Source organism: Oncorhynchus keta, chromosome 34 (assembly GCF_023373465.1).
Source record: "Oncorhynchus keta strain PuntledgeMale-10-30-2019 chromosome 34, Oket_V2, whole genome shotgun sequence".
NCBI lineage: Eukaryota > Metazoa > Chordata > Actinopteri > Salmoniformes > Salmonidae > Oncorhynchus > Oncorhynchus keta.
Genome location: NC_068454.1, coordinates 69,953,564 through 70,025,143, shown reverse-complemented (window position 1 = coordinate 70,025,143; position 71,580 = coordinate 69,953,564). Strand labels below are relative to the sequence as shown.

The 71,580-nt window shown below is 43.1% G+C and overlaps 3 protein-coding genes across 6 annotated transcripts in view; 2 read left to right on the top strand and 1 right to left on the bottom strand.

Moving 5' to 3' along the window:
• LOC118367758 (cytochrome b5 reductase 4) overlaps positions 1–19,626 on the top strand; it is a 29,858-nt gene extending 10,232 nt beyond the window's left edge. The window contains exons 9-16 of one of the 2 annotated variants that reach the window (XM_052494595.1): positions 7,459–7,491; positions 7,652–7,774; positions 8,069–8,209; positions 9,089–9,244; positions 12,117–12,267; positions 15,457–15,543; positions 16,109–16,270; positions 16,718–19,626. In XM_052494595.1, coding sequence (XP_052350555.1) covers positions 7,459–7,491; positions 7,652–7,774; positions 8,069–8,209; positions 9,089–9,244; positions 12,117–12,267; positions 15,457–15,543; positions 16,109–16,270; positions 16,718–16,772 — 908 coding nt within the window. In that variant the 3' untranslated portion in view covers positions 16,773–19,626. Of the gene's footprint in view, positions 1–7,458; positions 7,492–7,651; positions 7,775–8,068; positions 8,210–9,088; positions 9,245–12,116; positions 12,268–14,043; positions 14,436–15,456; positions 15,544–16,108; positions 16,271–16,717 lie in introns of those variants that run through there. The other variant, XM_052494596.1, reaches the window with a different exon arrangement.
• Positions 19,627–27,112: 7,486 nt separating this feature from the next.
• Positions 27,113–36,554, top strand: mrap2a (melanocortin 2 receptor accessory protein 2a). The gene is made up of 3 exons (XM_035749171.2): positions 27,113–27,440; positions 28,058–28,157; positions 34,978–36,554. Exons 1-3 carry the CDS (start codon positions 27,317–27,319, stop codon positions 35,459–35,461), a joined length of 708 nt encoding a protein of 235 aa, XP_035605064.1. The 5' UTR covers positions 27,113–27,316; the 3' UTR covers positions 35,462–36,554.
• A 2,341-nt stretch (positions 36,555–38,895) lies between these two features.
• On the bottom strand, positions 38,896–60,496 carry cep162 (centrosomal protein 162). Of its 3 annotated transcripts, XM_052494591.1 has the most exons (29): positions 59,438–60,496; positions 59,064–59,226; positions 58,517–58,624; positions 57,873–58,175; positions 56,427–56,588; positions 56,028–56,223; positions 55,641–55,711; positions 55,259–55,311; positions 54,840–54,870; positions 53,237–53,356; positions 52,912–53,130; positions 52,467–52,551; positions 52,137–52,356; positions 51,535–51,781; positions 51,092–51,276; positions 50,536–50,715; positions 49,928–50,077; positions 49,222–49,334; positions 49,042–49,141; positions 48,812–48,938; positions 48,455–48,618; positions 48,086–48,184; positions 47,735–47,974; positions 46,970–47,176; positions 46,333–46,832; positions 41,973–42,114; positions 41,768–41,866; positions 41,473–41,607; positions 38,896–39,483 (listed from the first exon to the last, which is right to left on the bottom strand). In XM_052494591.1, exons 1-29 carry the CDS (start codon positions 59,495–59,497, stop codon positions 39,271–39,273), a joined length of 4,692 nt encoding a protein of 1,563 aa, XP_052350551.1. In that variant the 5' UTR covers positions 59,498–60,496; the 3' UTR covers positions 38,896–39,270. The 3 variants fall into 3 exon arrangements, with proteins under 3 accessions (XP_052350551.1, XP_052350553.1, XP_052350554.1); XM_052494593.1 differs by lacking the exon at positions 58,517–58,624; XM_052494594.1 differs by lacking the exons at positions 57,873–58,175; positions 58,517–58,624 and having other exon boundaries at positions 59,438–60,310.
• Between the last annotated feature and the right edge of the window lie 11,084 nt (positions 60,497–71,580).

The window sequence follows — 71,580 nt, the reverse complement described above, 5'->3', positions numbered from 1 at the left end:
TCCAACCGATATTATCAATAAATCCATTCCAATAAGGCATGACATAAAGTATAGATACAACATCCTGCTGAAACAAGGCTCAGTTGTTGAATGGACCAAAAGAGAAACCAATCTTTCCTACTGATGAGTCAACAGGGTCAATAGAAGGTAGGTTCTGAGGGTCAGGTCTTGACACGTTCCTGAATAACAGAGCAGCACCTGAGGGAATGGCATCTAAAACAATTGCAAAATCTTTAGGTGTTACAGGGACCTTGTAAAGTGATAAGAATTCTTTATAACTGAGTAAAAGACCCTCTGCATTTACCAGTTGGCTCACCAATAGGATATTATTTCTGAACCAATATTCTAAAAATAAAGAAGTATTTTTATACAATATATCCCGATTATTCCATATGTAATATCTGTGTGGAGAAAAATTGTGTTTATAAATTAAGGACCATGTCAAGAAGCTGCAGATGAAAAGCAGAAAGTTTCACTGGAATTTTGTCAATATTACAATTGCAAAACAAAATGAATTTAAGGCCACCAAAAGTAGAGAAGACATGATGAGGAATAACATTTGAGATAGAAGTGGGTCTTCTTAGGAATTGTTTTATCCAATTGATCTTAATTATTATTTAAAGTAGTAAAGTCCAGAAAATTCAGCCCACCATTCTCATAAGTGTTCATTACAACAGTTTTCCTAATGTGATGGGTACTGTTCCTCCACAGAAAGTTGAAAAGCATCTGTTCTATCTCCTTGCTTATTTTACTGTCAAGATATAAAGATAGAGCGCCATATGTTAGTCTAGAGATACCTTCAGCCTTGGTTATTAGGACTCTGCCTTTTAAAGATAGGTCCCTCTAGCCATTGATTTAGCTTATTGTGGGGGTTTTTAATAAGAGGGTTAACATTTAGTAAGCCTCTAGACTTTTGATCCTTTGTAATGGTTATGCCTAAATATGTAAGTTCTTCTTTTACTGGAATACCATAATATGAAGGTGTCACACAATCTTTGACAGCTATGAGTTCACATTTATTAATGTTAAGATATAGACCAGACGCTTTGGAAAAGGATTGTATCACATTGATCGATATGGGAATTTGGTTCGCGTCTTTCACAAAAAGTGTAGGATCATCAGCCAGCTTGCTTATAATAATTTCTTTACCAGCTATGGAAATACCTTGTACAGGACTATTATTTAAAGAATTTGCAAGAAGTTGGGTGATTAATAAAAACAGGTATGGAGAGAGAGGACAACTTTGCCTAATTCCTTTCTTTAATTCAAATCTATGTGAGGTGCCATAATTCAATTTGATAGAGCTGTTACCATTTGTATAGAGAGTCTTAACTTAGGCCGCCCCATCCCGCATGCGGGATCGTGACTACAGCCTCAAGCTCATTACCATAACGCAACATTAGCGATTTCTAAAAATTGCAAATGAAATGAAATAAATATGCCTGCCCTCAAGCTTATCCTTTTCTTAACAATCCTGTCGTCTCAGATTTTCAAAATATGCTTTAGAACCAGAGAAAATCAATAATTTGTGTAAGAGTGGTGATAGCTAGCTTAGCATTTAGCGTTAGCATTTAGCACGCAACATTCACAAAAACCAGCAAAGGGATCAAATAAAATAATTTACCTTTGAAGAACTTCAGATGTTTCAATGAGGAGACTCTCAGTTACATAGCAGATGTCCAGTTTTTCCTGAAAGATGCTTGTGTAGGACACAACGTTCCGTTTTGTTACTATGCATTTGGCTACCGAAACTAACCGAAAATTCAGTCACCTAAACGTCGAACTTTTTCCGAATTAACTCCATAATATCGACTGAAACATGGAAAACGTTGTTTGAATCAATCCTCAAGGTGTTTTGTCATATATCTCTTCATTGAAATGCAGTCCCTGGAAGCGTGCATTCTTCTCTGATTCGGATGGAAAAATACTGGTACCTGACTTTTGCGCACCAATTTCCACGCAGACACCGTGCGGGACACTTGGTAATTGTAGGCTCTTATGGTCAATCTTCCAATGATATGCCTACAAATACGTCACAATGCTGCAGACACCTGGGGGAAACGATAGGAAGTGTCCGTTCATTCCTGTCGCATTCACAGCCATATAAGGCGATCATGGAAAACGTGCCTTCAAAAATCCTGTTGATTTCCTGGTCACTCAAACATCTTGGTTTTGCCTGTAGATATTGTTCTATGGCACTCACAGTGAAAATCTTTGCAGTTCTGGAAACGTCAGAGTGTCTTCTTTCCAAAACTATCAATTCCAAGCATAGTCGAGCATCTTTTCGTGACAAAATATTGCGCTGAAAACGGGCACGTCTTTTTATCCAAAAATGAAATACTGCCCCTATAGGACTAACAGGTTAGCCTTACAGAAAAAATCCCCCAAAAGCCAAGTCTCTCAAGGGAGTGGAAGAGAAACTGATGCTCTACAGTGTCAAATGCTTTATAAAAATCCAAAAATAATATGAAGCTATCCTCAGTTATTAGGTCTGAGCAGTCAAGTATGTCTAATACTAGTCTGACATTGTTAGAAATATGTCTGTTCCTCACTTCTTTTTTAGACTTAGGTATCAGTGTTATTAACCCCTGACTCATTGTAGGAGGGAGAACATTTTTTTTTTTAATACTCTCTAAAAAGACTTCAAATAGGAAGGGAGCTACTTGCTCAGAAAATAATTTGTCAAATTCCAATGTAATTCCATCAACACCTGGTGATTTATTGTTCTTAGATGTTTGATAGACTCTATAATCTCTTCCACTTTGATGGGTTCATCACACTGTTTAGATTCTATATCACTGATAGAGTGAACATTATTCAGTGAGTTAAAAAACATATCTGTGGATTCCTGACAGTACGTAGAGCTATACAATTTTCTGTCAAAATTGCTACAGTATTTAGCTATTTAATTTTTGGTCATCTGTAATAACACCATCAATGTTTAACTTATGGATAATGTTATTTTTAGAGTGAAATTTCTCAAGTCTAAAGAAATAGGATTAAGTCTGTTCTCCCTCCTCAATCAATTGTTTCCTAGATCTAATAAAGGCTCCTTCTGCTTTTAATTTATATATATTATCCAGTTTATTTTGTAACTCAATCAGTTCCATCTTCTCCCCCGTGAGGTCGGCTGGGGACCTCTGAGAAAGGGAAGTTTTCCTCCTCAGCTCTTCTGGTCTTAGCAAGATTACTACCATATTTTCTAAGGTATTTGGACACCTCCAGTTTAAAGAGCTCCCAGTTCTTGCAATAAGAGTTTTCTTCACAAGCCCTTTCCCAAAAGTGTGAGAACAGATCTTTAACCTCACATTTAACTATATCATTATTTAATAATGAGCTATTTAGCTTTCAGTAGGATGCTCTACCAAGCTCTATCAGGGGTAAATATTTTGATATCAATGTAAATATCCCTATGGTCTGTGAGGGGAGTAGTACAAATATTTGTAGTAACAAACTCACTATCAATACATTTGGATATAAGACAAAAATCTATTCTGGATTGTATGATCTTGTTTTGTTACTCCAAGTGAATGATCTGCCAGCCGGAAACCTGTCTCTCCATATATCAGTAAGATCAAACTTTTCCATAAAAAGTATTAAACCCAAATTCTGATTGGTTGGTCTACCTGGGGGCCATCTATCAGTTGAATTATCTATAGTAATGTTAAAGTCCCCTCCTATCAATAATAACAAATTGGAAAATTTAGATAACCAATGAAGTATATGTTTCTCTATAGATTCAAGCAACTCATCATTCTCATGTTTGGTGTTGTACCCGTAGAAGTTTACAGTAATGAGCGTAATGTCATTGTAACTCATCATTCTCATGTTTGGTGTTGTACCCGTAGAAGTTTACAGTAATGAGTGTATTGTCATTGTAACTGATCACAAGACAAATAAAGTGACCAAAGGGGTCACATTCTGAGTGTAGAATATTACCACCAAAAGGTATTTTTCATTGTAGTGACACCAGCGGAGCGTTCAGATCCATGGGAAAGCCAAATATCGTTGCCCCACTGTGACCTCCAGAAGTTGGCATCAGCACAAATTGAGTGAGACTCTTGAAAAAAGCAAAAATCTGTTCGAAATTGTTTAGCAAATAAAAATTAAGGCCTTGCGATTCACATTGTTTGGTAACCCCCTAGCATTAAGAGAAACGATAGACAAAGACAAAACAACAAAGATTATATAAAAGTATAAACTGTAGTAGGATGAGTCAAAGACGTAGGAGCAGTGAACGTAAACGATAAGGAACCGAGATCTGCACCATTTAAGTGAATTTAAAGTGAAAATAGCTTATTCCATAAACACATTGAGCTCGACGTTATCCGTCTTTGAAATTAAACTCAAAAGAAAATTATGTTCAAGACCAAACCAAGGGTTCTTGTAGTAAGAGAGACTAAAAACCAACTTTAGTGTAATCAGGAACTATTCTGAGAAATAAAATACAAATGAATAATTTTAATTAAAGGTTACCTACTATTTTAAGTGCATATGAAAACTGAACATAACAAAAAATGGAATAAAAAATATTTTACATGTTCCTAAGACCTTTTTCACTTGGAAATGAGTATTAATAACTAAATAGAGCAATAACTGTGTAAAGTCAGAGCAGACCTGTATGCCCTTTAAAACACTATCTTAGTTACTGCATACATAAAAAAAATATATATAGCTTTCAATCTTCTTCGTAAGTTTGTAAACAAAATAGGACTTCCGGTCATAAAAGAAAAAACGAATAAATTGAAGTACCTGAGTATTCCTTTAAAATAGTCACCTGATGATTGTTAGGTAAACAATATAAGGAAAATGAGAATACCATGGCTGAAACCATCAACCTGTTCCTTCTGGTGAGATTTTAGGGAGGAATATGGATTTCTGAACCGTTGATGAAGCCTCGTCCTCCGACGAAGTAAGCAGCCTTTCCCTCATTTCGTGCTATCTTGATCATTGGCCACAACTTGTTCCTTCTTTCTATGTCCTCCGGGCTGAGATGCTCGGCGAAACGCAGACCATGGCTCTGGAGGAAGGCGTTCTTCCTAGCAGCTTTCCAGACAGCATCTCTGTAGAATCTGGCAGTGAAGAGGATGATAATACCCCTTGGTCTTGAATCGTTTTGCTGTTGCTTCTTGCCGAGGCGATGCACAACGTCGATGATATCACCAACTTTGTTCTTCTCTGCAGGCAAAACTTCTTGGCAGATACGGATAACCTCTCCTCACACATCTTCATTCTCCACCTCTGGCAAGCCGTAGAGTCTCAGGTTCCATCTTCATTCTCCACCTCTGGCAAGCCGTAGAGTCTCAGGTTCCATCTTCATTCTCCACCTCTGGCAAGCCGTAGAGTCTCAGGTTCCATCTTCATTCTCCACCTCTGGCAAGCCGTAGAGTCTCAGGTTCCATCTTCATTCTCCACCTCTGGCAAGCCGTAGAGTCTCAGGTTCCATCTTCATTCTCCACCTCTGGCAAGCCGTAGAGTCTCAGGTTCCATCTTCATTCTCCACCTCTGGCAAGCCGTAGAGTCTCAGGTTCCATCTTCATTCTCCACCTCTGGCAAGCCGTAGAGTCTCAGGTTCCATCTTCATTCTCCACCTCTGGCAAGCCGTAAAGTCTCAGGTTCCATCTTCATTCTCCACCTCTGGCAAGCCGTAGAGTCTCAGGTTCCATCTTCATTCTCCACCTCTGGCAAGCCGTAGAGTCTCAGGTTCCATCTTCATTCTCCACCTCTGGCAAGCCGTAGAGTCTCAGGTTCCATCTTCATTCTCCACCTCTGGCAAGCCGTAGAGTCTCAGGTTCCATCTTGTGTATTGTTCCAGATCAGTGAGACGTCGATGGTAGACATTGTTATTCTTTTCCACCATTTTTCAACTTTTGCCACTCTCGTTTTCACATCCTTGATTTCACCACATTCAAACTCCACAGTCTTTTTCAAGCCTTTGTGTTCGCGCCAAACATTTTCTCAATGGCGTCAGACCTGAAGTTGATGAGTAAGGAGAGGGTAGCCACGATGTCAGAGTTCATGTTGGGTTTTTCGGAGGGTGGAGGTTTGCACGGAGTAACCGCTAAAGAGGGGAATTCGTCATCTTCAACAGCATTCGAAAGCATGATATTTTCCATAGGCCAAGCGTAGTTACGGCAGGTGTCTAAAGCACGTTTCTCTCTTGTTGATTAGCAATAGAACGGGTAACTTCTTCCTTTATTTTTTTTGTCACGACTTTACATGAACATAGCAAAATAAATGATCCAATTATTATTCCAGTAACAGGAAAGTTCTTGTATTTTGAACAAATAAAAATAGTAATGACTGTAATCTTTTTTTTTTCACAATCTTTCTGAAGTTTGGTACGGAGCTCGGTAAAAAAGCATCTGTTCAAGCTGCCATCTTCGTCAGACCTCCAGCAAGATGGTGACTTTCTGAAAATACACTTCCTGATCTTCCAATACGCCACTGAGCATTCTCATAGGAAACAATGGGGGAAGTCAGATGGTTTCTGCAATATTTTTTAGTTTATGGGTAGCCATGACTGCGTTAGTTTGAACTGCATTGCCCCCTAGCGGCCATACGCAGCACCATATCTGCGTTGTAAATAGTTTTATTATTTTCTTTTCTCTTATCGTTTAAACAATATATATATATATATATATATGTTTGTTTTTTTACAGTTTTTGTTGTGACATTTGTCACAATGCTATCTATCCTGTACCCTAGTTAGGGCTGGCACAATTACCTTTACCCTTTAACGGATGTAGACCCCCTTAAAAAATATATGTACCATTTTTATTACATTTTTTTGTTGTGGTGTTGACGAACAGCTGAAAGAAGATCGGACATTTGTGCGGTTGAGTCCATTTCTGATGTAACATGGACTATTGACGTGTTGAAACATTGTTGCTCCTTGCTGAAACAAGCAAGGTGTTGTAGCAAATGAGTCTTCGGTTGCCTAGGCAATGACACCCCAGCACTACACAGCATGTACAGTCAGGAGCGGAGATGAGTAGGAGAAAATGTGTGTCAAAAAATGTTTTTTTCTTATTATTGTTTGCTATTCGAACGGTTGTTACTGTGACCGTGGTCATTTTGACTGGCCAATTATCGTCATCCAGAATTCCATGACCATCACAGACCTAGTCCATTATCGGCTGTAATTATATTATTGAGTGCTTTCAGAGCTGATTTCTCCATCTGTGTTCCAGCCTGCCAGAGGACTTGACACAATTAGTGTCCAGTGTTTATCACTGGCTTATTAATGTTGGAGGGAAATATTGACTGTGTCAACCAGAGGAAATAAACACTGTGCCCAGTTCCACTAAACCCTCTATCGGTCTATCTGTCTCTTACTCTTACTCTTACTCTTACTCTTACTCTCTCCCTTTCCTTCTCTATCTCTGTAAATGGGGTGATGAATTTGATTTCTATACATTTCTGGTAAACAATTCACTAGGAGTCTCTCTTTTTCAGGTCTAGCCCAAGAAGTAGATGGAAACGTTGCTGGTAAGGAGAACATTTATGGTCTGTGTCTTTTCATAAGCTAAAGCGGACGAACTGTTAATGTTTACCAACTCCCTCCCTCCCTCCCCATCTTTCTCTCACTCACTCACTCACTCACTCACTCACTCACTCACTCACTCACTCACTCACTATGCTGGTACAGTCCACACAGCATGTGCTGTGGGGAAGATTCAGGTCAGCATGCGTAAAGCAGCCAAAGGAAAGTGGGAGGAGCTTGGTGAACCACTGGAATTCCATGATTCTCTTTTCAGGAAGAAAGATCGAGGTATGAATAGGGGCTCTTTTCCAATATGTCTTTCCTTGATTCCTCACAGCCTCACACCTCACCTTCTCAAAACGCTTTGGAGGAGTATGTAAGAGGGGATGGACCTTGGTCTTTCACCTCCAATGCGTTTTGAGGAGGCAAGGAGAGAGGAAGTCAGGAAAGAGCCAGAATGCCATTTCAGACACATCCAAAGAGATGTTTATCCATTTGTCTTATCTTCTGAATTGATTTTATTACATTCCCCTATTAACTAAAATCACATGTTAGTTATTCACTCTCTCTCTCTCTCTGTAGCCATCTTCTACAGAGAGTGTATGTTAGTTTCTAAGACAGCAGTCACACACGACACCTGGGTGTTCCGGTTACAACTCCCTCTAGGGACACTCATGCACGTGCCGGTTGGGAAACACATCTACCTCAAGTCCCTCATCCAAGGTAAGGCCTAGCCTTTAGATCCATGCTAATGCTAACGCTACATCTAGGCAAGCGCTAATCCCAAAGCAGCCCATGCGGTCCATTGCTCGTGCTTATGCTACGCTACATTATATTTTTTTATTTAACCTTTATTTATACAGGTTTTTCTCATTGAGATAAAAATGTATTTTTCAAGAGAGATCTGGTCCAACAGCAGCAGGGGGAACAACGTTTCAGACAAAACAACATTGAACTAAACTATAGACACATACAGTACAACTATTACGTAAAGAAACACAAATGTCGCAACTAAAAACCAGCCGTTCTAAAGACAATTACACGCTTCTATGATATTTACATCGACCAAGTGTTTAAACTCCACCAACGTGACTAGATCATCAAATGGTTAAATGTTCAGGAGAGAATTCCAGGACCACAGAGCTGAGTAACTAAAACTATTTCTACCATGACCTGTTCTAATTCTTGGTACTGTTAGAAGCAAATGATAATGGCACCATAACTGATCTGATTTTTACCCAATATGGCCTTATAAATCAGTGTATACCAGTGTTTAAGCTTATGCAAGGTCAATGACGACCAGCCAACAGCACTGTAGAGATCACAATGATGTGTTAAATGTTTCTGATTATTAATGAACCTGAGGGCTGTATGATACACTGAATCAGTTGCTCTCAGGGTAGTGGCTTAGGCCTGCATATATATAACATCACTAAAATCTAAAACCGCCAGTAATGTACATCGTACCAGCTCCTTCCTGGCCTCCAGAGAAAAACAAGCCTTATGAAATGTGTAGACAGTTGACTAACACTATATCTGGGCTACCGCTAATCCCATAGCATCCCATGTAATTCATTGCTAATGTTAATGCTATATGTGTAGACAGTGAGGTGGTGAAGCCCTACACGCCAGTCGAGGAAACACTGGTACCAGCTACAATGGACTCCACACAGGGGACTGCAGCCACTGACATCTTCCTCATGATCAAAGTCTACCCAGATGGAGTGTTGACTCCACACCTAAACAACCTCAACATCGGTAAGTCTGAGGCCCCCAGTAAACCTCACTGTTACAGCTAAGTGGGTTGTTCAGATGTATTCGGTGTATGTGATAAATAACAGCGGGTGTAGACTTTACATTGACATTCCAAACCATTTCCAAAGATGCAGAGTTGAATTATTATTATATATATATAGATATCGTTTTTAAATAGCAACGATCAAAAGACGAATCAAATAAAATACGCAAGAATGGAGCTATATACAGGGAGTACCACATCAATGTTTAGAGCTATATACAGGGAGTACCACATCAATGTGGAGCTATATACAGGGAGTACCACATCAATGTGGAGCTATATACAGGGAGTACCACATCAATGTGGAGCTATATACAGGGAGTACCACATCAATGTGTAGCTATATACAGGGAGTACCACATCAATGTGTAGAGGTATATACAGGGAGTACCACATCAATGTGTAGAGGTATATACAGGGAGTACCACATCAATGTTTAGAGCTATATACAGGGAGTACCACATCAATGTGGAGCTATATACAGGGAGTACCACATCAATGTGTAGAGGTATATACAGGGAGTACCACATCAATGTTTAGAGCTATATACAGGGAGTACCACATCAATGTTTAGAGCTATATACAGGGAGTACCACATCAATGTTTAGAGCTATATACAGGGAGTACCACATCAATGTTTAGAGCTATATACAGGGAGTACCACATCAATGTTTAGAGCTATATACAGGGAGTACCACATCAATGTTTAGAGCTATATACAGGGAGTACCACATCAATGTTTAGAGCTATATACAGGGAGTACCACATCAATGTTTAGAGGTACGAGCTACTTGAGGTTGATATATACATGAAGGCAGAGTAAAGTGACTCTGCATTCGGATAGATAATAATAAGAGTAAAGTAAAGAAATGTAAGGTTGTTAGTGAGTAGGTTGTGTGCGTTTTGTGTCTGTAAATGTATGTGTGTGTTCATGTGCTGTGTGTTCATATGTAAGTGGAATATTCATATGTAGAGGGCAAGTGTATTTGTTTTATAACGTGCTCCTACTTCAACCTTGCCATGTGTAGACGTAGGCGGTACACAAAATCAATTGGCGTAACTTTTCTTTTTTCACTGCTTGCTTGTGAGATGTACAGCAGCATACGTCAGTCAGTCTGTAGGTGGTTTAGCCACCCTGTGGAATATTAATATCTCAGATAAGTGAGCAAGGTAGGCAACAACATGAAGGAAAAAAATAGCACATCAGAAACCAGAGGGAAGGTTATTTTTCTTCCAACCAGGATTGATTAGATCACCTTTTGTTTACCATAAAGTCATTTACATGATTTTCTGCTGCGTACACAAGTAGACTGGGTGACAGAAGTTCTTGACTCCTGTGTGTGGATTCAAATAAAAAAAACCTTTAACAACATTTCTTCTTTTAAAATGCAGTACACAAGCATTGATTGTGATTATGATCGGGTACTGCATTTACATGACCGTTAGTAATAACATGATGACGACGTTAACATTCACAGGGAGGACTATACTCTTACCATTGTGATTAGGGATATACTTATGATTAATAGTAGCACTTTGCAATTCCAGTCTCATTATGTATTTTGAGTATTAAATGTCAGATTTTACAAGTAGTTAGGGCTAGCACAATTATCGATTATAATCGTGTAACCAACAATTATGGACAATTATCAACTTTCATATTCAAGTAGATAATAGCATTTTTACATGAAGTGGGTACATTTGGTAGTCGTTTTACGAGCAGAATGGCACGGTCGGGAGGAGAAGCTTCATTTCCAAAAGATCCAAGCGGTCCAAACCATTATTGTTTGAGATAGGGGTGTCACCAATGCTGTTGTATTTAGTGGGTAAGTCTCATTTTCAAAGATACGGTACAAGTTCAAAACATTTTTCAACAAAAAAGACAATTATGACAATAACTGTGGTCATTTGCATGACAATTAATCGTTACCTAAAATTCTATAATCGTCACAGCCCTAGTTAGACCCTATCTTTTCTCCTCATCTCTCTCTCATCCTGTATCATTTTGTCACCTCCCTTTCTCTTTTCTCTCCCTCTCTCTCTCTCTCTCTCTCGCCTCTCTCTCTCTCCTCTCTTATTCATACATCAGCAGAAGCAGGCACTATTCAGATAAATCAATTACAGGGGGAGATTGCTCAGCCCCCAAACAGGATTGATGGTGTAATTAGTTTCTATTTAAAAGCTCATAAACAGGTTGTTTTATCCCATCTATCATCTCGACCCCTCTTCTCAGAGTCCAGCCTTCTACATAGTCAGGGTGCCAGAATATAACCCTTCTTTCCTTTCCACCTCCAATCAATCAGATTCCCTGGCCTGTGTCTTGTCCTCTTAACAGTGGAATTACCTTCTTCTTCCTGGAAAAGTAATTGTCCTACCAGTCGATCTGCACAGAAGTGGACAGGAAATATAGAGGCTTCTTTCTTTATCTTTCTGTGTAAACTATGCTCACTGACAGGGCTTCAGGCTATGTAATTGTCCTCATCTGGCCCCCATTACCTGAATATATGCTAGTGTTGAGTGATGTGTGTGGTTGCCTGGCGATGCTGGCCCAGCTGCAACATTGGGACAGATGGAGGATGTTTATTTCCCAGTCAGTCAGTTAAAGAAGAAAAACATTCTCCGTTACAACAAAGACTAGCTGTACAGTACAAAGAGAAACGTCATGAAAGAGGAAATGGATAGCTGATGGTAGGAAATGTTCTGTTTACAAATCAGGATAGCTTGAATAATGAAGTCTTTTTTTTAATGTATTATCTGTTTTTTCTTATTTTTGTGTTTTTGTGGTTTATCAGCTTAATGGGTTTTCTTCTCTCCTCTTCCCTGGTTGCCTAGGTGACTACCTGTCTGTCAGCAGCCCAGATGGTCCGTTCAGTCTCCGCCTCCTGCGCGAGGTCACTCACCTCTACCTGTTAGCAGCCGGCACGGGGTTCACGCCGATGGCTCGGGTGATCCGATTGGCTCTCCAGGACCTGGGCTCACTCAGGTGAAATACACTGTCATGGATCCACCCAGAAACAACCCCTAGTATAGCCCCTTCCCCCTAAGCACTTCATGTAGATACAGTGGGGCAAAAAAGTATTTAGTCAGCCACCAATTGTGCAAGTTCTCCCACTTAAAAAGATGAGAGGCCTGTAATTTTCATCATAGGTACACTTCAACTATGACAGAGAAAATGAGAAAATAAAATCCAGAAAATTACACTGTAGGATTTTTAATGAATTTATTTGCAAATTATGGTGGAAAATAAGTTTTTGTTCACCTACAAACAAGCAAGATTTCTGGCTCTCACAGACCTGTAACTTCTTTAAGAGGCTCTTCTGTCCTCCACTCGTTACCTGTATTAATGGCACCTGTTTGAACGTGTTATCAGTATAAAAGACACCTGTCCACAACCTCAAACAGTCACACTCCAAACTCCACTATGGCCAAGACCAAAGAGCTGTCAAAGGACACCAGAAACAAAATTGTAGACCTGCACCAGGCTGGGAAGACTGAATCTGCAATAGGTAGCTTGGTTTGAAGAAATCAACTGTGGGAGCAATTATTAGGAAATGGAAGACATACAAGACCACTGATAATCTCCCTCGATCTGGGGCTCCACGCAAGATCTCACCCCGTGGGGTCAAAATGATCACAAGAGCGGTGAACAAAAATCCCAGAACCACACGGGGGGACCTAGTGAATGACCTGCAGAGAGCTGGTACCAAAGTAACAAAGCCTACCATCAGTAACACACTACGCCGCCAGGGACTCAAATCCTGCAGTGCCAGACGTGTCCCCCTGCTTAAGCCAGTACATGTCCAGGCCCGTCTGAAGTTTGCTAGAGAGCATTTGGATGATCCAGAAGAAGATTGGGAGTATGTCATATGGTCAGATGAAACCAAAATATAACTTTTTGGTAAAAACTCAACTCGTCGTGTTTGGAGGACAAAGAATGCTGATTTGCATTCAAAGAACAACATACCTACTGTGAAGCATGGGGGTGGAAACATCATGCTTTGGGGCTGTTTTTCTGCAAAGGGACCAGGACGACTGATCCGTGTAAAGGAAAGAATGAATGGGGCCATGTATCGTGAGATTTTGAGTGAAAACCTCCTCCCATCAGCAAGGGCATTGAAGATGAAACGTGGCGGGATCTTCCAGCAACGAAGGAGTGGCTTCGTAAGAAGCATTTCAAGGTCCTGGAGTGGCCTAGCCAGTCTCCAGGTCTCAACCCCTTAGAAAATCTTTGGGGGGAGTTGAAAGTCCGTGTTGCCCAGAAACAGCCCCAAAACATCACTGCTCTGGAGGAGATCTGCATGGAGGAATGGGCCAAAATACCAGCAACAGTGTGTGAAAACCTTGTGAAGACTTACAGAAAACGTTTTACCTCTGTCATTGCCAAAAAAGGGTATATTACAAAGTATTGAGATAAACTTTTGTTATTGACCAAATACTTATTTTCCACCATAATTTGCAAATAAATAAATAAAAAATCCTACAATGTGATTTCCCGGATTATTTTTTCTCATTTTGTCTGTCATAGTTGAAGTGTACCTATGATGACAATTACAGGCCTCTCTCATCGTTTTAATTGGGAGAACTTGCACAATTGGGGGCTGACTAAATACATTTTTGCCCCAATGTATGAAAGGCTTGGATAGATATAAGCAGCATGGAAAAGATTCTGCCTATCAAATCAAATATATTGCTGTATTGTTGATCCCATTCTTTCAGATATGTTATGCAGAGTATTTCCTTTCTACTTTTGACTGAATAGAAACTGAAGGAGGCTGTACTCTGACTGCTGTGCTATTGCAAGGCTGTCATTGTTTTCTTTCTGAGGATGTGAATACATTGTAAAGGACAAGGCTGTCATTGTTCTCTTTCTGAGGATGTGAATACATTGTAAAGGACAAGGCTGTCATTGTTTTCTTTCTGAGGATGTGAATACATTGTAAAGGACAAGGCTGTCATTGTTTTCTTTCTGAGGATGTGAATACATTGTAAAGGACAAGGCTGTCATTGTTCTCTTTCTGAGGATGTGAATACATTGTAAAGGACAAGGCTGTCATTGTTCTCTTTCTGAGGATGTGAATACATTGTAAAGGACAAGGCTGTCATTGTTTTCTTTCTGAGGATGTGAATACATTGTAAAGGACAAGGCTGTCATTGTTTTCTTTCTGAGGATGTGTAAAGGACAAGGCTGTATTGTTTTCTTTCTGAGGATTGAATACATTGTAAAGGACAAGGCTGTCATTGTTCTCTTTCTGAGGGACAAGGCTGTCATTGTTTTCTTTCTGAGGATGTGAATACATTGTAAAGGACAAGGCTGTCATTGTTTTCTTTCTGAGGATGTGAATACATTGTAAAGGACAAGGCTGTCATTGTTCTCTTTCTGAGGATGTGAATACATTGTAAAGGACAAGGCTGTCATTGTTTTCTTTCTGAGGATGTGAATACATTGTAAAGGACAAGGCTGTCATTGTTTTCTTTCTGAGGATGTGAATACATTGTAAAGGACAAGGCTGTCATTGTTTTCTTTCTGAGGATGTGAATACATTGTAAAGGACAAGGCTGTCATTGTTTTCTTTCTGAGGATGTGAATACATTGAATACATTGTAAAGGACAAGGCTGTCATTGTTCTCTTTCTGAGGATGTGAATACATTGTAAAGGACAAGGCTGTCATTGTTTTCTTTCTGAGGATGTGAATACATTGTAAAGGACAAGGCTGTCATTGTTTCTTTCTGAGGATGGACAAGACAAGGCTGTCATTGTTTTCTTTCTGAGGATGTGAATACATTGTAAAGGACAAGGCATTGTCATTGTTCTCTTTCTGAGGATGTGAATACATTGTAAAGGACAAGGCTGTCATTGTTTTCTTTCTGAGGATGTGAATACATGTAAAGGACAAGGCTGTCATTGTTTTCTTTCTGAGGATGTGAATACAAAGGACAAGGCTGTCATTGTTCTCTTTCTGAGGATGTGAATACATTGTAAAGGACAAGGCTGTCATTGTTCTCTTTCTGAGGATGTGAATACATTGTAAAGGACAAGGCTGTCATTGTTTTCTTTCTGAGGATGTGAATACATTGTAAAGGACAAGGCTGTCATTGTTCTCTTTCTGAGGATGTGAATACATTGTAAAGGACAAGGTTGTTCTGACGGCGTTAGATCTTTGTGTGTTCTAGGAAAACCAAGCTGATGTTCTTCAACAGACAGGAAAGAGACATCCTGTGGCACTCTGAACTTGACGGCCTCGTAGCTGAAGATGAGAGGTGTGTGTGTGTGTGTTTTACTGTGTATTCATATTGAGGGTGGTCATTATGAGGCTGGCTGCATTAATGTCAGCAAGACGGACCCTCTGTGGTGAATCTGATCGTGTGTGTGTGTGTGTGTGTGTGTGTGTGTGTGTGTGTGTGTGTGTGTGTGTGTGTGTGTGTGTGTGTGTGTGTGTGTGTGTGTGTGTGTGTGTGTGTGTGTGTGTGTGTGTGTGTGTGTGTGTGTGTGTGTGTGTGTGTTGCTCGCTACAGATGTCTATTATTGCATGTCTTCATGGTGTGTGAACACTCCCCATCATTACCATATTGACTAGATTCTCATGTGAACCATTAACTGTGAAGCAGCATTAACACATACATGTTACTGGACATGTCGTCTTGCTGCTAGGCAGACAGAGAATGTTCACTCTCTTGATCTCTATGCTCAGTGTACAGTGTGTTCTGGTGATCCGTCTGTCAATTGGTAAGGCAGAAGATGCATTCGTTTGTTACGGTTCCAGGTGGAGTATATTCTGTCAGAGCTGTGTGATGGGTTCTGTTCTGCTCTAATCTATGGTTCCAGGTTCCAGGTGGAGTATATTCTGTCAGAGCCGTGTGATGGGTGGACAGGCAGGAAGGGGCGGGTTGAGGCCTCCATGCTGACTGACTTCCTGGTTAGGCCTGAGGGGTCAAAGGTCTTTGTGTGTGTGTGTGGCCCCTCAGCCTTCACCGAGCTGACTGTGGGGTGAGTGACACTCCACACCCCTCTACACACTCCAGTTAGGCATTTAGCCGGGCGGCAGGTAGCCTAGTGGTTAGAGTGTTGGACTAGTAACCGAAAGATTGCAAGATCGAGTCCCGAGCTGACAAGGTAAAAATCTGTCATTCTGTCCCTGAACAAGGCAGTTAACCCACTGTTCCTAGGCCATCATTGAAAATAAGAATTTGTTCTTAACTGATTTGCCCAGTTAAATAAAAAAAATAGAAAAACATTTCTAAATATAGAAGCCATGCATGTTTTTATGTTAATGTTAATGTTAATTTAGTAGATTCAAGCTATGTAGTGCAAGGAAGTTAACTTGTATAACATTGGATAACTTTTCCCACATTTAGGCTTTGTCTGACTCCCCCTCTCACCTTCTCCTTGTTTCTCACCTTCCTCCTCTATCAATCTCCCTCCTCTCTTTCTCAGGTTGGTGAGACAGCATTGTTTCAGTGAAGAGGAGATTCATGTTTTCCAGGGCTGAGTGTCAGTCTCAGAAATTACAGCCTGAGGTGCCAACGGGACATTGAGAGAACTGTGTGTGTGTGTGTGTGTGAGAGAGAGAGAGAAGTGTGTGTGTTTGAGAGAAAGGAGACACAATTTGTGAGAGAGTGTGGGAGAGAAGAGATGTTATTGGGCTGCCGGCCAATGTGTTTTTTGGAACAATGTCTTTCTATGCACTGTAGACTGAACTGATGGACTTCTGTGGTTAGCAGCTCTGTCTCTCTCTATTTCTGTGTGTCTCCGTCTTACTCTCTCTGGTGCTTTGAAACATGGGTGGACAGTCATTCTCTCTGGACGCCAAGGATGTGACTGCTGGTGAATCACACACAAAGGATGAATGGCCAATTACCCAGCAGCACTGAACCCTCAGGTCAACATCATCAGCTGTCTCTCTCATCTGTCTCTCTCTGTACCAGAAGTCTTTGAACTGTCCTGTCCTTGTGCTCTCCTCTGCTCTGACGAGAGCGAGAGAGAGAGAGGGGGGTCTGGGGTTGTTTATGAGAGGTCACTACCATGTCTTACATACTGTATATCAATCTATTGCACAGTCCCACACATCCGCTACATTGTGATGTTATTTTTGCTGTCGCTTCCCCCCCTCCCCACCCCAAAAAGCAGGACTTTGTGAGCGTTTAATTTTTAGTTCTGATCATTACATCTTTCTTTTGTTGAAGAAGTAATGAGAATTTCCAACCTGCTGTTGGCATATGAGACATCCTCCATATGAGACATCCTCCATATGAGACATCCTCCATATGAGACATCCTCCATATGAGACATCCTCCATATGAGACATCCTCCATATGAGACATCCTCCATATGAGACATCCTTCATATGAGACATCCTCCATATGAGACATCCTCCATATGAGACATCCTCCATATGAGACATCCTCCATATGAGACATCCTTCATATGAGACATCCTCCATATGAGACATCCTCCATATGAGACATCCTCCATATGAGACATCCTTCATATGAGACATCCTCCATATGAGACATCCTCCATATGAGACATCCTCCATATGAGACATCCTCCATATGAGACATCCTTCATATGAGACATCCTCCATATGAGACATCCTTCATATGAGACATCCTCCATATGAGACATCCTTCATATGAGACATCCTCCATATGATACATCCTTCATATGAGACATCCTTCATATGAGACATCCTCCATATGAGACATCCTCCATATGAGACATCCTCCATATGAGACATCCTTCATATGAGACATCCTCCATATGAGACATCCTTCATATGAGACATCCTCCATATGAGACATCCTTCATATGAGACATCCTCCATATGAGACATCCTTCATATGAGACATCCTCCATATGAGACATCCTCCATATGAGACATCCTCCATATGAGACATCCTCCATATGAGACATCCTCCATATGAGACATCCTTCATATGAGACATCCTCCATATGAGACATCCTCCATATGAGACATCCTCCATATGAGACATCCTCCATATGATACATCCTCCATATGATACATCCTCCATATGAGACATCCTCCTACAGAGAGTTATTATAATTCAGATAGTTGTTTTGGCTGTGCTGCTGTTATATCTGGTATGTTCTGCAGCCTGTGGTTCTGTTTCAGAGAGACTGATCGTTAAGCATACCAGTCTTCGGTATGAGTACATTTACAGTCTCTCTTTCTCCATCTATATCTATCTCTTTTATCTCTCTTTCTCCCCACTCTCTCTCACAGGTTGATGTTGTAGTACTCACAGTAGGTGATGAATACCAATGGGAATGCATTCCACAATACATAACACACCTACGTAAATGTATTCAATATAATAAAAATATCATTTTATTCATGTATTTAATTCATTAATACCTCAAGCCCACAGTGATCTGTTTAAGTGCTTGATGTTTGATGCAGTTAAATGATTGTAAACTGCATCCGGGAACCCTGACAGTGCGTCCTTGACTCTTTCTCACTCTTGTGAAATACATGAGGTTGGTAAAGGCCCCAACTGTCGTGATTTCTCCTCGTGGAACATCAAACTGCCAGACCGAACTTTGTCAATCCTGCAGAGTTGTTCTATGCTATGAGTGCTCCCTCTGATGTCGCTCCTCTATTAACCTAATAAGAGGGGCTCTCATCTGGCCGTTTCCAGCTGCAGTCAGTCCATCTGCCTCTTTAGATGTATCCTTTCAGACGTCATTACTGACTCAATCTGGGTCAAAATGGAACAAAATGTCCCATGAAATTGAAGTTGTATTTTCATGAAATGTCGTTTTGGAGGAAGAATCTTTTATATTGGACATTGGTATCGAGAAAAGATGTTCATGAATGTATGCGATCTTGGACTTTACACCGTTTTTTTTCCTCTAATTTGTACTCTCTAGATCGTATGGAAGGTGCCATTTAAAAACCTTACCCTGCGTGGCATTTACTTTTTAATAACATTAAAGTACATCATGTCATGGTCATTTTGTTCCTTTTTCACACAAAATGAATTGCAGCATTTCTTACCACTGAACATCACCATTTCAAAGATCACACCTGTCAATGTAACACACATGCCATGCTACGTGCAATACTATAAGTCAAGCTTCTATGGATCAAAAGTACTTGATGAAAGTACCAGTTTGTTTTTGACCGGTGAAACAATGACTGAAATGGGTTGGGTTCTGGTTTTTAAACAAATTGAGCTTCACTTGGTTTTGTAGCTCATCTAATCTTGATCTAACCACATCTTATTTTAATGCATATCCAGCTTTGTACATAATTCACATTATAACTAACATGTCAGTTATATGAGCTGTCCTGAAGCAAATTAAAAGATTCACTAAACATTTTTGTTGTGTTTAGATTCAGAGCCCTGGTTGTATTGTGTTCAGTTGTTTCTGGCTGAAATGTACTACAGTTCATTAATTAATACTTCACCTTAGGGAAGAGGCAATTCAAATGTGCAAGGGAATGATATCACAACCACACCAGGAAGTATATGATTTTAAAGACATATATATGCAAAGCTGTAATTATCCAAGGAAAAATACCTTGCAGTCACTCTCTCTGTGTCTGTCTGTCCCCCCCCATCTGCCCTCCGGACCGACTATACACACACACAGTGTTATCTTAGTAAATGGCATCATGTTGGTGGCCAGTCCTTCCCCATAGGAGTAAAGGTTCCCCACCCACTAGGCAATCCGATGAAATTGCATGTCTTGGCAGATGGAAAATCAAAGGTCACCATAGATGGAAAACACTGTGTCTGGCTCTGATTCTCAATGAGCTTTACGGTATCTACCTTCAGGAGGGGGTGTAGAGAGCGAGTCTGTCAATGGGAGTGTAATAGCTTTGGCATTAGGAATTCTCTTTAGAGTTTGATTATAAGTGGACTGACTAGTTAGCATCATTGGAGGGGAAGTTGCTTCGCAGGGCGAGGGCATGTTCTATGCTGCTTTCAAGGGAAATAATGGAGAGGTGAGGTCACATTATCTACATCTGTTATAATGGCATTACTGATACATTTCAGTGAATTTGGTGTTACTTATATGACATATGTAGTGCAAATAGCATGTTGTTCCAGACAGGTGAGAAAGCCCCTATCCAGTCTGGCAGCAGCAGCTCTATGATTGACTGAAAGCTGAGGAGAATTGTGTAGGGGTGAGGAGAGTACCACTACCTGACACACAGAGTGGTGCTTGAGACTGGAGTGGCACTCACTATCTGTTGTCTGCCACCACCACCACTAACATTACTCACCATCACCACCTCTAATACCTGCTGCTGCATAGCTTGACCTGGCTTGGGCATTACAAGGTGAAAGAAAATACAAATGAGTCTGTTGATTCATATCCTGCATATCCTATCGGTATCCTGCATATCCTATCAATATACTACATATCCTATCAATATCCTATATACAGTGGGGCAAAAAAAGTATTTAGTCAGCCACCAATTGTGCAAGTTCTCCCACTTAAAAAGAAGGCCTGTAATTGTCATCATAGGTACACCTTATTTTACCTTTATTTAACTAGGCAAGTCAGTTAAGAACAAATTCTTACTTTCAATGACTGCCTAGGAACAGTGGGTCAACTGCCTGTTCAGGGGCAGAACAACAGATTTGTTCCTTGTCAGCTCGGGGATTTGAACTTGCAACCTTTCGGTTACTAGTCCAACACTCTAACCAATAGGCTACCTTGCCGCCCCTTCAACTATGACAGACAAAATTAGAAAAGAAAATCCAGAAAATCACATTGTGGGATTTATGAATGTATTTGCAAATTATGGTGGAAAATAAGTATTTGTTAAATAACAAAAGTTTATCTCAATACTTTGTCATATACCCTTTGTTGGCAATGACAGAGGTCAAACGTTTTCTGTAAGTCTTCACAAGGTTTTCACACACTGTTGCTGGTATTTTGGCCCATTCCTCCATGCAGATCTCCTCTAGAGCAGTGATGTTTTGGGGCTGTTGCTGGGCAACACGGACTTTCAACTCCCTCCAAAGATTTTCTATGGGGTTGAGATCTGGAGACTGGCTAGGCCACTCCAGGACCTTGAAATGCTTCTTACGAAGCCACTCCTTCGTTGCCCGGGCGGTGTGTTTGGGATCATTGTCATGCTGAAAGACCCAGCCACGTTTCATCTTCAATGCCCTTGCTGATGGAAGGAGGTTTTCACTCAAAATCTCACGATACATGGCCCCATTCATTCTTTCCTTTACACGGATCAGTCGTCCTGGTCCCTTTGCAGAAAAACAGCCCCAAAGCATTTTGTTTCCACCACCATGCTTCACAGTGGGTATGGTGTTCTTTGGATGCAACTCAGCATTCTTTGTCCTCCAAACAGGATGAGTTGAGTTTTTACCAAAAAGTTATATTTTGGTTTCATCTGACCATATGACATTCTCCCAATCTTCTTCTGGATCATCCAAATGCTTTCTAGCCAACTTCAGACGGGCCTGGACATGTACTGGCTTAAGCAGGGGGACACGTCTGGCACTGCAGGATTTGAGTCCCTGGCGGTGTAGTGTGTTAATGATGGAAGGCTTTGTTACTTTGGTCCCAGCTCTCTGCAGGTCATTCACTAGGTCCCCCCGTGTGGTTCTGGGATTTTTGCTCACCGTTCTTGTGATCATTTTGACCCCACGGGGTGAGATCTTGCGTGGAGCCCCAGATCGAGGGAGATTATCAGTGGTCTTGTATGTCTTCCATTTCCTAATAATTGCTCCCACAGTTGATTTCTTCAAACCAAGCTGCTTACCTATTGCAGATTCAGTCTTCCCAGCCTGGTGCAGGTTTACAATTTTGTTTCTGGTGTCCTTTGACAGCTCTTTGGTCTTGGCCATAGTGGAGTTTGGAGTGTGACTGTTTGAGGTTGTGGAAAGTATTTTATACTGATAACACGTTCAAACAGGTGCCATTAATACAGGTAACGAGTGGAGGACAGAGGAGCCTCTTAAAGAAGAAGTTACAGGTCTGTGAGAGCCAGAAATCTTGCTTGTTTGTAGGTGACCAAATACTTATTTCCCACCATAATTTGCAAATAAATTAATAAAAAATCCTACAATGTGATTTTCTGGATTTTTTTTCATCTTATTTTCTCTGTCATAGTTGAAGTGTACCTATGATTAAAATTACAGGCCTCTCTCATCTTTTTAAGTGGGAGAACTTGCACAATTGGTGGCTGACTAAATATTTTTTTGTCCCACTGTATCTTATCAATATCCTATATATCCTACATATCCTATCAATATCCTATATATTATTTTTGTTTTATGTGCTTCACATCCTTTTTATTTAATTTGACTAATTTATTTTTCAGAACTAATTTATATAAAATGTGTTTTTATCACTGCTCCAGGCGTCAACCTTGTAGGCTCATTGTCTGCTGCTGCAATGTGGAAACAATGTAGCAAATAACATGTAAATATAGCTTTTGGTATGGCTGGTACTTAAATGGTGAATTATATATGTTTTTCTGGGTTGAAGAAGTTTGTTATGGAGAAAATCAATCAATCAATACTGGCCAATCAATCAATACTGGCCAATCAATCAATACTGACCAATCAATCAATACTGGCCGCTTAACATTCAGCTTCGTGCTCCCCAGATCCGGCCACTCCAACGTACAGCTGACGTGACATAGTGGAGAAGAGTATCTTTAGAGAGAATCCATTAGAACAGATGCATGTTTTATTGAGCTGCTTCCTTTAATGAGATGTCTGATCCACTTTGTACATGAGTTCATGTGAGCTCTTACACACAGAATTATTCATCATTTTGAAGTACACGACCACCACTCCCCAGCGATGTGGAGCTTGATCCCTGCTTCATTTGTCTTTTAATTGCAATCCCCTCCATGTGTGAGTTCCACAAAACAGCAGCCTAGCCCCAGTACACATCCTCATCTTCAAAAGAAGTGGCTTTTATCAGAGGAGACAAGAAAGGTTTACACCTGAGGCCTCCTCCCACTGAGTTAGGTCTTTGATGACACGACTCCCCCTCTGGCTTAGTGGAGTTGTGACCAGCGGGAGAGAGGCTTTGCTGAACACTTAAAATGATGGGTCTATAGCTAAACGCAGCTTTTCCTGTTGTTCTTTCTGTAGCAGAGGAACAAAGGAACCCTGAGTAACAAAATTAATCTCATTTCAACAATTTATTGAATGTATTGTGTTGCAAAGAATGATTCACAATAACTGACAGTAATCATGTTTAACTGCTGAATGCTTAAAATATTTTACTAAATGTAATGTTTTACTTTTGAGTAATAAACCTTGCAATGCGAGAAGCATGGTGATAAGGAAAGGTGACAGAAAGACAAGGAAAGGTGACAGACAGGTTCAGCATGACGATCCAGAGAGAGAAAAAAATCCATAATTCGTCAATAACCCCGTCAAGAGCCTGGGAAAGTCATTTGACTAGACCCTAATGGACAGAAGAACCAGCACAGTGTCCTCCCCCAAATTACCTGGCCGCTAACCCTGTATGAGGTCACCTCATCAGCAACGGGCACGAGAGAGAATTGCGAACCGAGACCTACGCAGATGGCTTGGTGTGCCCCCCAGCTTCTCATGTGTGGGCCTGTACAGTAGAATAGCAAAGCTACAACTACCAATCTCATCACTGGTAGAATTCAAAGTGGTAAAGACCGACTGGTGATGATCCTCAGGGACTCCAAAGACCTGAAGATACAAGGGGCCATTATTGAGTTCAGGACACAAAGAAAGTGGTCTGCCACCAAAGCCGTCAAACAGGCTGAAGCACGGTGACATTTGTGTAGTATTTTTTTTAACCCTTATTTTACCAGGTATGTTGACTGAGAACACATTCTCATTTACAGCAATGCTCTGGGGAATAGTTACTGGGATGAATGAGCCAATTGGAAGCTGGGGATGATTAGGTGGCCATGATGGTATGAGGGCCAGATTGGGAATTTACCCAGGACACCGGGGTTAACACCCCTTCTCTTACAATGAGTGCCATGGGATCTTTAGTGAGTCAGGACACTTGATTAACGTCCCATCCGAAAGACGGCACCCTACACAGGGCAATGTCCCCAATCACTGCCCAGAGACATTGGGATATTTTAATAGACAAGAGGAAAGAGTGCCTCGTACTGGCCATCCAACACCACTTCCACCAGCATCTGGTCTTCCATCCAGGGAGCAGCCAGGACCAACCCTGCTTAGCTTCAGAGGCAAGCCAGCAGTGGGATGCAAGGTTGTGTGCTGCTGGCAAAAAGAGGGGAATATCTGCCGATATAGACAGGGCCTTGAAACAAAGAAGACCACATGCTGGGCCAAAGCCAACACCACTGAAAGGAGGCACCTGGTGCAGCAGGAAGTCAGACAAATGAAGGATCAGAGAAGGGCCAAAGCAGTGAGGTTGGGAGCCTGGAGTCTCTTTGGGTGAGCTGTGGAGGATGGATCCTGACAGAATCCTGTTCCTGTTCAGATCTGTCTATGACGTGCTCCCGTCCCTCACTAACTTACACAGGTGGGGCCTCGCTGAAAACCCAAACCTCTCTCTCTGCAACAAACTTGGCACCATAGAGAATGTTTTAACATAGTGCACTCTTGCCCTCTCCCCTCTCCCTAGGCAAATTGAGATGGAGGCACGACCAAGTTAAGGGAACTGGCCATGATCCTCGAGAATCAACAGAGTAAAAATAGGACTCCCACCAACAAAGGCCACCACATCAACTTAGTCAGGCCACGGGAAGCAGAAGTAGCCACACCCAGGAAGGACGGCATTCTGGAACAAGCCAGAATGTGGGAGATGCGTGCTGACCTAGACAGAAAGCTGATCTTCCTCCCTGACATGGTTGTCACCACTCTCCGTCCAGACATCATCATATGGGCGGTGAAGGAGAAAAAGCTGGTGACTGTGGAACTCACAGTGCCCTCAGAGAGGTGTGTGGAAGCATACCAGCACAAGAAGCAGAAGTATGACTTCCTGGCAGATAAGATGCGAGGGAAGGTATGGAGTGTCTGGGTTTACCCAGTTGAAGTCGGCTGGCATGGCTTCCCTGCCTAATCAACATGGAGACTGCTTTCCGCTCTGGCCATCAAAGAAAAGGTCAGAAGATATGCGCTATAGCACCTAGCAAGTGCTGCTGAAAAGGCCTTTTTCTGGTTATTATGATAGAAAAGATCTGCACCGAGCTGGAAGCCATCCACAGGTGGGCAGTGATTTGGCCAATTACTGTCAACGCACCATGTTCAGGGCGTTCCTGGATAGGAGTTGAAAAGTCGAGGGAGAGGTGGACTGGGCTGATGACGCCTGTGGATCAGCAATCAAACACTGATTGTATCAGATACAACAAAACCCAGAATCATATAATGAGAGGGAGAGGTCAGAATGGGTACTAGGCCACCTACAGTGCAATCATTCTCTATGTGCTATTGGTCATGAAAGAGTATCAGAACGGCCCTGAAAAAAACCTGATCCACATGTGTTCTCCTGAAGGTCATATTTAACTAGCATGGTTAACAGAGTAGTCTATAACTAGTTATGTAACACACCATTTCTTTGTGAATCTAATTAAATATTCAGCTCAGGGCTTAACTACGAGATCCATATCCCTGGTGCATTGTACAATTACATGGTACTGTTGTCCTTGGATCCAATTAGCTGTAGCAGAGTGTGTATGTGTATGTGTGTGTGTGTGTGTGTTCTGTTCCCTGAGCTCTGGTTAATAAGAGCTAAACACTGGCCTGCAGGTCTGGAAGAATGACTCAATAGAATAGCACACCTGACCAGCATATCACACAGGGTTACACACATACAGAATAGCCAGTATAGCCGTGTTAGGCAGATATAGTCTATAATCTGCTGGCATATTTGAACTCTAAAAGGGGACCGGATCATTTACTAACTGTATCTTTCATGTTGCCTACAGTAACTGTTTGTATATGTGGCTGCTTTGATAAATGTCTCCTCATTATCTTTGAGAAGTTGCTTATGTAGGCTGTTGATCATTTCAGGCATAGGGATTTCTCTTTAGTCTTGACCCTCTAGAGGCATGGACAAGTTGCCCCAGGGTTAAGAATGTACTATAATGATCAGCCCAAGGCCATTATGGTTCAGCATTCAAAATGAAAATTGCTATCTTACTGTAACTGCAATGTGAGTTCACCCAGTGTAAACATATTTTCTTCAACATGGATCTTTTTCAAATTGTTTTTTTTTGTGCATCTTTTACATGCGCTTCAATGATAGGCCCACACCAATGTTAAAGTGATTGTTCCATTTTCAGCTCAACATATTCAGCTTAATATCTCCAAAAGCCCTTGCTTGTATAGTGTATTGATGAACTGAATTGATGCACTTCACTGCCTGGGGAATATTTAATCCCTAAATAAGACAATGATAAACAAATAGTGATGAATTAAATGTCTCTTCTGAAATCATCCCTTTCAAACATCCACTGATTAATTAACTGCTGAAACCTTAGATGAGTGATAGCCTGGATTCTGCTGCTTTAATTTCACTCTGGCTTCGTGACAATAAAATAGCATATGTTTGACCTTTGAACATGATGGATTATTGACAGTATTCCAAAACACAGATCCAGAACATATTTAAAGCCACTAGTGCCTTTGCATAAATATTTTCATTGATGGATAAGATCACTCCACATCGCAGTCCCTTTTTTCAAAAAAAAAAAAGTGTAGGCCACATATCCTACCTACCGCTCTCCATTTCACCGTCCTCCAACTCATTATTGCTCTGCGCATCCAAGCCAAGCGCACGAGTCCGAAAGCAATTCAAGATGATGTCAATGGACAGGCGCACCCTCCTTCCGAATCCAGAGAGAGAGAGCGCGCACCGTGTAAGCACATAGCTGCGTGTGGTGAAGTTTAGTATGCCTCATATAATAACCGTGTTATTGAACGGAGAGTCAATTCCAGAAATCCTCGCCTACTTCGCTAGATTTATTTTATTTTATTGGTGTTGGGGATTAAAACTGTCTCACTTAACGTTCACCTTTTTTGTTTTTCTTTAGTCCGCCTGCGCTCTTGGATCTATTTTGAGATGTCTGAGTTTAACCACTCAAATCTATCAGGCGGAAACGCTCCGGACCCGGACTACAAGTGGACGTATGAATATTACGACGATGATGAGCCTGTTTCGTTCGAGGGACTGAAAGCGCACCGATGTAAGTACAGGATCTCAGTTTACAGTCCTGTGCTGCCCCTCCGCCGCTTTCACCCATTTTCTCTGCGTTACGCATCTATTACTTTATTGTAGAAGTGAACTGTGATTAAATCATGTGTGCATGTATTTATACGTGAGATTTGCCATGGCTCATTGCGTCACATTCATATTTCTGGCTAGAAGTTAAAGTTAAGTATAGCAGATATTCTTCGTAATGACAAATAAGTAGAGGGTGTGTGTGGTTTATGAGAGCTATAGAGAGAGAGGAGGGGGGAACTGCCTTGGACTGTATACCCTGCAGAGTAGTATAAGCATGTCAGTGCTGAGTGTCTAAGTAAGGGGGTTCTGTGTTTAGGCCTATATGTGTGTCAGCCTTTTAACATTAGACACATACACAATCAATAACTTTATTTTTCCTCTACAATAACATACACCAATCAATGTCACCCCGTCTAGACATAATACATTTTCACAGCCTTCCCCTCTCTCTCTCCCCCTCCTCTCCATCTCATTGTGCTTAAAATAATGTTGTTTTTGTCATGCTGTAGATATAATGACCTTATACATTGGAACAAAAACAAATATTTGAGCTGTCAATCAAGTCTTGTTGTGTTGCAGACTCCATCGTGATAGGCTTCTGGGTTGGCCTGGCTGTCTTTGTCATCTTCATGTTCTTTGTCCTGACGCTTCTCACCAAGACCGGAGCTCCACATCCCGAGTGAGTCTCCTTATCAACCAGCCATCACATGTCAATCAAATGAATTACTTAGCAATCCACCATGTTCCAGTGCCTCTTAACATGTGCACAATTATTTTCCACAGTAGGTAAATGGCAGACAGTGTGACTGGTCCATGTTCCAAGTTTCATGGTGCTTTTAGGACCATGAATAGCACCATGCTTATTAGTGGTTCAGCAGCATGGACAGTCTCTTAGCATGCATAATTATTTATCACACCAGGTAAATAACATTGGCAGTGTGGCTGTTCATATTCCAAGTTTTGTGGTACTTTCTTTTCAGCACCATGGACAGCACCAGGCGTGTTAGTGGCAGAGCCTTACACAGGCTGTGGTTAGTTCTTCTTCAGCACCACAGAGAGCGTCTGGTTCAGAGTGTCTCTTGGTTTTCCTCTATGTAAAGGAGACAATTATCCCTCCCAGTCTCAGTGCACTCTGATGTTTGATGCCATCTTAGTAAAGGATTCTAATTATCAGCGGCCCTCTTTTCTTTTTTTCTCTCTCTCTCTCCTCTTCTCTTCTCTTCTCTGCTCTGCTTTAATCCTTCTTTCTTTCTCCTTTTCAGTCAGAGATCTCTCCCTTGGTGGTCCCTCCCTCTCGTCCCCCTCCCACAAAGCCCTGTTTCTCTCTCTAGCCTTGTGCAAACAAACTGCGGTAAACTGTATGCGTTCCGGTGGAAGTCCAATCATTTCAATGGTAGGCGAGCCGCACCGCTGCAGCTCATCTGTCGAACAAGAGCTTTCAACTATGTGTTTATGGGAAGCATCAATACATTTTTTGACAGGTCAATACATTTACTTGAAAAACTACAAGATCAAAGTTTAGGATGTTTATACATTTATGCAATTATGTGGTAACGCCCACTGTCATGACCCATATATTTACACCTGTTGTGACATATATCGTGTTTTTTATGGCTGGTTATGACACCTACATAATAGTGTGAAAACCTACATTTATTCAAATTAGTTTGTTTTCCTGCCAAAAAGTTTCCTTTCATTTGAAAGTTTCTCTTATATCCTTTGTTTTTGTTGTAATTAATTCTTTACAGTTGTTTTTTTCATCATATTTTAAATAACTTGTAGAAAATACACTTATACACTTATGACTCTGTCAAGAAGCATTATGGCCATCCTGTGTCACTTTACAAGGACTAAGACAATACACTTTATGACTCTGTCAAGAAGCATTATGACCATCCTGTGTCACTTTACAAGGACTAAGACAATACACTTTATGACTCTGTCAAGAAGCATTATGACCATCCTGTGTCACTTTACAAGGACTAAGACAATACACTTTATGACTCTGTCAAGAAGCATTATGACCATCCTGTGTCACTTTACAAGGACTAAGACAATACACTTTATGACTCTGTCAAGAAGCATTATGACCATCCTGTCAAGGACTAAGTCATCCTGTGTCACTTTACAAGGACTAAGACAATACACTTTATGACAAAGTCAAGAAGCATTATGACCATCCTGTGTCACTTTACATGGACTAAGACAATACACTTTATGACTCTGTCAAGAAGCATTATGACCATCCTGTGTCACTTTACATGGACTAAGACACTACACTTTATGACACTGTCATGAAGCATTATGACCATCCTGTGTCACTTTACATGGACTATGACAATACACTTTACGACAAAGTGAAGAAGCATTATGACCATCATTGTCATATAAGCCAGATAAGACTATCACTTACAGGCCCTTATATCAGTCATCAGTCCAAAAGAGGGTGGCTTGTCCTGCTCCTGAAATCTGCTCCTGCATTCATCCCTGTCAACAACAGAGCATTGGGGTAGGTGCATGTCTGACATCAATGTGTGTGCAATTACAATAATAATTTAACAACGTTAATAAATAAATATATATACAGTACCAGGCAAAAGTTTGGATACATCTACTCACTCATTCAATAGTTTTTCTTTAAACAAATTTCTACATTGTAGAATAATAGTGAAGATATCAAAACTATGAAAAAACACATATGGAATCATGTAGAAAACAAAAAAGTGTTAAACAAATCCAAATATATTTTATATTTGAGATTCTTCAAAGTTGCCACCCTATTCCTTGATGACAGCTTTGCACACTCTTGGCATTCTCTCAACCAGCTTCATGAGGTAGTCACTGGAATACAATTCAATTAACAGGTGTGCCTTCTTAAAAGTTCATTTGTGGAATTTCATTCCTTCTTAATGCGTTTGAGCCAGTTATGTTGTGACAAGTTAGGGGGGTATACAGAAGAGAGCCCTATTTGGTAAAAGACCACATCCATAATATTATGGCAAGAACAGCTCAAATAAGCAAAGAGAAACGACAATCCGGAATATTTCAAGAACTTTGAAAGTTTCTTCAAAGCAGTCGCAAAAACCATCAAGTGCTATGATGAAACTGGCTATAATGAGGATTGCCACAAGAAAGTAAGTCCCAGAGTTACCTCTGCTGCAGAGGATAAGTTCATTAGAGTTAACTGCACCCCAGATTGCAACCCAAATAAATGCTTCACAGAGTTCAAGTAACAGACACATCTCAATGTCAACTGTTCAGAGGAGATTGCGTGAATCAGGCCTTCATGGTTCAATTGCTGCAAAGAAACCACTACTAAAGGACACCAATAAGAAGAAGAGACTTGCTTGGGCAAAGAAATATGAGCAATGGACATTAGACCTGTGGAAATCTGTCCTTTGGTCTGATGAGTCCACATTTGTGATTTTTGGTCTTTGTGGGATGCAGAGTAGGTGGACTGATGATCTTTGCATGTGTGGTTCCCATCGTGAAGCATGGATGAGGAGGTGTGATGGTGTTGGGGGTGCTTTGCTGGTGACACTAAGTGATTTCTTTAGAATGCAAAGCATACTTAACCAGCATGGCTACCACAGCATTCTGCAGCAATACGCCATCCCATCTGCTTTGCGCTTAGTGGGTCTATCATTATGTTTTTCAGCAGGACAATGGCCCAACACACCTCCAGGCTGTGTAAGGACTATTTGACCAAGGAGAGTGATGAGTGCTGCATCAGATGACCTGGACTCCACAATCACCCAACCTCAACCCAGTTGAAATGGTTTGGGAGGAGTTGGACCGCAGAGTGAAGGAAAGGCAGCCAATAAGTGCTCAGCATATGGGGAACTCATTCAAGACTCTTTGAAAAGCATTCCAGGTGAAGCTGGTTGAGAGAATGCCAAGAGTGTGCAAAGCTGTCATCAAGGCAAAGGGTGGCTACTTTGAAGAATCTCAAATATAAATATATTTCGATTTGTAAAACACTTTTTTTGGTTACAACATGCTTCATATGTGTTATTTCATAGTTTTGATGTCTTCACTATTATTCTACAATGTAAAAATAAAGAAAAACCCTTGAATGAGTACGTGTGTCCAAACTTTTGACTGGTACTGTACTGTATATATAACATAAAAACACTGTTGACAAGTAGCATATGGTATAATGGAATGTTTTGCCTTGTGTGGTAGGTTTTGTGGGTTTTGACACTCTTGTGAATGTGTCATAACCAGCCATAAAATAACACAACAGGTCTATATACGTTTTATCATGACAGTGTTATGATCATATTATACCAGGTTATGACAAGTTATGTCAGCTGTTATTACATATTATGACATGGTTATGACCTTGTCATAAACCTGTTATGACTCGGTGTCAAATATAGTGTTACCTTTCAAGTTTTATGTATTATATTGCTATTGGTGATTTGATTTATAATACCGTTGTGGGATGTAGCCTGATGTTACACACACCTGACATGTGGCTGGTAGATAATGAATAACACTTCCATGTTGTGTGATTCTGATTGTGGTGATGCCGTGCATAGATTGCAACAATTGCATAGAAATTATTGTACGGCAATGTGATGATGCAGTCTGTTTGCATGCGGTGTCTGAGTTCTCTTTCTCTTGGAGCTTCATCCCCTCTCTCTCTCTTACCACTCTCCCTTTCTCAACTCTCTCTAAACGGACTCTTTAAGCTCAGTTTTCCCCTGTGAATGTTTTATGTTGCTCTCTGAACCACCCGTATCCCTGTGACTGTGTGTGTGGCAGCTGTCACAGCTCTCTCATTTGCTGCCAGAGAGCTGAGCCTGTGAGTCTGTGTGTGGAGTGGATCTCTGCCAGGCTCAGCTCTGTGATCCCTTACATACAAACCTCACTGCCTTCCAGACAGACCTCACTGCCTTCCAGACAGACCTCACTGCCTTCCAGACAGACCTCACTGCCTTCCAGACAGACAGACCTCACTGCCTTCCAGACAAACCTCACTGCCTTACAGACAAACCTCACTGCCTTCCAGACAGACCTCACTGGCTTGCTGATGAAAACAAACAGCCTGCAGAGATCAGTGACTGATCAGCATGCTGCTCTACCTTGATACTTCCCAGGCTCTATCTATTGCAGGACCACAGCACAGCAAGCAGGATGGCAGTTAATGCATTTAATGGGACCAACTAGTTAAGGCTGGAAATGTGTTTCTGTGTGTGTGACTATAACAACAAATGAAAAAGTAAATGGTACCCATCAGTCTCCCTTGAATCTTGTGTGCGTGCACGTGCATGGTTGTGTGCATGTGGATGGGCGTGTTGAGGTCACATCAGGCTTCTCTTCTTTATGGCTACGTTTAGACAGGCATCCCAATTCTGATCTTATTTTCACTAATTGGTAGTTTTATCATTTAGATCAGCTCTGAATAAGATCTGATGTGAAATGATCTGATATGATTGGTCAAAAGGCCAATAACTGGGGCAAAATGTTTGAATTGGGCTGCCTGTCTAAACATAGCCTATTAGGTCCTAAGTGAATGTGAGAGCTGATGAGTGCTGGCTGCTGAGTAGAGGAGCTAATTGTCTTGCTGTGTTCAGTAATGGAGGTCAGGGGGCCTCAAGGGGCCCCACCAGGGCCAAGCCTGTTAAACTCCCAGGTCTGCTGACCACAGCGCTCCACTGCTCTCGTCCAACGCCATGACATCCATTTACTCAGCTTTCTCTCTTCCTCTCTCTCTCTGCCTGCTTCAATGCAGCTATATACTGAGCTTAGCTAAAGCCAAAAAATAAAGAAACCCGCTAAGGGGATAGGAATATAGTGTTGAGCCAATATACACAGGAGCGCCAACATACACAGAATTAGCGCACGGACACGCAACACACAGCTCTTTCCAAACATGCATTGATTATTCAATCCAGACTTGTTTGTTTAAGCATGAATGAAGTCATACGCCCCAAAAGGGAATACATGATACCATCTACCTACCATCCATGTCTCTTTCTTCCCTCTCCCTGTCCTCTCTTACCTACCATCCATGTCTCTTTCTTCCCTCTCCCTGTCTCTTTCTTCCCTCTCCCTATCCTCTCTTACCTACCATCCATGTCTCTTTCTTCCCTCTCCCTATCCTCTCTTACCTACCATCCATGTCTCTTTCTTCCCTCTCCCTGTCTCTTTCTTCCCTCTCCCTATCCTCTCTTACCTACCATCCATGTCTCTTTCTTCCCTTTCCCTGTCCTCTCTTACCTACCATCCATGTCTCTTTCTTCCCTCTCCCTGTCTCTTTCTTCCCTCTCCCTATCCTCTCTTACCTACCATCCATGTCTCTTTCTTCCCTCTCCCTATCCTCTCTTACCTACCATCCACGTCTCTTTCTTCCCTCTCCCTATCCTCTCTTACCTACCATCCATGTCTCTTTCTTCCCTCTCCCTGTCTCTTTCTTCCCTCTCCCTATCCTCTCTTACCTACCATCCATGTCTCTTTCTTCCCTTTCCCTGTCCTCTCTTACCTACCATCCATGTCTCTTTCTTCCCTCTCCCTGTCCACTCTTACCTACCATCCATGTCTCTTTCTTAACCCTCTCCCTATCCTCTCTTACCTACCATCCATGCCATGTTGGGGGCGGCAGGATAGCCTAGTGGTTAGAGCTTTGGACTAGGAACCGGAAGGTTGCAAGTTCAAACCCCCGAGCTGACAAGGTACATCTGTCGTTCTGCCCCTGAACAGGCAGTTGACCCACTGTTCCTAGGCCGTCATTGTAAATAAGAATTTGTTCTTAACTGACTTGCCTAGTTAAATAAAGGTAAAAAAATATATAAAAAAATGTCTCTTTCTTCCTGTCCTCCCTTACCCACCATCCATGTATCTTCCTGTCCTCTCTTACCTACCATCCATGTATCTTCCTGTCCTCTCTTACCTACCATCCATGTATCTTCCTGTCCTCTTACCTACCATCCATGTATCTTCCTGTCCTCTCTTACCTACCATCCATGTATCTTCCTGTCCTCTCTTACCTACCATCCATGTATCTTCCTGTCCTCCCTTACCTACCATCCATGTATCTTCCTGTCCTCCCTTACCTACCATCCATGTATCTTCCTGTCCTCTCTTACCTACCATCCATGTATCTTCCTGTCCTCCCTTACCTACCATCCATGTATCTTTCTTCCCTCTCTTACCTACCATCCATGTATCTTCCTGTCCTCTCTTACCTACCATCCATGTATCTTCCTGTCCTCTCTTACCTACCATCCATGTATCTTCCTCTCCTCCCTTACCTACCATCCATGTATCTTCCTGTCCTCTCTTACCTACCATCCATGTATCTTCCTGTCCTCTCTTACCTACCATCCATGTATCTTCCTCTCCTCTCTTACCTACCATCCATGTCTCTTTCTTCCCTCTCCCTATCCTCCTTGATTCTGATTAAGGCATCTTATTTTTCACTTTTAATTGTGAGGTAGTCACACCCATTTCTCTTCTAATACACTCCTGGTCCTCAAATGTCCCCCATCTAGAGGAGCTGAGCCCTGTAAGAAGCGTGTTCGTCTGACCAGCTGTGTGGAGGACCTCCGCTCCCCTGCAGACCCTGACAACCGGCCATGCCTACAACTGGACTCCTCTCTCAGCCGCTCCCTCTTCCACTGCTACATCAATGAGGAACAGGCCCAGGGGGTGTCCAGGCCTGGAGCTGGGTCAGGAGCTGTGGGAGCACCCAGAGGAGGGCTGGTCCAGGGGCCGGGGCGAGGCAGCCCAGAGGAGGGGGTAGTGGTGGGGATGGAAGTAGGTGTCAGCCGTGCCCTGCAAGGGGCTGCCATGTTGGGGGGGAACCGGACTGACCACAGAGAGGCAATGTCCCTGTCCCATTTCAACATCCCTAACGTTGTGAACTCCGAGCACAGCTCCACCCTGGGGGCGGACGATCTGCTGCTGAGGGAGCCGCCAATCATCATGGAGAGGGAGTGTCATCGGCCCCACAGCGCACATCACATGATGGACTAAGGTCCCCTGTACGTCCTGGGGAACCACCAATCATCCTAGATGAGGAGTGTCGCTCCCATGGGGTCCATCACACGATTGACTGGGGGAACCACCGATCATCCTAGAGGGGGAGTGTCATCGACCATGTAGCGCCCTTCAGAAGATGGACTGTCCTGCCCATCAAACAATAGACTATGGTCCTGCTTACTTCTCACACCCACCTCCGTTGGGACATTATAGATAATTATGAGGACATCACAGGACTCACCAGCCTTATATAGAGTCGTGTCATCTGAATTCATGGAGGTTCAAATAAGTCCTAATCTAATATTCTGTGTTGTGCCAGTCATGTACAGTGCAAGCTCTCCTAATTAGGCTTTGGTTCCAGCTTCCCACACCACCTCCACTGTGTCCACTGTACCTCCTGACATTTTCATTCTGTTCAGATTAGGTTCAGGCTAAAATACTGTACAGTCAAAATATATAAACATTTAAATGTTAAATATACATGTGATATGCGCTACTTTTATAATCTTTATGTCAACAAGGTTGCCTACGCAGAGCCAGAACGTGACGTCACATCTCAACGCTAAACTGGAAGTTCAGCTTCATCAAGTTGATTAGAATGTTTTTATATTGTTTACATTTAACCTTTAACTAGGAGGTGAGTTAAGAAAAAAATATTATTTACAATGACAGCCTACCCCGGCCAAATCCTCCCCTAACCCGGACAACGCTGGGCCAATTGTGCGCCGCTCTATGGGACCCCCGATGACAGCCTGTTGTGATACATCCCAGGATTGAACCCGGAACTGTAGTGACGCCTCTAGTACTGCAATGCAGTGCCTTAGACCACTGCGCCACTCGGTACCCCGTATAGTGTTGGAGGCCTTGCAGGAATCAGATAAAGGGATGGCGACAACAGAAGAGGTAAGGAGAATTTGATACAACCAAAATGCACCAGAAAGGCAAGACTCTTCTCTTGGGTTTTCAATTCAACAGCAGTCTGAATGTTGTCCTTGTTCAGTACTAATTGTAGCATACCTGTTCCTCACTATAAACTGTCATAGACATAACTTTTTATATACCATGTGTTGCTCCTGTCAATGCTTTACCTACATGTCACATCAGTCTCGTCTGCCAAGTCTATAGAAGGTTGTGATTAAATAAAACTAAACTCAGCAAAGATCATTCGTAAAAATCCAAATAACCTCACAGATCTTCATTGTAAAGGGTTTAAACACTGTTACCCATGTTTGTTCAATGAACTTTGAACAATTAATGAGCATGCACCTGTGGAACAGTCGTTAAACTTCTTGATACTACCCATCCCGCGTGCGGGAGCGTAATCATCGCCTCAAACTAATTAGCATAACGCAGCGGACATAAATACCCCTAGAATATTTTCCTATTCATGAAAATCACAAATGAAATATATTGAGACACAGCTTAGCCTTTTGTTAATCACACTGGCATCTCAGATTTTCAAAATATGCTTTACTGCCAACGCTAGACAAGCATTTGTGTATCATGGAATAATGCTATGCTAGGCTCTGCTAGCAACAGGCAACATTTTCACAAAAATAAGAAAAGCAATCAAATTAAATCATTTACCTTTGAAGAACTTTGGATGTTTTCACTCAGAAGACTCCCAGTTAGATAGCAAATGTTCCTTTTTTCCATAAATATTATTTTTGTAGGCGAAATAGCTCCCTTTTGATCTTCACGGTTTGGCTGAGAAATCAACCGGAAAATGCGGTCACTACAACACCAAACATTTTTCCAAATTAGCTCCATAATATTGACATAAACATGGCAAACTGTGTTTAGAATCAATCCTCAAGGTGTTTTTCACATATCTATTTGATAATATATCCGTCTGGACAATTGGTTTCTCATTAGAAGCGATTGGAATAATGGCTACCTCAGTACTTTACGCAAGATTTTCTGCGGGAGCCATCATGTGACCACTTGCTCAATGTGTTCCCTTACGGCTATTCTTCAACATAAATGCGTAAAAAGACGTCACAATGCTGTAGACACCTTGGGGAATACGTAGAAAGCATAAGCTCATTCGTAGCCCATTCACAGCCATATAAGGAGTCATTGGCATGCAGGGCTTTCGAAATATGGGGCACTTCCTGGTTGGATTTTTATCTGGGTTTCGCCTGTAACATTAGTTCTGTTGCACTCACAGACAATATATTTTCCGTTTTGGAAACGTCAGTGTTTTCTATCCAAAGCAGTCAATTATATGCATAGTCGAGCATCTTGTCGTGACAAAATATCCCGTTTAAAACGGGAACGTTTTTTAATCCAAAAATGAAAATACTTGCTCCCTAGTTATAAAAGGTTTTAAGATACTAACAGCTTACAGACAATAGGCAATTAAGGTCACAGTTATGAAAACTTGGGACACTAAAGAGGCCTTTCTACTGACTTTGAAAAACACCAAAAGAAAGATGCCCAGGGTCCCTGCTCATCTGCGTGAACGTGCCTTAGGCTTGCTGCAAGGCGGCATGAGAACTGCAGATGTGGCTAGGGCAATAAATTGCAATGTCCGTGAGACGCCTAAGACGGCACTACAGGGAGACAGGATGGACAGATGATCGTCCTCGCAGTGGCAGACCACGTGTAACAACACCTGCACAGGATTGGTACATCCGAACATCACACCTTCGGGATAGGTAACTGTTAACAACAACTGCCCGAGTTATACCAGGAACGCACAATCCCTCCATCAGTGCTCAGACTGTCCACAATAGGCTGAGAGAGGCTGGACTGAGGGAATGTAGGCCTGTTCTAAGGCAGGTCCTCACCAGACATCACCAGCAACAACGTCACCTATGGGCACAAACCCACAGTCACTGGACCAGACAGGACTGGCTCTTCACTGACGAGTTGAGGTTTTGTGTCACCAAGTGATGGTCAGATTGGCGTTTATCGTCGAAGGACTGAGCATTACACTGAGGCCTGTACTCTGGAGCGGGATCGATTTGGAGGTAGAGGGTCCGTCATGGTCTGGGGCGGTGTGTCACAGCATCATCGAACTGAGCTTGTCATTGCAGGCAATCTCAACGCTGTGTGTTACAGGGAAGACATTCTCCCTCATGTGGTACCCGTCCTGCAGGCTCATCTTGACATGATTCTCCAGGTGAAAAATAAACTTGAATAGAACTTTCAAATCCCTGATGTGTTTTATGCCGTTTCAATCCTCTAATTTTAAGGATTCGACCAGGGAAGAATAAACCTAACATTATTGTGACACCGCTGCCATGAATAACTACAGCCACCTATTTCTTGTCAGATGTTATGGTAATACATGTTAAGGAGCTTTGATGATATGCTAATGTTTAGCAACAACCCACAACTGGAGTCACCAATAACAGTCATCTTGGGGAAAAAGGCCAATAGGCCAATTTCAAAGTGTGAATTTGAATAATTTGTTAGTCACCTTTGAGATGTTTTATCTTTGTGCTTTACTTGTTACAAATTCAAAAACACACAGGAAGAAATTATACAAAATAGAACAATATTTTGTAACACACATTGAATAACTTAATACATTTAAAATCATCAAGTATAAAAATACAAATCTACAAAAAGAAATAACCTGATTGTTCAGCACAATGATGGGTTCTCCTAAAGGATGTGTGAGTTGGCTCTCAATTGCTTACAAATCCCCCTCTCCCCTTTATCTGCACTGAACAAAAAAAGACTTAAATAGTGGAAGCTCATCATTAAGCTGGCTTTCGCCTGGTCAATTCTTTCAGATCAGACAAGATGAGGACAGATTTGTAAGTAATTAGAAAGAGCGTATGTCCCATGTTTCAGGTCCTCCAGCTGAAAGGTACAGCAGAAGCCTGGTCCGGAGCAGGGATGACCACTCCCTGTCTCTGAAGTTCTCTCAAGACGTCCAGGATAGAGTCCAGTTCCAGACGGAAGACCTCCAGCTCCCGGGTCTTCCCCTGAGCCAGCCTCCTCCAACGCTCCACCTCAGACTGCTGCTCAGCCTCCACCACCAGCCGAGTCTGACCCATCACCTGCAGGATGGCACCGTGGGCATATGTGTTAATGTTCAGTGTTTGGTCATTGTGTGTTATTCAATGTTCTTTCTGTGGGTGGATTTACCTGCTGGAGCTCTTTCTTCCTCTGTGTGTGTGTGTGTGTGTGTGTGTTCACCTGCTGGAGCTCTTTCTTCCTCTGTGTGTGTGTGTGCGTGTTCACCCGCTGGAGCTCTTTCTTCCCCTCTGTGTGTGTGTGTGTGTGTGTTCACCTGCTGGAGCTCTTTCTTCCTCTGTGTGTGTGTGTGTGTGTGTGTGTGTTCACCCGCTGGAGCTCTTTCTTCCCCTCTGTGTGTGTGTGTTCACCTGCTGGAGCTCTTTCTTCCTCTGTGTGTGTGTGTGTGTGTTCACCTGCTGGAGCTCTTTCTTCCTCTGTGTGTGTGTGTGTGTGTTCACCTGCTGGAGCTCTTTCTTCCTCTGTGTGTGTGTGTGTGTGTGTGTGTGTGTGTGTGTGTTCACCTGCTGGAGCTCTTTCTTCCCTCTGTGTGTGTGTGTGTTCACCTGCTGGAGCTCTTTCTTCCTCTGTGTGTGTGTGTGTGTTCACCTGCTGGAGCTCTTTCTTCCTCTGTGTGTGTGTGTGTGTGTGTTCACCTGCTGGAGCTCTTTCTTCCTCTGTGTGTGTGTGTGTGTTCACCCGCTGGAGCTCTTTCTTCCCCTCTGTGTGTGTGTGTGTGTGTGTGTGTGTTCACCTGCTGGAGCTCTTTCTTCCTCTGTGTGTGTGTGTGTGTGTGTTCACCTGCTGGAGCTCTTTCTTCCTCTGTGTGTGTGTGTTCACCTGCTGGAGCTCTTTCTTCCTGTGTGTGTGTGTGTGTGTGTGTTCACCTGCTGGAGCTCTTTCTTCCTCTGTGTGTGTGTGTGTGTGTGTGTGTTCACCTGCTGGAGCTCTTTCTTCCCTGCTCTTTCTTGTGTGTGTGTGTGTGTGTGTGTGTGTGTGTGTGTGTGTGTGTGTGTTCACCTGCTGGAGCTCTTTCCTCCTTCCTGTGTGTGTGTGTCACCTGCTGGTGTGTTTGTTCCTGGTGTGTTGTGTGTGTGTGTGTGTGTTGGTGTGTGTGTGGTGTGTGTGTGTGTGTGTGTGTTCACCTGCTGGAGCTCTTTCTTCCTCTGTGTGTGTGTGTGTGTGTGTGTGTGTGTGTTCACCTGCTGGAGCTCTTTCTTCCTGTGTGTGTGTGTTCACCTGCTGGAGCTCTTTCTTCCTCTGTGTGTGTGTGTGTGTGTTCACCTGCTGGAGCTCTTTCTTCCTGTGTGTGTGTGTGTGTGTTCACCTGCTGGAGCTCTTTCTTCCTCTGTGTGTGTGTGTGTGTGTGTGTGTGTGTGTGTGTGTGTGTGTGTGTGTGTGTGTGTGTGTGTGTGTGTGTGTGTGTTCACCTGCTGGAGCTCTTTCCTCCTGTGTGTGTGTGTGTGTGTTCACCTGCTGGAGCTCTTTCTTCCTCTGTGTGTGTGTGTTCACCTGCTGGAGCTCTTTCTTCCTCTGTGTGTGTGTGTGTGTGTGTGTTCACCTGCTGGAGCTCTTTCTTCCTCTGTGCGTGTGTGTGTGTGTGTGTTCACCTGCTGGAGCTCTTTCTTCCTGTGTGTGTGTGTGTGTGTGTGCTGGTGCTCTGGAGCTCTTTCTTCCTCTGTGTGTGTGTGTGTGTTCACCTGTGGAGTGTTTGTCCTGTGTGTGTGTGTGTTCACCTGCTGGAGCTCTTTCTTCCTCTGTGTGTGTGTGTTCACCTGCTGGAGCTCTTTATTCCTCTGTGTGTGTGTGTGTGTGTGTGTGTGTGTGTTCACCTGCTGGAGCTCTTTCTCCCTCTGTGTGAGTGTGTGTTCACCTGCTGGAGCTCTTTCTCCCTCTGAGTGTGTGTGTGTGTTCACCTGCTGGAGCTCTTTCTTCCTCTGTGTGTGTGTTCACCTGCTGGAGCTCTTTCTTCCTCTGTGTGTGTGTTCACCTGCTGGAGCTCTTTCTCCCTCTGAGTGTGTGTGTGTGTTCACCTGCTGGAGCTCTTTCTCCCTCTGAGTGTGTCGTAGCTCCATGCTGTGGATCTTTCTCTCCAGGCTAGTGAAGTGTCGGAGCTCTGGGCTGTGGCACTCCTTGGCCTGCTTCAGCTCCTCCAACAGCCTTGTCAGCTATAAAGAGATGAAACAAGCATTAATGTTGTGCTTTCCCCAGGAAATAGTCACCTTGTGTTGTTTCCTTGCTATGACACTTCAAGTTCTGTGATAATGAGTATTGTGACAACACTAGTGTGTTGATGAAGTTGAGGACGATAAATGTTATCACAAGTACCTGGTTCTGTAGGGTGTCCTCCCTCAGCTTGGACACAGCCAGAGCATCCTTGGTCCCCTGCAGTTCCTTCACCTGGTCACGCAGATGCTGAACCATGATCTGAAGGTTCATAAAAACAAACCCATTTATCCAGTTGATACGTTATACCTGGAACACCACCAATAACTTTCAGTTGACATGTGATTGGTCCATTGTGAGCCTTTACCTCCTGCGCGGTCACCTGATTGGTCAGTTCGGCCACTTTAGAGGAGGAGTGGGCGAGGGCGTGGCCGGTAAGCAGGCTCTCCAGCTCCCTCTGATGGTCAGCCCTGAGAGAGGACATCTGCTCTGCTGAATGCTGCTGTACCCTGCAGGACAGGTAGATACACCACCATGAATCATTTAGCATCCTCTAACCCAGCGCGCCAGAGGGGTAACTACGATGTTAGCTAGATTTACTCAGGGTTTTCTAAAGCTCGCCAGCTTCACATTCCAGCTCAGGCTTCCTGGCATGATGACTTCTTGCTGTCCCCAGTCCACCTGTCCGTGCTGCTGCTCCAGTTTCAACTGTTCTGCCTGCGGCTATGGAACCCTGACCTGTTCACCGGATGTGCTACTTGTCCCAGACCTGCTGTTTTCAACTCTCTAGAGACACTCCTAATGATCGGCTATGAAAAGCCAACTGACATTTACTCCTGAGGTGCTGACTTGCTACACCCTCGACAACCACTTTGATTTATTATTTGACCATGCTGGTCATTTATGAACATTTGAACATCTTGGCCATGTTCTGTTATAATCGTCACCCCGGCACAGCCAGAAGAGGACTGGCCACCCCACATAGCCTGGTTCCTCTCTAGGTTTCTTCCTAGGTTCTGGCCTTTCTAGGGAGTTTTTCCTAGCCACCGTGCTTCTACACCGGCATTGCTTGCTGTTTGGGGTTTTAGGCTGGGTTTCTGTACAGCACTTTGAGATATCAGCTGATGTAAGAAGGGCTTTATAATTTGATTTGATTAATTCGTATGACGAATATTGCTCGTCCGCCTGCCACCAACTCTTAGCAGGCTTGTAACTGTGTGCATATTGCACGTGGCTAGCCAAACGCTGAACTCTTCATTGAGACAATGCTGAAACATCAATCAATGGGCGAGTCAGTGCCACATTTGATTTATGCAGAGATCAAAATTAAACAAAATCCATCAGGATATGGTGTAAAACAGGCTTTTAGAATGGTGCTACTAATTACCAAACATGCGATCAGACAAAACAACCACAAACAGGTACCCAAAAAATACACAAAAACAACAAACTGGCAGCCAAAACAACACAAAACCACCCAAATGATCAGTTCAGGTTCACGTTTCGATGTCAATAATGGCTTGATCGACTGTATTTTAGTGACGCTGATTATAATTCATATGGTGATGTCATGAAACAGCCAGGCCAAGCTGCTACTAAACCTCTGCTGCCCTTCCTCATTTAACACAATAGAGCACGATACAACTGGTTTCATATTCACTACGACCTACAAACAGTAACACACACTTTCCCATTGAACTCATCATCTTTTTTTCTAAAATCCACAGGACATCAAACAATATAGGAGGTAAGATGGATATAGATTGAGACATGACATGTAGTATTTTCACGTTTTAGTATATGCTTTTCATATTAAATGTGAAAATCCTGTTCTCAGATCTCACAAAAACAAGCATCTCTAAAACGTCAACAGAGCACTGAGCAGATACCAAACATTTTATTTTCAAAGCCTTTTACATTTAATTCAGCTTGTGTAATGCTAATTCTGCGACCCCGCTGAAACAATTATCCTCCTTCAATGAGATTACCTGTGATTAGTATGTAGATCAGTGTGTCCTGTCTGTTGGCGCGTACAGATGTTGGTACAAGGTGCTGCCAACACCAGATGACCAGGGACGCTGTCTGTGTTCTGAATGACCAGGGACGCTGTCTGTGTTCTGAATGACCAGGGACGCTGTCTGTGTTCTGAATGACCAGGGACGCTGTCTGTGTTCTGAATGACCAGGGACGCTGTCTGTGTTCTGAATGACCAGGGACGCTGTCTGTGTTCTGAATGACCAGGGACGCTGTCTGTGTTCTGAATGACCAGGGACGCTGTCTGTGTTCTGAATGACCAGGGACGCTGTCTGTGTTCTGAATGACCATGACGCTGTCTGTGTTCTGAATGACCAGGGACGCTGTCTGTGTTCTGAATGACCAGGGACGCTGTCTGTGTTCTGAATGACCAGGGACGCTGTCTGTGTTCTGAATGCTGTCTGTCTGTGTTCTGAATGACCAGGGACGCTGTCTGTGTTCTGAATGACCAGGGACGCTGTCTGTGTTCTGAATGACCAGGGACGCTGTCTGTGTTCTGAATGACCAGGGACACTGTCTGTGTTCTGAATGACAACCTATTCCCTTTAATGTGCACGGCTTTTGACCAGAGCTGTTTCAGGCACGTTTGGGTTGTTTTGGGGTGATTAGTAGGACCCTTTTAGAAGTGCCTTCTTTATTTGATTATTTATCGTTAATGTCATCTTTGGTGTGCTTGTCAATGCATGAGCACCCCCCCCCCCCACTCCTATTGATAAAATCATTGCATTACCAACTTTTGTACTGTGCATGAAATTTCAAATGCATTCTGCCATTACTAAATGTATAATATGAAGCATTTTAAACAAAAAACATTGATTAAATATTTGATTAATCAGTAGTCTTCCTCAAACGAAGGGGATGACATATTCTTTGCGAGAGGTTGGGAATCTGAATGAATTCATCCTCAACTCGTGGCTCAGACACTTCATTCAGGATAAATGCCTTGGAGCAGGTTCGTTAGAAATGGACCTGGCCACTTTCACAGTACAGGTTATCCTCACAAACTCCTCAAACCAGGTATGTAGTATCCCTGCAGGATAGGTAAAAACATGACACACCGTCACATATCATCTAACCCTAATCCTCTGGTGGTCAGCACACCTGTGGCCTTATTTACAACAAAACGTACGTACAAAAAAAACCCACAAAACATGCAGACAAAAAGTTGGCATTTACAAAATTAAAGTTGACGTGAGAATGAGCTTACCTCCTCGTAAACTTTAGACCATTCGTACACACAATTTCTAGTGGTTGAAGTAATGCATTGCAAGGAGGCAAGTAGTATTTTATGCAAATAAGGGATGACACTCACTCGTAAAAAAACCCCCAAAAAAACAGGAAAGTATAATAAGATGAAAAATGTTTGCCATTTCTATTAGAAACCACTTTAGGCTAATTCCAACAGTTCCAAATGAACTGGAACAATAAGACTGTTATTGTCACCATAATAGGTGAATGATTGGCGTTTTCCAGGCGGAGTTATAATGCTTGTTCACGACGCGTTCAGTTTTAGGATTGGTCTGATTTCTATTGGGAAGCATGTATATATATTTGTGTGTAATGTGTAATGTGAAGCATTTTAAACAAAAAACATTGATTAAATATTTGATTAATCAGTAGTCTTCCTCAAACGAAGGGGATGGTATATATACGTACGCATTCTTTTCAGAAATGGCTTACGCAAATATTTAGTGCGAAATTAACGCAACGTTTATAAAAAGGCTGGTGTGACTTAAAAATCAGAGGACTATTTCAATGTAATGGATGGATGAATGGGACGGCATCAAAAGCATGTATCAAATGCATGCCTAGGGTGTAAGGATTAGGGGTCTATTTGGGATTGAGAATCATGTTGAAATCTCTCTGAGTGCATGAGTGTGTTGCAATTATATATTTAGGCTTCGGCTATAAATTACCACCAGCCTCGGATCAGAGAGCCCTTTTTGGGAGTTTATTTTTGGTGGTCTCGGACAAGTGCATTAGTGTGGGCTGCAGTTTGCTGCAGGGCTGCCAGAGAAAAACAGATCATTAGGTGCAGGACTTGACATGAACTTTCTTTGCCATTTGTCCTTTGGACAAGTGAGACAGATGTTTTTACTTGTCCAAAAGCTTAGGTTACTTGTCCAAAAGCTTAGGTTACTTGTCCAAAAGCTTAGGTTACTTGTCCAAAAGCTTAGGTTACTTGTCCAAAAGCTTAGGTTACTTGTCCAAAAGCTTAGGTTACTTGTCCAAAAGCTTAGGTTACTTGTCCCCCCAATTTCTCTCTGTAACACCATTTTACTTGACAAAACAAAATGTATTACCATCCTTCTTTACCATAGAGTATCAGACAGAAATGTAAGATAGATCCAATATAAATACAACCGCTGCACATAATTTAAAAAGCAATGAGGCTGATGAAACGGATCAGACTGTTTAGCTTAAAACGTTAAAGTTTTATTTCTTCATATTACAAGATCAACAATGAGCACATGGCTGTAAACTGTGCAGGAATATTCCAGTATGTCTGTATGGAGGAAACTGTGTCCGTACACAATTGTGAAAAGCCTTATAGAAGCTCCATCAATGAACAACATTCTACCAATGAGTCAGGCACCTGTACAACCACTGAACTACTGGAGTCCTTTTTACTGAAAGGTTTTATTGTGGGTCTAAATAAACCATTCAAAATGAGTGTGTGTGTGTCTACATACCTGCGCAGCTCGGCCTGGGCCTGTGCGGCTGCAGCTTGCAGTACCACCCTCTCCTTGTCCCTCTGCAGCTCCAGCTGCTCCAGACGCAGCCTTAACCCCTCGCTCTCCTGCAGCACCTCTGAGATGTGGCTCCCAGTGAACGCTGTGGGCTGGTAGTCCTTCTCATCCTGAGTGGGAGGGAACGTTGCGGTCTCTCCCACCGTGCCTCCCCTCTCCCCTGGGGTAGCCACCACCACCACCATGGGTCCTTTGGACCCGGCCGCCTGCCGCCTGGCCTCCCCAGGCCCAACACGGCCCTCTGATCTGGGGCCAGGGCCACACAGCATGGTCTTCCTCTCCCTCTGGAGTCTCTCCACGGTGCGGCTCAGCTCCTGGACGCTGCGGGTCTTGGCTGACAGGTCCTGGTTGAGTCTCTCTATCCGGACCCCCAGGGCCGTCTCTGCTTGGCGCTGATGTCGGGACGGGCTGCGTTGGGGGGCTCTCTCTGGCTCGGTGGTAGACTGATTAATTGATTTATTTAAATAAAATACACCTGCTCGAGGTAACATTACATACATGTAAACAATTACCCAGGATGAATCACTGAGACTTATTTCCTCTTAGGTGGGCTAAGTAGACAAGAGAGAGGTAGGCCTACCTGTGCCTGTTGTGTGAGCTGCTCCTGTAGGGAATGGACCTCAGCCTGTAGGGTTCTCCCTCTACTCTGATGGTTCTCCTTCAGGAGCTCCAGTTCCTGCTGCAGGGAGCAGACCTGGGCCTGCCAGACCCCAGGTGACTCGGTCTGGACCGGGTGTTTCTGGGTTAACCGCTGCTCCAGATCACTGATCTGCTGCTCATACTGGAGCTACAACCACACACAGTAAATTAGTATACTTTTATATTTAGGGGATTTATTTCCATTGATACAATTTATTGATCTCACAACACATCTCCTGAGAAAAAGCTTCTCCCCCCCTGGTCAGTGTTGGTCTAATGGAACATTAAGACTAATGACATCACACATTTGGAAATGATGACAACTATTATACAGAGGATGAATCACTGACATCCCCAAGGTCTCCACCGTGAGTCGGACAGAACTGTCAATTCAAGTGTTGTACAAGGCTGTTGGAACTTGCCCTCTGACCCCTCTCTGAAAAGACATGAAGATAACTGGGGGAACAGCAAGGATCACCCTGTTCTTATCTTTCCTTTGTGTGAGAGAGGACATTCAGAGTGTTTTGTGTTGAGGATGAACATCTTCAGGTAGTTCTAAGTGGCAGTTTGAAGCGGTTGTGACTAAGTCGTTGTAAGTATGTGTAGAGTGCTAATTGGTACAGGACTGAGGGCTAGTGACAGGGAATGGTAACACAGGGTTGTATGAGTACATAACAGTGCCACTCAGCTGAGAGTATGAACAGACCTTAATCCGCTGGTACTGCTGTTCCATGGCTCGGAGGCTGCGTTTGGCCTCGTCGTCACGGCTCTCTAGCTCCGCCTCCAGCCTCTGGATGCGCCGCTCCAATAGGGCCCTGGTCTGAGTGGGCGGGGAGCTCTTGGCCCCTCCATCCTCATCCACTGCAGGTGCGTTGGCTGCAGCGTAGATGAGCGCTGGGAGGGAGTTAGGGTTCCTCTGTCTGAGAATCTTCTCCATCTCCTTCACCTGGGAGAGGGGGAACAGAAATATGGCATGAGTCACGAGAGAAAGGAGAGGTAGGCCGCTATTCAGGGATACGTGCACGCGCACACAGGAAATATTTCTCAACTGACTCACCTGTCGTTCTAGGTCCTGTATCCTCTTAGCGTCTCCAGCTCTCTCTTTAGTCTTACTCTGATTGGCTCTCTTCCCCACCTCCATCTTCAGCTTTTCCACCTGATTGGAGGAGCAAACGGTTCATTCAAAATACTGACCTACAGGAAATGACAGTAATACAATACACACTCTCAAATAAGGTCAAGTTGGTCCTACCTGCTCTGTGCGATTGGGGTCCTACCTGCTCTGTGCGATTGGGGTCCTACCTGCTCTGTGCGATTGGGGTCCTACCTGCTCTGTGCGATTGGGGTCCTACCTGCTCTGTGCGATTGGGGTTCTACCTGCTCTGTGCGATTGGGGTCCTACCTGCTCTGTGCTTTGGGGTCCTACCTGCTCTGTGAGTTTGTGTGTGTCTGCGGTGGCAGCCCTCAGTCTGGCAGAGTCTCTGTCCAGCAGCTCCTGGTTCTCAGCATACCACTGGAGCCTCTTCTTCAGACCACACACCTCCTCCTTATGCCTGTCCTCTGCCACCTGCAGCTCAAAGCTCTTATCCCCTGGCAGAGACAAGGACAATACAGCATGTCAGAGCTCCACTTGACTGTCAACCACAACAATGGGAAGTTTTAAAGGAGGTTTAAACCACACGTCTGGAAAAGTCACTGGATTTGAAACATGGAACATTGTCCTATGGGAGTAGAAACAAGAGGTTTGATTCCAGTCAAGCCTCCATGTCTCTCACGCACTAACCTGAGGTGTTGACGACCTGCGCTTTGGCCAGGTCTCTCTCTTTCCTCATCATTTCAAGGTCCACCTCCAGGGCCTGTTTCTCCTGCTTCAGCCTGTGGGTCTCCTCCACCAGTCTCTCTTCAGTCCTCTGTGCGTGCGCACACACACACACACAAAGGTGAGACTGGTCTTTCCCTTTTAAGATGAGTTGATTGTTTAGAGGTGGTTGTGTGACGTGACTGAACACTCACCTGTGCTGCCTGCATCTGGCCCAGCAGCTGTGTGATGCGCTCAATATGGGCCACACAGCCTACATTACCCACAGTCCTCGGCGAGTTGCTCATCTGCTCCCTGGGCATAAATAAGCGTCAGTGTTAACATTCAATGACGTGGATAGGTACGTGTCTGTGCATATGTATGTGCCAACTCACTTGGTAAGGGCCAGTTCATTTAACAGCCTCTGGTTCTCTGTGAACATGGCCTCTTCATTGAGTTTACTCTGAGCCTGAAGAGCCTTCATCTGCAGGTACAACTTCTCATTCTCCTGTTACCGACACACACCGCAAGGAGAGAGAATCACATAGGCCCATCTGGGTAAATTAGTTTGATCAGAAATACCGGTTCTACGCATTTAACACACATAAGATCAAACTAGAAAGGAATATGACTAGAAGCTGTGAGATGAGGGAATGCATTCAGCATGCCTAATTAAGAACTGCTACAGTTCCACCTTGGTGGTGTGTGTACTGTAGCCACTGATTCTAGGAGCTCGGCTGTAGGCTCTGTGATTATGAGAGGTTATCAGACAGTGTTATTGTCACACAGTGTCACATCTCTAAGCTGGTCACAATCTGGAGGAAAAAAACTGTGCTGCCTGCTAAACCCACACCCCCCCCTGGAATTAAGTCAGTGAACAGAGGAGTTCCATTACCCTGAACAGTGGCCTGTATACATATAACCTCAGCAGTCACAGAGACTCCGGGTAATTGGGATGGATTCAAAGCCAATGAGTCACCGCCAGCCTGGCTCTGAACAAATGCAGTACATTTAAGTGTTGTTTCCTTAAAACACAGACTGGAAGAGTAAACACCAAGAGAGACAGCCAAGCAATCACAGAGTAGACAGACGTGTACAGACCTGCTGGTATCCCTGGATGATGGTCTCCTGTTCCTTCACCTCTTTCTCTATCAGTCTGAGTTTGTCCTCCGTGAGGGGGTCCAAGGGCCCGTCCAGACCGCGACCCAACCGGCCCTTCTTCCTGCTGTTGGCCTCCTCTGTACTGTGCAGCTGAAACACAAGGGACAAGACTCACAACTACACATCACAAATAATACACGAGTTATGTATGCATCTACTACAGTTGAGTTCACAAAATACAGTTTGAGACAATTTAACTGGCCTTCAGTGGACGGCAGAGATATCTTAGATAACATGCTATCGTTTAATGGAATATTTTATTTTTGCTCCTGTGTCAGCTGGGTCCTTCAAAACTGCTTCATTCAATAGCTTGAATAACAGTATTACAAAAGCCAGACACACAAAGCAGCTAAATAAAATGAGAAGTGCCATAGCAACAGGAGTGCTGACGTAGGGGTTTTAAACTGTTCTGACAGTCATGGAGAACATGTTCTTTTCTGTTACAATAGAAGGATGTAGGAAGTCACCAGTGGCCAAACAGATGGAACTATGCTCTTTAGAGATATGACTGTCCATGTGAATGTAATAGTGTGTGTGTGTCCCTCTACCTTGCTCTGCAGGAGGTAGTTCTCCTGTCTCAGTGAGCTGACCTCTGTGTCATACTGCAGCAGTAGCTCTTCCTCTCTGGTGTGGATCTCTCTCTCCCTCTGGGTTAGCTGCAGTCTCAGCCTGGACACTAGGGGGCTCTCCTCCACCTCCCCAGACCTGCCCTCCTCCCTGGGCTCACTCTGACAGACAGAGGGGTAACACATGGTCAGAGTCTTTTATAATGGATAGTTGCTAGCACTTGAATGTGTATCGAAGGACAAAATATTGCACAAACAAAGATGTTGTGAAATTCGGCACCAAGAAGGCAACAAAAATTGACTGCTATATTCATCCAGGTATGAACACACTACATAAGATCCAAACTGAAATCAGTCAGACTTATGATAGAGCAAAGAGCAATCAGCAATCAGCTGAGTTAGATAATGTAACAAAGTAGAAGTCACACCCCTGTCATATGATCAGGTGAATGGAGAAAAATACCATACTTACCTGAAAAGAAATTGCAGCACACTGATGCACCACAGACTGAAAAACTACTCCAGTATGTTGACTTACTTTCCTCTCTGATGGACACTCAGTCTGAGTCTGGCTGGCTTCCTGTTGACCTTTGGTTTCCCAGGAGACCGTGTGACTGGTATCCTGGCGACCTCTCGTCTCCATCCGATGTTGTTGCTGGAGGAAGGCAGCGAAGGACTGAACCCCTGCCACCAGCTCACTGCTCACCCTCAGACCACCACAGTCTGGATCAGGAGTACAACCACACAGCAACATTAGTCTGGATCAGGATTACAACCACACAGCAACATTAGTCTGGATCATGAGTACAACCACACAGCAACATGTGGTAAATGTTAGTGTTATGTATTATACTTTAGTGCTGTTATGTGCTATACTACTTAGATATAGTTCTAACTCTACAACATATATTTTTTTAAGCACACTTACACTACACCTACTAGCTTTGGTTGTCAATGTGTGAGGAGTTATTTTTCTCCTACCTTTATCGGTCTCTGAGAGGAGGGGGCTGAGGCCCTGGTATGTTGTCTGGCTGAGAGGCTTCCTCTGGGTTAGAGGAGAGGGGGGCTTGGCTGCAGCCCCAGGTCTGGTAGGACCAGATTTCCTTGCTCCAGAGGTCTTGGTGGCCACGGCTGATGGTTTACTCTCCACTCTACCTCTGCCAGGGGAAACATAAGGCTTCCTCAACGAGGATGTGAAGGGACCAGGTACCGTAGAGCGTCCAGGAACCTATGCAAAATATATTGTCAATATCCAAATCACTGCCATGTCACCGTCTACATTGTAAATGATAATCACCATTGATGCAAATCAAATGTTATTGGTCACATACACATATTTAACAGATGTTACTGCGGGTGGAGTGAAATTATTGTCTTCCTAACAGTGTAGTAGTCACTAACAATTCACAAATCTAAAAGTAAGAGTGGAATTAAGAAATATATAAAATATTAGGATGAGGCACGGCGGAGCAATGGCTATGTAATGTGGAAACAGTTCAGGTAGGTGTGAACGCCTGAATCAGTGTGGTTATGTATGGTAGGGTTTAGTGCCTATTAACAAGGGCTCCGTTCCCGGCCCATACCTGCTGGCTTCTCTTGTTGCTGGGGTTAGTGGAAGTCAGGTCAGGGGAGGAGCTGTCCTGATCCTGCTTCATCAGCCTCTGTACCTCCTCTCTGATGCTTTTGGGACGGGGGCCTGGGGAGGCCGGAGGAGTGTCTGGCTCTGCTGAGCGTCTTGGGCTTGACTCACGGGATCTATGGCATAAGGACTGGCCAGTCTTCTCTGAGGTGAACTGGGTCCCACTGTGAACACACAGCTCATGTTAACGTCTATCCACTCCATTCTGTACCTTCCAGAGAGTGTCGGTTGTCCTTCCCTACTACAGCCCTGTGACAGACAGCTGTAGACTCACCTAGCAGGTTGCAGAGTGAAGCCTCTTGTGTCGTCCATGCTGTCTGGTCGGATGGGACGCATCAGCTCCTCTGCAGTGGGCAGCTCTGAGAAAACACACTGAAGTTAATCAATCAATCAATCAGAAATTCAAGTCCATTTGTAACACCTCAACACAATCTTACAACTTCAAATGTACCATCTTGTCAGATATGAATAAGGACGGACATCTGTGGATCTGCAGTTAGTTACGATTGAAAACCATATTCTATTTACTTGATTGGTTCACCAAAGACAGTGTTTGAGACCCACCAAACTGACTCTGTGGTGACCCGACCGACCAACCTGACTCTGTGGTGGAGACCGACCGACCGACCAACCTGACTCTGTGGTGACCTGACCGACCAACCTGACTCTGTGGTGGAGACCGACCGACCAACCTGACTCTGTGGTGGAGACCGACCAACCTGACTCTGTGGTGGAGACTGGTGCTAGTAGTGTTCCTCTGGATAGTTCAGGTACAGAGGGAGAGACAGGAACAGGATTACTCTTCCTCCTCCTCTCCCTCCTGACTGGTGATGAAGGGTGGTGATGATGGTCTGAGTCCTCCAGAGAGCCACTGATCTGTCTGTAGGCCTCCTGTAGAGCCTCCATCTCACTGGCCCCACTCTGGCCATACGACTGGGCTACACAGACCACACAGGAACACCACCAGGTTCACCATCATCCTCCACCACCAAACTGACACAGATGAAACCTAATCCACATAAGTGCCTAGGGGTCTGGTCTCACCTGGTAGTGCCGTCTCGATGGACTCTGCTCCCTGGTTCCTCCCTGGTTCCTCGTTGGTGTCACTGTCCGCTCCAGGGGGCAGGAGTTCACCGGTCGAGTCCAGAGAATCATGGAGGGACACTTACACCAGGAAATGATGTGATCAGGACAAATAGAATATTGATTTTAGGGGCAGGTCAGTTTCAATACTGAATGAATATAGGAAGGTGTCATAAAAACAGGAAATGATTCATCAGGAATAAATCACATGCCTGCGAAACAGGGGTACTGTTGGAGGAACCAGAGACATTGTATATACATACTCTGTACACAACACACACTAGTGTTGTCACGATACAAGGTCTAGTATCACAATGCTCGATACAATCACGATAGTCGATACCACAGCAAAAACAGAAGGCGTATTAGCCAGTCACAGAAAACTGAACTGGATAGGCAATAAGATGAAGCAATAAGTGGGTGTGCATGTATTAAGTTATTGAACTTGTTTTGGCTGATTTCATGGGGCTACAGATGAAAAACAATCAGTTTCCCTTCCATTTGGGATTTATTTTATTGTACTGATCAACAACATTTGCATTTCTTTAAGAAAAGTGTGGGCTGTCTCTTTTAAGACCCATGACATCATACACACACACACAGTCAGTTCGAGGCTCTATGGAACGGCATTTGGGTCAATGCGTGTCAAAATCTGACGTATCTTTGACACGCAAAGACACAGAAGGCTTTCCATAAGGCTCGAGCAAAAATGATCTTGACTGGGAGAGACGTGAGGCGGGGAAGACGACGTGAATGGATAGTTTTTGGGGAGAATCAGCTTTGAAGCCAGCAATATTTTCATATCACAAACAAGGTACCAGGGTAGTGAATTGATGTTAGCGTCAGCTGTAAGCTAGCAAGGCAAGTTAGCCTACAAAGCTGAAAGCTACCGGTATCTAATTGCATTGCAAAGTGTTCTAGCCTGTAATGGACATTGTTTTGTGAACAGTAATTAACCGTTTCAACACTGAAATTATTTGAGTGTTAACTCCTTGTTGCATTACTTAAGTGTTACCTTCTGTGCAGCATAAGTGCAGTGATTCCTCAGGACAGGCTAGCAATGAGTAAGAGGAGCAAGCACAGTGCTCTCGTGCTACAAGGGAACATCGGCTGTGCTGATAGGAACAGACTTTCCTCTTTCAATCTGTAGACGTCGTGAGACACATTTGACAGAAGTACCGAAAGTAACAAGAATTCTAGTATCGAAAAAGTACCGAAGTTTTGTATATCGTGCAGCACTAACACACATACTAAAGACTTGCTTCCCACTTGGCTCCTGCCCCCAAACACATGTAAATACTGGACTATATTGTGCCTTCCTGTATTATACTTATGCTAAAATGTTCATTCTGTTCTACAGAGCCATTTACCTTAGGTTCGTATTTTTCTATTTTATTATTGTTGCTGCATTGTCGAGAAGATAACTGCAAGTAAACATTTAGTTGGACGGTGTAAACCATGTGTATGCAGTACATACGGCTAATAAAACATGAAACACATACTCGTGCTGAATTAAAAACCCACTCTGACCCAGAAAAGAAAAATGGATGTTGGTTTATATTACCTTTGGTGAGCATGGCAGGCCTTTTAGGCTCCTGAAAGAAAAAGGGAGAGAGAACAAACGAGATGAGCAAAACAGAAGAGCCATGCAGTCAGTCACTCACCACATATTCAGCCAATCACAGACAAGGCCTAGCACACCCGCCATTAAAGACCCCTTCTTCTCACTCTACCTCTTGAGAGAGAGATGGGATAACTGCTGAATGCCTTATTACCTTTATAAACTGTGGCTTTTTTTTAACCCAGAGTGATTAGCATGTGAGCAGCACAAACGACTCCTGCTTACAACTCATCATGGGGCAATTCTAAATGATGCAATTACAACCAACTTTAAACCTCTGTTTCAAATCACTCCCTTACAAAGCGTTATTAGAACTAAATGACTCAATTTTCAAATCAGACTCGCATAAAACCTAGTCTCACCTCCTCAATGACCTCATCTTCAAAGTCCTCATCCTCACTGTAGTGGGGGGAGGCTGCAGCAGGCACAGACAGAATAACAGATTCACTGATGAGCTACAATCATGCAGATGAGGTATGTGCAAGTACTTGTCTGACAGAGTGCCACTGTAAATGACAACAGACCTGGGTTCAAATAGGATTTGTTTCCTTTCAAATACCTTAACGGCAATTGATTGAGCTTGCATGTTGCAATTGAACCAATGGAATCGTCCCAAAAGCGCAACCCCCCCCCCTAAACTACAAAACCTATTGAACCAAGCAAGGTCTGGAGTAGTGTGAGCATAGAGATCATATTAAATTATTATTATAATTCCTAATTCTATGAGTGCATCATCTGTCCTACCTGGGGAGAGTCGGTCAGACTCCATAGCTCTCTCCTCCTCTCTCTGACCGACCCCCGCCACAGCCGCCTTCCTGGAGAAACAGCAGAACAAGTGTCATTCACAGATCACACGCTGGGAGTGACAGTAATGACCTTACCCAGCCACTGTCTGCAAAACTGAGGGTCTCCTTGGGACAACCCCAGCAGTGGCTTCAAAAGGCAGCTACAGCTAGGCCTGGGGCGACTCGGAGCGTCATGCTCCGGAGTGAAGATGCCCCTAGTTAAGATCTAGGATCAGCTTGTCTTCACAAAGTCCTAACCTTAACCACTCGAAAGTGGAAACGCAAAACCAATCTGAGACCATTGTGAGACAACATCCCCCTGAGCGTCGTGGAGTGTGGTAGATACCTGAGGGTGGTAGCGGTGGTGGAGGCGCTGGTGGAATCCAGATCTTTGTTGAGTCTGGAGTAGTCTATGGTGGAGGACACACCTCCCTCCAGGTGGGCAAAGAAGCGGGCCTTCTCCTCTTCCTCCTCCAGGCTGTCCATGCCCAGACCAAGACCCACTGCAGCGTTCTGACCTGGTCCGGACGCCATCACAGAGTCTGGGTAGACACAATCACGGGCAGACACAGACAGACATGTTTCAACCATTGCTACTTTCAAAGAGTTTAAAGTAAAATAGTTTAAATCTGGCACGTACAGCTGCTTTCATGTCACTACCCTGATGTCAGATTAGCAATGGATTGAGCTAGATCTGGTGACATCATAGAGAGAGTATCTATCCATCCCTCCTGAGCAGACTCACCCTCAGGCTCCAGACTGTCTCTGCTGAAGATGACAGGCTCTGCCCCCCCCTCCTCCTCCGAACCCCTCTCTACTCCCTGATGCTGCAGCTCCTCTTCCTCCTCCTGGATGGGCTGGGATCTTCTCAGAGACTTACAGAACGTCTTCTCAGATCTCAGGAATCCTGGAAAAGAACAAAAAAATTGACCATTCAATTCAGGTAATTACAGGAAACAGAAATTGCTCTTGCTTTAGGCTACTTCCTGAATTGAAAGAGGACCTGTGGTTGTTGTATTGTCCTTATTGTGGTCAGACAGCTCAGCAGACAGCCATTTTTTTTTAAAGAGCTAAAAAAAAAAGAAAAAAGGAGTCCATCCATGTGGACACCAAGCTGTCAATATTCCAGGACGTGTTTGAAACTCCACTATGGTAATGTAGCTCATTAGCTCTGCCTTTTATCATTCGCAGGAGATTGACTTCCTGGGGTATACAGGCCTGCAGAGCCCCTCAAAGGCCATGCAGTCCATTTAAGAGGGGAACAGCACACACAAAAGAGAGAAGACAGAGCAGTAGAGCTAACTTTGATCTCAGCTCCACAACCACTTGCTGTCAGTCTACTGGAGGGAGGGTACTATAGAAAAGCTCCATATCCTCATAAATATTCAAATGGTTTTGGAATACAAATAGCTGTCAAGATAAAAAAAAATAAGTTTTTCCCAAGTCTCACCATGGCAAAACATGCCTAACTTTTCCATTTCAGCACTGAATGATCATTGTGACATTTACAGAATGGAAAACAAGAGCTGGTTATGGTAAAAACAAAACAAGAGCTGGTTATGGTAAAAACAAAACAAGAGCTAATGCCAGGCTCTCCAGAGTTAGACTAGTAAAAGCAGTTAGGAGTCATTTTACTAGTGAAAGAATTTGCCCAAATGAAGCGCTGAAACTAACAGTAAAATACTTTGCTCACAGCTCGCCTCAACACACTGAATTTTCTGGCGGTGACAGAACACGACCGGATTTAGCACCAGTAACCATAACACCTGCCCTTGAGGTCCAGAAAGTTCTTTATTTTTTCCCCAAAGCTATGCATTTAATTTGTTAATTTACACTGTTCCCTTAGCAGAGGAAAACAAAATGAATAAATATGAAAATTAGTGACAAGGAGACAAAGAGAGTAAAGAGAATGTTTTAAATCCATATTTCACAAAAATCATGGTTAATCATGGTTTAAGTCATAAAAACCTTGATTTCCAGCTTTGTAATGTGGATACAGGTCTGGGAAGTGTGGCAACACGAGACTACAGTCATATGATGTTGAATATCCACTTCTAGCCTCTACTTTCTAGTCTGCCAGGGCAGCAGGTTTGGATCTGTCTCTAGCTACTATCATTATACCATACTAGTCTAACTACTAGTCTACCAGGGTTTTGGGGATTTGTATCTAGTCTAGCTGCTACGACTTTACCCTCTTCAAGACTCTGTGAGTCACTATCACTGCTGTGACTGTCCACTGGTGTGTCGCGGAGAGAGGTACTCTCCTCAGGACTCCTCTCTCCTGATGCATTACGGGAGCTCTCGTTCATGGGAGGGCTCCCCTGCCTGGCAGAGTGGGAGGAGTCGTGTTCTGGGCTGTTATTTTCCGTCCCCGCAGCAATGTGAGAAGAAGCATCCTGATTGGCTCCAGGGACCAGGTCCAGCTGACTGAGCCTATCCAGAGTTTTGCTGCGAGGTTTGGGGGTGGGCCTTGTGGGGGCTTCCACTGTGACAGCTAACCAATGGAAGATAAGAGAGTAGATCATGGAAAGGAATCATGTTCTGTACACACAAATAAAAGGATCTCAGTGAAAGGGACACCCTCAAAGAGTAGGTGGGCAAAAGGAGAGAACTACTAAATGTGAGCTAGAAATATTTAAGGGTTAGCTTGGAGGAAGAGAAGATCTAAGGCAAAAATATATATATATAGCAAAGGAGAGGTTAGAGGCCAGGACTAAAGCTAATGAGAGAAAGTGATGGTTGGCAGCATGTCACTGTACTAACACCAATGATGGGGAGACAATGTGCCATTGTGTGGCCCTAAGGAACTAGGGGTTACAGTAGTGATTCCTATACCCTGATGGGTGCTTTTCATTGGGCTGCTCTCACTCTCATCCTCCTGAGTTTTCACCACAGCCTGCTGCTGGGGCTTTTTGGGTTTAGTGAACCTGCGTTTGGCAGCCTCTGCTGGGGACAGGTGGAAGGAAAGACGAGATGTAAGGGAAAGGAGAGAAGAAGGGGGGGGCAGACAGCTAGAGAACAACAAGACTGATATACAAATGCGTCATGAAGAGTCGACTGATGTAAACCAATCAAAGATGAACTCATGAAAGGAGTCAAACCATAATTATCAGGGGAGAAGCAGCAGGGAACAGATTATGATGGACATGTTATGATGCTGAAATTAAATGCAACAGATGTTCCAGGAATAACAGAGCAGATGAGAAATCAGCACATAGTCACAGTGTCCCTCTAAAGATATAACCTTTCAGCATGTCATGAAACACTCAAGCACAAAGACACATACACAGAATGAACCAATGACACGCACACACGCACAGAGAGAGAGAGAATCCTAACTGAACTGAAGCACATCAACCTACACATCCCTGGCTTTGCTTACCTCTGCCAGGTGTCTCTTCGCTGTCCTCCTCCTCCTGCCACCACGGCACAGGGGCAGCTGATGTCTTCTTTGGTGGTGGTTTCTGAGAGGCTCTGCCCAAGCTGTCCAGAACACTGGAGTGCATAGCACTGCCACCCAAATCCACTGAGTCATCTGAGACAGACTGAATACAATTCAATGGTGACTAGGTTAAAGTAGCCATCTAGCTAGTTGGTTGGGTGAATACATAGTAGTATGGGCACAGATGAAAAGATTGTTTATCAGCATCTTTGGTGTGGACATAAAGAGCCGTCATTAGTGAGTAACTTTAGCTATGAACACACAGAATTGCAGACATAGTGCTGCTATCGTGTCTGCAGTAACTTTAAACTCACCTCTTTCAAAAACTGCTCGAACTGTTCATCAAGCTCATCTTTCGTCAGTCGATGTGCCATGATTCCAGTCAAAGATGCTAGGTAACTAGCTAGGGTATCTTGCCTCAAAAAAATGGGAGGATAACAGTGGCAGGATAATAATAGTGAGACGTTTGCGATTCAACCTTTAATTAACTTCCGAACTAGCTAGTTACCTAGGCAACCAACGTGGATGTAGTTTTTCACAATATTGTCGAGCTTGCTTATTTAGCTAGTGTATTTCGCTAGGTAGCTAGCCCTGACAGTTGTAGCAGTTATAAAAAGGATTTGGTTTTAGCTAGCTAGCATGGTAACTAGCTATCTAAGCTGATTAGCTAACTGGCTTTAGTTAGCGTTAGCCACCTAGCTCGCTGGCTTTAGTTAAGTAAGCGTAAGCCACCTAGCTATAGCTGGCAACAGTGTCTTCTAGCTAGCCATCTTATCTGCACTCCACCGAAATATTTAGTCAGTGTGATGCATGTATAACTAGCTACACATGCATGGCTGGTTGTTTACAAACTGTTATACTACAGTAGCAGCTAACAAGTGTTTTGTGTTCATAGCTCCATAAAGTTCCCGCGACAACAACCGGGTGAGACCTCTAAGCCCATTGGTTGGCTATTCAGAGACGCAATAACGGAATGACCAATCACCATTATCCTTCTGATCGCTCGTATATCGATTTCCCCTTTAAAATCCGTCCATTCATAATTAATTAACGCATCAGAAAAGTTATTATTTAGCGCGGGAATGCTTTGTCAATCTGAAAGTTTGTTCCTTCTGAAGGATAATGAGCAAAACATTCATATGCAGACATTTAAATTTAAACTAATAGACCTTTTGCACAACGTAGCAACGCCCACTTCCGCTCAACTTCCGACCTGATACATAGCTTCCTGTAAGCCTGATTGTAGCCGTACAGTACTAGCCTCGTTTTTATCATTACCTCAGTATATTAATATAATCATATTTATATAGCGTTTATCATTCTTGTAGAAAATTCAGTTTATCCGTTCAGTTAGTGATTTTTGTAATTCGATTGTGTTCTGTCTCTTTAGCTAGCTAGCTAGCAAAAGTTAGTGCTAACGACGTTAACGTTATTAGTTGGTGCGGCATCTTTATTGAAAGTTAGGAAAATAAGATTTCATTGAACCTTCTAGTGGGCTTAGACGTCTGAAGAAAGGAGCAGTACCTTTGCTATTCCAGTGGAATATTACCATGTCAAGGAGATCCTCATGTCACTGATGGGAAGCATCAACTGCATCTGGGCTGTGGCTTACCTTCTTTACAAAACTACCAGTGTGGGCCTCTTGTGAAGGCATGGGCCAAGGAGCAATGAGCTACTACTGCAATGATTCTGTCCTTTTGTTGTTGTTGCTGTGACCATCCACATTGTCTAACACCCTGTAGTCCATTTATTGATAAAACACCTCTGCTTATCCTCCAAACAAAATGTTAGTTTTTATTTACAGTGATAAGAGAACAGAAAAATGTAACTGAATATTTTAAATGATTAATTAATTGCAAAGACAGATATTAGTTTGTTTCTCTTAAATTAATTGAAAGATAAAGGAGCCTGTCCCTTGTTATTTAGTCTTTCCTGCCTAAGAACTTTATTTTGCATGTACACAAAAGTAGTACCAGTCACCCTTCTCTAATTAGTGAGAACACCACTGGGTCTCTATGTATTCTCTCACATGAAGAGACTATGTGAAGCTGGTCTTCACCGAGCACAAATGTGCAGCCTTTAAAGTTGCTCTCCAGTCTGTAGCCATCCAGGGGCAGTGAAGGGAATGGTGGTGTCTCCTTATGGTGAACTATGGTCACGTAGTGATTGGAGGCTGCTGGTAAGACAGGAGGCTCCCCACCTGTACCTTTCCAAAGTGGGAGTTGACTAAAAGCAGATCAATGGCTTGGATAGAGGGTCAAAGTTCTTGTATGCCTCTTCTATCTGGAAAACTGAGAGGTTAGGGAACGTTCCAAGAAGGGCACTGTAGAGTGTACTTCTGCAAAGCAGCCGCTGTGGTTAGCAAATCTAAACAATACTTGACACCACCTGAAATTAAATAATTGTATATAGTCAAAGTGTAATAGGACAAGACCACCTACTATACTGGCTATTAGGGAATACTCAACTAATCCCTATTTCTGCCATACACTTTTTGGTTGGCTTGGTGATGGTCATTTTGCCTATGGGCCCAGGTTGGAGACCATGTAAAAAGACAGTACAAGGGCACTAATCTAAATCTAATCATGAGACGATTTAAGTTTTCATTAAATCATTTATTAGCTTTATGATGTGATTATAACCATATGATGTTGATATGTGGTATAGTTATATAAACATAACCTAGTCCATGGCTGCATGCCACTGCTGCTTGGTATCTGTCCAGCCGCGCACAGGTGGGACGATTGGTGTTCCCATCTTGGAATAGTGTGCAGACTGGAATAGTAATGCAACTGTGGTTGCATAATGCACTGCCATCAACACATGAACAGTGATGTTGTGTAATTGTTACTGGCTCAGAGGGCTTCATTACAACCTACATGGGGATATAAAAGAAAATGATTAGACTATAAAATCACTCAACATGTATCATGACCAGCAAACAGAAGTGACTGGCGCAACAGCAACTCATTTCATTACAGCAGTATGGGTTTAAACTTTTCTATTAAGGGTATATGCCCTTGTTTAAATGTGATCTAATGCGTCCAACATAACAGTGATTACATAAACAAATTCCAAAATGTTTTGGGACACTAAAGTCCATGGAGAATAAGAATACCTCCTCCCAGCTGCCCACTGCACTGAGGCTAGGAAACAGTCACCACCAATAAATCTACCATAATCGAGAATTTAAATTAAGCATTTTTCTACGGCTGGCTATGCTTTCCACCTGGCTACCCCTACTCCGGTCAACAGCTCTGCACCCACGCAGCAAATTGCCCACCCATGCAGCTGCCGCAATCATCTCCCTCTTCAAAGGGGGAGACACTAGACCAAAACTATTATAGACCTAATCTGAAAACAAGGCTCCCAAAATTTTATCAGCATATTGAATGCGTGACCTGGGCTGGCAAAACCCTGGATCATTGTTATTCTAACTTCCGCGATGCATATAAAGCCCTCCCCCACCCTCCTTTCGGAAAATCTGACCACGACTCCATTTTGTTGCTCCCAGCCTATAGACAGAAACTAAAACAGGAAGCGTCCGTGCTCAGGTCTGTTCATCGCTGGTCCGAACAATCAGATTCCACGCTTCAAGATTGCTTCGATCACGTGGACTGGGATATGTTCCGCATAGCGTCGGACAATAACATTCATGAATACGCTGATTCGGTGAGCGAGTTTATTAGCAAGTGCATCGGTGATGTTGTACCCACAGCGTCTATTAAAACATTCCCCAACCAGAAACAGTGGATTGATGGCAGCTTTCGCGCAAAACTGAAAGCACGAACCACTGCCTTTAATCAAGGCAAGGTGACCAGAAACATGACCGAATACAACAGTGTAGCTATTCCATCCGCAAGGCAATCAATCAAGCTAAGTGTCAGTATAGAGACAAAGGAGAGTCGCAATTCAACGGCTCAGACACGAGAGGTATGTGGCAGGGTCTACAGTCAATCACGGACTACAAAAGGAAAACCAGCCCCGTTGCGGACCACGATGTCTTGCTCCCAGACAAACTAAACAACTTCTTTGCTCGCTTTGAGGACAACACAGTGCCAATCAAATCTCTGGTAGGCCTATTGTAAGTAAATACATAGGCCTCCCTTGGCATCATAAATGAAAAGTGATTACTAAATTGCAGTCCAGCTTAAATGTCAGTGGGGAAAAAAGGCCTACTATGTTTCCAGGTATTTGATCTTAGTTCACTCCATTGGAGGGCAGTGTTGAGCTATGAATACTTCTCTGCGTGTCCTCTGAAGTTGTGAATGGGCTGGGCTGTTGCCATGAGAGATCAGTGGTAATCTAATAGACTCCCTTAGAGGTCAGGACAGATCCATTTAAACTCTGTTCTCACCTTCCTCCTCTCCTCACTATCCTTTCTCTCTCAGAGGTCAGGACAGATCCATTTAATCTCTCTCTCTCTCTCTCTCTCTCTCTCTCTCTCTCTCTCTCTCTCTCTCTCTCTCTCTCTCTCTCTCTCTCTCTCTCTCTCTCTCTCTCTCTCTCTCAATTCAATTCAATTCAATTCAAGGGCTTTATTGGCATGGGAAACATGTGTTAACATTGCCAAAGCAAGTGAGGTAGACAACATACAAAGTGAATATATAAAGTGAAAAACAACAAAAATTAACAGTAAACATTACACATACAACAGTTTCAAAACAGTAAAGACATTACAAATGTCATATTATATATATATATATATATATATATATATATATATATATATATATATATATATATATATATATACACAATGTACAAATAATTAAAGGACACAAGATAAAATAAATAAGCATAAATATGGGTTGTATTTACAATGGTGTTTGTTCTTCACTGGTTGCCCTTTTCTCGTGGCAACAGGTCACAAATCTTGCTGCTGTGATGGCACACTGTGGAATTTCACCCAGTAGGTATGGGAGTTTTTCAAAATTGGATATGTTTTCGAATTCTTTGTGGATCTGTGTGATCTGGGGGAAATATGTCTCTCTAATATGGTCATACATTGGGCAGGAGGTTAGGAAGTGCAGCTCAGTTTCCACCTCATTTTGTGGGCAGTGAGCACATAGCCTGTCTTCTCTTGAGAGCCATGTCTGCCTACGGCGGCCTTTCTCAATAGCAAGGCTATGCTCACTGAGTCTGTACATAGTCAAAGCTTTCCTTAATTTTGGGTCAGTCACAGTGGTCAGGTATTCTGCCGCTGTGTACTCTCTGTGTAGGGCCAAATAGCATTCTAGTTTGCTCTGTTTTTTGTTAATTCTTTCCAATGTGTTAAGTAATTATCTTTTTGTTTTCTCATGATTTGGTTGGGTCTAATTGTGCTGTTGTCCTGGGGCTCTGTAGGGTGTGTTTGTGTTTGTGAACAGAGCCCCAGGACCAGTTTGCTTAGGGACTGTTCTCCAGGTTCATCTCTCTGTTTGTGATGGCTTTGTTATGGAAGGTTTGTGAATCGCTTCCTTTTAGGTGGTTGTAGAATTTAATGGCTCTTTTCTGGATTTTGATAATTAGTGGGTATCGGCCTAATTCTGCTCTGCATGCATTATTTGGTGTTTTACGTTGTACACGGAGGATATTTTTGCAGAATTCTGCGTGCAGAGTCTCAATTTGGTGTTTGTCCCATTTTGTGAAGTCTTGGTTGGTGAGCGGACCCCAGACCTCACAACCATAAAGGGCAATGGGCTCTATGACTGATTCAAGTATTTTTGCCAAATCCTAATTGGTATGTTGAAATTTATGTTTCTTTTGATGGCATAGAATGCCCTTCTTGCCTTGTCTCTCAGATCGTTCACACCTTTGTGGAAGTTACCTGTGGCGCTGATGTTTAGGCCAAGGTATGTATAGTTTTTGTGTGCTCTAGGGCAACAGTGTCGAGATGGAATTTGTATTTGTGGTCCTGGTGACTCGACCTTTTTTGGAACACCATTATTTTGGTCTTACTGAGATTTACTGACAGGGCCCAGGTCTGACAGAATCTGTGCATAAGATCTAGGTGCTGCTGTAGGCCCTCCTTGGTTGGTGACAGAAGCACCAGATCATCAGCAAACAGCAGACATTTGACTTCGGATTCTAGCAGGGGAGGCCGGGTGCTGCAGACTTTTCTAGTGCCCGCGCCAGTTCGTTGATATATATGTTGAAGAGGGTGGGGCTTAAGCTGCATCCCTGTCTAACCCCACGACCCTGTGTGAAGAAATGTGTGTGTTTTTTGCCAATTTTAACCGCACACTTGTTGTTTGTGTACATGGATTTTATAATGTCATATGTTTTACCCCCAACACCACTTTCCATCAGTTTGTATAGCAGACCCTCATGCCAAATTGAGTCGAAGGCTTTTTGAAATCAACAAAGCATGAGAAGACTTTGCCTTTGTTTTGGTTTGTTTGGTTGTCAATTAAGGTGTGCAGGGTGAATACATGGTCTGTTGTACGGTAATTTGGTAAAAAGCCAATTTGACATTTGCTCAGTACATTGTTTTCATTAAGGAAATGTACGAGTCTGCTGTTAATAATAATGCAGAGGATTTTCCCAAGGTTACTGTTGACACATATTCCACGGTATTTATTGGGGTCAAATTTGTCTCCACTTTTGTGGATTGGGGTGATCAGTCCTTGGTTCCAAATATTGGGGAAGATGCCAGAGCTAAGTATGATGTTAAAGAGTTTTAGTATAGCCAGTTGGAATTTGTTGTCTGTATATTTGATCATTTCATTGAGGATACCATCGACACCACAGGCCTTTTTGGGTTGGAGGGTTTTTATTTTGTCCTGTAACTCATTCAATGTAATTGGAGAATCCAGTGGGTTCTGGTAGTCTTTAATAGTTGATTCTAAGATCTGTAGTTGATCATGTATATGTTTTTGCTCTTTGTTCTTTGTTATAGAACCAAAAGATTGGAGAAGTGGTTTACCCAGACATCTCCATTTTGGATAGATAATTCTTCGTGTTGTTGTTTGTTTAGTGTTTTCCAATTTTCCCAGAAGTGGTTAGAGTCTATGGATTCTTCAATTGCATTGAGCTGATTTCTGACATGCTGTTCCTTCTTTTTCCGTAGTGTGTTTCTGTATTGTTTTAGTGATTCACCATAGTGAAGGCGTAGACTCAGGTTTTCCGGGTCTCTATGTTTTTGGTTGGACAGGTTTCTCAATTTCTTTCTTAGATTTTTGCATTCCTCATCAAACCATTTGTCATTATTGTTAATTTTCTTCGGTTTTCTATTTGAGATTTTTAGATTTGATAGGGAAGCTGAGAGGTCAAATATACTGTTAAGATTTTCTACTGCCAAGTTTACACCTTCACTATTACAGTGGAACGTTTTACCCAGGAAATTGTCTAAAAGGGATTGAATTTGTTGTTGCCTAATTGTTTTTTGGTAGGTTTCCAAACTGCATTCCTTCCACCTATAGCATTTCTTAATGTTACTCAGTTCCTTTGGCTTTGATGCCTCGTGGTTGAGTATTGCTCTGTTTAAGTAGACTGTGATTTTGCTGTGGTCTGATAGGGGTGTTAGTGGACTGACTGTGAACGCTCTGAGAGATTCTAGGTTGAGGTCAGTGATAAAGTAGTCTACAGTACTACTGCCAAGAGATGAGCTATAGGTGTACCTACCATAGGAGTCCCCTCGAAGCCTACCGTTGACTATGTACATATCTCTCTCTCTCTCTCTCTCTCTCTCTCTCTCTCTCTCTGTCTCTCTGTCTCTCTCTCTCTCTCTCTCTCTCTCTCTCTCTCTCTCTCTCTCTCTCTCTCTCTCTCTCTCTCTCTCTCTCTCTCTCTCTCTCTCTCTCTCTCTCGCTCTCTCTCTCGCTTTTGTCAAGGATACCAGGTGTTGTGTTTCAGGATGACATGTGTCATTCCATAGCAAATGCTAACCTTCACGTTTCCTGTTCTAGTTTCAGTGACATTTCCATGCTTAACACACAGGTCTTCTGAGAGCAAGGCAGGAACACCTCCCCTCCCACCACGGTTCACTGACACATACTTCTACCGAGGCAAAGTATTCTCACTGCTCAACCCAACAGAGACAAAGACAATTTCAGACAAAGAAAAGCAGAGCTTAATTTGAGGTGATTACGTCCCGAAAGGATTAAATAACTTTTAATTAAAATTGCTAAGTGCAGTTGGGGCCTTTGAATTGCAAGGTTTTGTGGATGGGTAGACTGTCTCTGCATGTAGATGAGATAACTCAGTGCTCAATATGAGGACTCTGAGGAGGAGAGAACTAAAGAGTCTTAGGAGTGGTTTATTTAGTATAATAGAGGTATATAGCGTGTGATCTATGTTATTTTTTTGTCCCTATTAAAGGGACATATTAATGCTTAAGTGACATGGTTGATTTACAGGATGGTACTCAAGCTTCAGCACTTGAATCAAGTCATAATATTGCTCTTTGGCTATAGACATGAGTGGAAATATCAAGTGGCCCTGAATGATGAGGCTCACTATAGAGGCTGGGGCCGGGAGTCACATTAGAGATGATATTATGGTAACAATGCAATAACACATGACCTTAGCAACCCCGGAGGCAATCAGAGACGCATGGCATGTCCCTCCCTCTCAGCCCGCTCGTCAGCCATGCCATCTCTGCTGCGTGACAGCCCTGATAAATACTGAGAGGGAGGGGTAAGAAGAGAATAGACCAGAAATTAGGGGAAAGTAAACATGCATACGAGTATGTGACGCTCATCACTCTCCCCCTGGTCAGTTAAATGAATGCTTAATGCTCAGACATAGACATCCCAAGTGCCTTCAGTACAATCGCCGGACCTGTCTGACTATGATAACTGAGTGAGTGATTAGGAGGGGAATGCTGGTTAGCGCACTACTGAGGCTGCACTCCTCTCTTCTTGTCTGCCGTGGTTCTGATGTAAATGCGAGGCCAACTCACCGCCCTAATGAAGGCGCTGTCCTCTCCTGTCACTGGGTGACATTGGGATCTCTCTCCATCTCTGAGTCACACTACTAACTGCACAACAGTTTCTACTGCCCTCCCATGCCACCCTATGCCCCCCACCCATATTCATTCTGATTCATACATAGTCTGTTGATTCTTTAGATAAGGGGATGTGAAGGGTGTGAGGTGTTGTAAGGGACTAGTTCCATCACAGATAATTGGAATGACCTTCACTTACATTTTAAGAGTGTCATTTTTCTTGACCCCCACTTCCTGTTTTTGTCTAATGGAATTACAATTCACAGAGAATCTATTAGCTTCCCCAGAACTTTGCAGTTTGAGAGATTACAATGCCTCAATCCTGCATGATTGTCCCTGGTCAGAGCACATTTGATTAATGAGATGGCTTTTGGTTACTTCCCCAGGTTGGCCAGACAATGATAGTGTGAGAATCGCCTATGAGCAAAGAGCGAGAGGGAGAGACTTTGCAGTGGTCATCCCAGAAAGAGGGAAACAGATTGGATTTCCTTTCTTCCGCTCCCACAAAGGTATACAAGCACAACTTGTTGTATTGTTTGTTAAACTTCTCTAGGGTAGGGGGCAGCATTTGGAATTTTGGATGAAAAGCATGCCCAAATTCAACTGCCTGCTACTCATCCTCAAAAGATAAGATATGCATATTATTAGTAGATTTGGATAGACAACACTCTGAAGTTTCTATAACTGTTTGAATCATGTCTGTGCGTATAAAATAATTTAGGGTAGCAGGCGAAACCCCGAGGACAAACCATTCAGATTATTTTTTTTGAGGTCACTCTCTTTTCAATGAGTTTTCATTGGGAATCCAGATTTCTAAGGGACTTCCTTGCAGATCCTACCACTTCCACTGGATGTCACCAGTCTTTAGAAATTGGTTGAGGTTATTCCTTTGCCATCTTGAACGAGGGTCACTTCATGTGTACTGTTTAATAGAGGCGCATGACCAGAAAGCTAGCATCAGTTTGTTTTCTTCCTGTATTGAACACAGATCATCCCGTCTTCAATTTTATTGATTATTTACTTTAAAAAATACCTAAAGTTGTATTACAAAAGTAGTTTGAAATGTTTTGGCAAAGTTTACAGGTAACTTTTGAGATATTTTGTAGTCACGTTGTGCAAGTTGGAACCAGTGTTTTTCTGGATCAAACGTGCCAAATAAATTGACATTTTGAATATATATGGACGGAATTAATCGAACAAAAGGACCATTTGTGATGTTTATGGGACATATTGGAGTGCCAACAGAAGAAGCTCGTCAAAGGTAAGGCATGATTTATATTTTTATTTCCGCGTTTTGTGTCGCGCCTTCAGGGTTGAAATATGTTTTCTCTCTTTTGTTTACGGAGGTGCTATTCTCAGATAATAGCATCGTTTGCTTTCGCCGAAAAGCCTTTTTGAAATCTGACATGTTGGCTGGATTCACAACACGTGTAGCTTTAATTTGGCATCTTACATGTGTGATGTCATGAAAGTTTGATTTTAATAGGAATTTATTTGAATTTGTGGCGCTCTGCATTTTCTCTGGCTTTTGGCCAAGTGGGACGCTACCGTCCCACATATCCCAGAGAGGTTTAAGTGTTTTCTAACAAATCAAAACCCTCATATATTGATAGCAGCCATCATATCATCATTGGAATGATACATTTAAAATGACTCACGATTACAATGTCTATATGTGAGGTCTGTATCTCCTCTCCTGTCATAGTATGAGATAGAACATATCAGCAAAATTCCAGAACCAAACTCTCCAGGATGGGTTTATAAAGAATGTCATGGAATCTAGTTAAATGTAAATGAAGGCAGACATTAAGCCAGCATGTTAGTATTCACATTGTAATGTACATAGAGCTTTGAAATAAAGAGTGAAGAGGAACATGTGACACCCGCCACATGTGCTGTGGAGTAATGAGCCTCGTCAGAGTGAGAAGGCTAACGGTCCCTCCAGACGTCACCTCCTTTATCCTCGTTCTAACTGAACAAGCCATGATTGATTAGCTCTCTCTGCCCATCCACTTTGGCAGAGAACACTCAAGCCTGGCGGATTCTCTTCATCATTTTCCCTCTGGGCACACCGCATAATGTCTGCCTACTGCTATCACTGTGAAGAAGATGGGTAGAGGCAGACACAAAGGACTGGCTGATGATCCAGTGTGATAAATAGATGGAGATCTCCCTCCAGCTTTGTAATGACAGAGGGTCAAAACGTAGGAGAGACACCCGGGCCCCACACACCTACCTACTGTATATCTACAGGGCAGGCGTCCCCTGCCCCTGCACTGTACTGCAGGGGTTCTCAAACATCTACCACCAGCTGTTCCATGTATTTTACTTATTCCATAGCTAGCACACCTGAAACAAATTGTCAACTAATCATCAAGCCCTTGACTAGGTGAATCAGGTGAGTTAGTTCTGGGGTCCTCGGGTCTCTGAGGAGAGGTTTGAGCCACTGCTACTGTACTCTACAACCCACATAGTAATGATGAGAGATCCTCACATTACTCACTCCTTCACATCTCCCCATTGCCACACACACAAGTCCAGGACAATCTCTGGAGTCCTGACATTTTTCTTCAGATAAATCTGTACTAATCTCTACAGTCTATACTGTACAGTCGTGGCCAAAAGTTTTGAGAATAACACAAATATACTTTTTCAAAAAGTCTGCTGCCTCAGTGTCTTTAGATATTTTTGTCAGATGTAACTATGGAAAACTGAACTATAATTACAAGCATTTCATAAGTGTCAAATGTTATTATTGACAATTACATGAAGTTGATGCAAAGAGTCAATATTTGCATTGTTGACCCTTCTTTTTCAAGCTCTCTGCAATCCGCCCTGGCATGCTGTCAATTAACTTCTGGTCCACATCCTGACTGATGGCAGACCATTCTTGGATAATAAATGCTTGGAGTTTGTCAGAATTTGTGGTGTTTTGTTTGTTCACCCGCCTCTTGAGGATTGACCACAATTTCTCAATGGGATTAAGGTCTGGGAGGTTTCCTGGCCTTGGACCCAAAATATCAATGTTTTGTTCCCCGAGCCACTTAGGCAAGGTGCTCCATCATGCTGGAAAAGGCATTGTTCGTCACCAAACTGTTCCTGGATGGTTGGCAGAAGTTGCTCTTGGAGGATGTGTTGGTACCATTCTTTATTCATGGCTGTGTTCTTAGGCAAAATTGTGAGTGAGCCCACTCCCTTGGCTGGGAAGCAACCCCACACATGAATGGTCTCAGGATGCTTTACTGTTGGCATGACACAGAACTGATAGTAGCGCTCACCTTGTCTTCTCTGGTCAAGTTTGTTTCTGGATGCCCCAAACAATCGGAAAGGGGATTCATCCGAGAAAATGACTTTACCCCAGTCCTCAGCAGTTCAATCCCTGTACCTTTTGCAGAATATCAGTCTGTCCCTGATGTTTTTCCTGGAGAGAAGTGTCTTCTTTGCTGCCCTTCTTGATGCCAGGCCATCCTCCAAAAGTCTTCGCCTCACTGTGCGTGCAGATGCACTCACACCTGCCTGCTGCCATTC

What these genes read in the sequence shown, in the direction of transcription:
- cep162 (XM_052494591.1), bottom strand. Translation starts at nt 59,497, where the DNA reads ATGGCACATCGACTGACGAAAGATGAGCTTGATGAACAGTTCGAGCAG. An exon ending in AGACAGTCTGGAGCCTGAGG is followed by an intron (nt 56,224 to 56,426) that starts GTGAGTCTGCTC and finishes GTGTCTACCCAG; the next exon opens with ACTCTGTGATGGCGTCCGGA. An exon ending in TTCACTCTGCAACCTGCTAG is followed by an intron (nt 52,357 to 52,466) that starts GTGAGTCTACAG and finishes GTGTGTTCACAG; the next exon opens with TGGGACCCAGTTCACCTCAG.
- mrap2a (XM_035749171.2), top strand. Translation starts at nt 27,317, where the DNA reads ATGTCTGAGTTTAACCACTCAAATCTATCAGGCGGAAACGCTCCGGAC. An exon ending in GGGACTGAAAGCGCACCGAT is followed by an intron (nt 27,441 to 28,057) that starts GTAAGTACAGGA and finishes GTTGTGTTGCAG; the next exon opens with ACTCCATCGTGATAGGCTTC. An exon ending in ACCGGAGCTCCACATCCCGA is followed by an intron (nt 28,158 to 34,977) that starts GTGAGTCTCCTT and finishes TCCCCCATCTAG; the next exon opens with AGGAGCTGAGCCCTGTAAGA.